We start from the raw sequence: 72,089 nt of genomic DNA on the forward strand, positions 1-72,089 counted from the left end.
ACAGTAGAATTAAAGAGCAGCAGATTTAATGCAACATCTGGGCGTGAATATCAGTGCAGTTCAGTGCTGAGACACCAAAAATAAACAAAAACAATAAACAAAAAATAAACAACACATACACAAACAAACACACACACACACTCATACACCCCCAATACATCCCCACACACCCGCAAACACACACACACACACACACACACACTCACACACATATGCAAACACCCCCAATACATCCCCACACACCCGCAAACACACACACACACTCACACACAAACACACACACACACTCACACACATACGCATACACCCCCAATACATCCCCACACACCCGCAAACACACACACACACACACACACACACACACCCGCAAACACACACACACACACCCCAACACATCCCCACACACCCGCAAACACACACACACACACACACACACACACTCACACACATACGCATACACCCCCAATACATCCCCACACACCCGCAAACACACACACACACACACACACACGCATACACCCCCAATACATCCCCACACACCCCACACACACACACACACACACACACACACCCCAACACATCCCCACACACCCGCAAACACACACACACACACACACACACACACACACTCACACACATACGCAACCCCCCCAATACATCCCCACACCCGCAAACACACACACACACACACACACACCCCAACACATCCCCACACACCCGCAAACGCAAACACACACACACACACACTCACACATATGCAAAAACCCCCAATACATCCCCACACACCCCCAATACATCCCCACACACCCGCAAACACACACACACACACACACACACATACGCATACACCCCCAATACATCCCCACACACCCGCAAACACACACACACACACACACACACACACACTCACACACATATGCAAAACCCCCAATACATCCCCACACACCCCCAATACATCCCCACACACCCGCAAACACACACACACACTCACACACATACGCATACACCCCCAATACATCCCCACACACCCGCAAACACACACATACACACACACACACACACACACACCCCAACACATCCCTACACACCCGCAAACACACACACACATACACACACACACATACATACACACACAATCTCATACACCCCCCAAACACACACCATTACTGCCCTAAACAAACACATACACCCAGGGACATAGCACCGAATTTCACAAGAAAATAAAGGAAAGGAAAAAATACATATAACATATTTATATATAATATTTACTGTAATTATGTTATTATCTTAATGAGGCCGGCCTGCATTCAGTATTAAACAGCTGATGATCAATAAGGTAAGCGTGCTCTGAGTCATCACTCCTGCTGTAGTTCATTAAGGACTCAAACTGTGTTTATCAGGCTACGCTAACTTCATAAACACTGTCTGCTATGTGAGCTGTTTTAAAAATGCTTACCGTCTGAATCAAATCCTGAGCTCATTTACCAGCTGACTGTGAATGTAGCTACCGTTAATCGCTATTTAGCTGACCTAGCTAGCTCACGTTGCTACAACATATTTACAGTTTGGCGCTTTAGGCTCACCTGTGTGTCAGTGTTAGCCTTCCTTTTTTCGCCTCCTCTCTGTCTCTCTCTGCTCCTTTCGTTTATGAAATCCTGATATTGGTTTCGTTTTAACCAGGTTATGCTGCCTTCACATGCGGTAGATGGATGACGGCAACCAGAGCCGTGACGGAAAATTCTGCCACCAAAACCAAAATTTTCCATCATCAACATTCCATATAAACTCAGAAGACTCATGTAGGTTCACTGGTGGTTCTGGATAGTAAATAAAATGTCTATATTTGTGTTGTAGTCATGGCGACCCCTGGTTCCTATCACCACCACTGTAAAGACATCTGAACCATTTCACACCAAACCACTCTGAATCTCTCAGTCTCAACTGGACTTTAAGGGAATTTTGAAAAATCGGCAGTGTTCCCCCTTTAAACCTACATTTCCAGGTTATATTATTAATCGAGGTGAGAGTAAGTGAGCGGATTCATTTCTGTTTGTACGTCTGCGTAGCTTCATGCTGATGTTGACCTGAACCACTATAGGAACATGAACGCAGCATCAGAACTGCTGATCAGCCACCAACTGCCATCTATAGCCAGCAACAGTGACAGATGTGCCCTGGAGGATCAAACCACTTTATTTTTGAGGTGGGACAATATTACATTATAATATTATTTATTTTTATAATTCAAAATTAGAAACCAAATCATTTTATTTGCGAAGCTTTTGGAGGCCCCCCACATTTAGAGAGGGCCATGGTTATTCAGGGCCACACACACACACACACACACACCCATTACAGGGCAGAGCAGCAGGACTGAGAGACTAAACCACCATGATGGAACTGGGCGATTTAAAGGAGGGCATTGAGAAGAGAGCAGACCGGAGTGGATTTCATGCACTGGAATGGACTTAGTCAACAGGATTGTTCTCTCTGGACTGGATTGCCTAGACTGGAATTAAATGCCTGGACCGGATAAGGCTCACTGGACTGGATTGGGTTAACAGGACTGTAATCACTGAACTGGACTCAGCTGGGTTGACTGGAATAAAGTGTATTTACAACCTAGACTGGAATGGATTGACTGGACTGGATCAAACTCATGGAACTGGAATGGGCTTACTGGGCTGGAATTGATTATATTTACCAGACTAGACTGGAATGGATTTACTGGAATGGACCAGACGTACTGGACTAGGATAGATTGGATTTACTGGATTGGAGTAATTGGTCTGGACTGACTGTGTTGACTGGACTGGAGTATATTTACTGGATTGGACTGGAGTGGAGTGACTAAAATAATAATAATAATAATAACAATAATAATAATAACAATACTGTTAATAATAACATTATTATTTAACATTATTAGTTAATAATAATTATTTTTTAATCAGTGATGGGAGCTACAGCGGAGTTACGGGACTGGATTGAATGTACTGGATTACCCGGACTGGATTTCCGGACAGGACTGCCTCTAAAGCAGCCTCCAGCAGTGTGACTCAGTGCTGGAGCTTCTCAGTTGCACCACAGTTGCTCAGTCCACCTCTCTTTTGTGGAGAAACTCAGCACTGAGAGAGAGAGAGAGAGAACTGGACCAGAGCAACTGGATTAGTCCGGACTCACTGGACTGGACTGGATTTACTCGACCGGGCTCACTTTTGTGACTGTTTAGTTTTACTTTTTTTGTGCAGCTCCAGTAATGTGACTCAAACCTGGAGCTTCACAGTTGCAGCAGTCGCACAGACTTGCGTCCAGTTTTCTCTGGTGGAGAAACACGGCGCTAAGGAAGAACCGGACTGGAATAACTGAAACGGACTGGACTCGCTGGCTTGGACTGACTCTGCAGTAAAGTGTGTCAAAGCTGGAGCTTCACAGTTGCTCAGACTTGTTCACAACTCTGTCCAGCAGCTACGAGGAGCTAAACATGTGCTGGGGAATGGCCTTCACACCGGTCATCTTACGCAGTACCAGGTAAGACTCGACTCCAACACAAGATCGTCATTTTGTGTGCATAACAACTTTATAACTGCTGCTGTAAAGCCTTTATAACTGCTAATATAACAACAATAACTGATAAAGTCTTAAAACTAAAGGGCTGATGACTAAGCAGAACCACTGTCGGTTCCCTGAGAACCCTTTCAAGGGATGGTTCTTTAAATAACCATGTGTTTAAATGAGATATGCGAGGGCGAAATGCCTTTTGTAAAGTCTGAAGATCTTCCACGTAATGTAAAGGTTCCACACCAATGAAAGGTTCCTCCAGAAGCATGTGACCAAGCCAAGAACCTTTTAGTTTCGGAACCTTTTAAAAGTGTAAGTGCCACTGTAAACTCAAACATTGGCCCAGTTATGCTGTCCTACAAGGGTTCTTTAGTAAAGGCAATGGTTATATATAGAACCGTGACTAAAAAATCCAAAAAAATGCTTGTTCTATATGATGTAGTACATGGTTCTTTGAGGAATCATTTAAAAAATTTGTTCTAAATCGCACCAAAGAGGGTTCCCCTGCTGGTACAAGTCACAGAACCTTTTTTGGTACTATTTAGAACCTTTTGTGCTAAATCCTAGCAATGGCAGCCCTCTCCATTTTACCTCTTAAAAACTCAAGTTCCTAAACGGTTCTTGGCTTGGACATACAGTTCTAGGTAAAACTTTACCTGGAATAGGACCTTTATGTCATGTGGAGGCTCTTTAAATATAAAAAAAAGGTTCTTCGCCGTCGCACATATCATTTAATTAAAACAATCCACTGAAAGGTTCTTCAACAGAATCACTCCAAAGAACCCTTTTTGGTACCTTTATTTTTAAAAGTGCCTGTAAAAACCTTTAATCATTAAAGAACCTTTACACTACGTGGAGGTTCTTTAGACTTTAAAAGGCTCTTCACACTCACATACCTCATTTACAACACTGGTTCTCTAAAGAACCATTCAGTGAAAGTGGTTCTTCTTCTAAAAATCCTTTCTGGCGTTTTTATTTTAATGTGTAGATAAAAACTTTAAATAGTGTAGAAGCTTTACATGATGTGGAGGTTCTTTCATCTTCAAAAGGTTCTTTACACTCACACATTTCATTTACGTTAAATAACTGTAGACTGAAAGGTTCTTTAGGGAACTGAAAGTGATTCTTCTATGAAATAAAGAACCCTTTAGTACCTGTAGTACCTTCTGCACACAGAAATCTGTAATTACCAAAGAACATTTAAAAAATGCTCTAAATAGCACCAAAAAAGGTTCCACAACTCTTACAAGTCACAGAACCTCTTTGGTACTGCATGGAACTCTTTGTGTTAAATCCTAAAATTATGACTCTCTCCATTTTAAAGTGAACAAAGAGTTTTTTTGGCACTTTTATTTTGAAGAGGGCAGTTGATGAATGTGGAGATCCTGGTTGCGAGCATTAAAGGGCCAATATCATGGAAAATTTAATGTTAATTTTTTTTATTTTGATGTAGCATTTTAACATTGTTAAAGATTCAAAACATATCGCTCACTTTTTCATACATTCATACTGTTCATACAGTCCATTTATGGAAAATAAGCTGCAAAAACAGCCCGTTTTGAATTCACAGTTCATTATTTTTGTGATGTCACAGATTTACTTACATCAGCCTACAGCAGTCTAGCTCTGCCCATTCTTGCTGAAATTTTAAGGAGTGTTTCAGGCCTTAACTGCTTTTGAAATGAGGCGCAATACAAGGCAGCCAATCAGAACAGAGCTCATTTACATATTTCAGTCTTAAAGGCACAGTAACAGAAACAGCCTGTTTAATTAAGAGATGAAGAGAGGCTGTGAAATGGTCGTGTCAACACGAATGACTGGTTTTTGGTGAATGAATCCACACAAACGTTCTAAGTGGTTCTAAGTGAAAACACAAGAGAAAGTGGTGTATGGGCTCTTTAATGAAGCCCGCAGTGAAGTGTGTGAGTGAAGGCCGCAGCTCTGTGTCCAGTGTGTTAGAGGTTGGGTCTTTGCGGGCAAGGTGAGCATCTACACTCTCAACTGGCCTACAAAGTCCCAGTTTCTGACTCACGTAATCTTCTACACAGTTTCATTAATATTTAATGATATTTAAACAAACATCCAGGTCAGATAAACGTTTCCTGCAGCAACAGCTTATGGAATAGTTTACATATGATAAGGCTGAGTGAGGAAACATGAACGGCTTCGCTCAGTTTAGTAAGAAAATAAACTTGTACACGTGTGTTTCTGCTGTTAGACAGCGAGCAGGTCGGGAAGTGATCAGCATTAGACTGAATCTGAATCAGATTAAGTCTGTAAACTACTGAATATTGCATAAGAGTGGGTTTGCAGGACTAAGATTAAGCCTAAATCTAGACTCTGTATGATTTTTTTTCCTGTTTGAAGTGTAAGGGCAGGTTCACTGGACTAAGATTAAGCCTAAATCTGGACTACATTGGATTTTTTCCTGTTTAAAGCATAAGAGTGGGTTTTTTTTAAAGACTAAGATTAAGCCTAAATTTAGACTATGTATGATTTTTTCCTGTTTGAAGTGTAAGAGTGGGTTTCCAGGACTACGATTAAGCCTAAATCTAGACTACATTGGACATTTTCCTGTTTAAAGTGTAAGGGTGGGTTCACTGGACTAAAATTAATCCTAAATCTAGACTACATTGGACATTTTCCTGTTTAAAGCGTAAGAGTGGGTTTTTTTAAAGACTAAGATTAAGCCTAAATTTAGACTATGTATGATTTTTTTTCCCGTTTGAGGTGTAAGAGTGGGTTTTCAGGACTAAGATTAAGCCTAAATTTAGACTACATATGATTTTTTTCCCGTTTGAGGTGTAAGAGTGGGTTCTCAGGACTAAGATTAAGCCTAAATATAGACTGTGTTTGATTTTTTTTTCCTGTTTAAAGTGCAAGGACAGGTTCACTGGACTAAGATTAAGCCTAAATCTAGACTACACTGGACTTTTTTCCTAATTAAAGCATAAGAGTGGGTTTTAAGAACTAAGATTAAGCCTAAAATTAGACTATGTATGATTTTTTTCCTGTTTGAAGTGTAAGAGCAGGTTTGCAGGACTAAGATTAAACCTAAATCTAGACACTGTATAATTTCTTTCCTGTTTGAATAGTAAGGGCAGGTTCACTGGACTAAGATTAAGCCTAACTCTAGACTATGTATGTTTTTTTTTCATGTTTGAAGTGTAATGGCGGGTTTTCAGGACGAAGATTAAGCCTAAGCATAGTCTGTGTTTGATTTTTGTTCCTGTTTGAAGTGTAAGAGCAAGTTCTCAGGACTAAGATTAAGCCTAAATCCAGACTACATGTAGTTTTTTCCTGTTTGGACTAAGATTAAGCTTAAAACTAAACTGTGTATGAGTTCATCTCCTGTTTTTAGTGTAAGTGTGGGTTAACTGGACTAAGATTAAGCGTAAATCTAGACCACGTATAATTTTTTTTCCCCTGTTTGAAGTGTAAGGGTGGGTTCACTGGACTGAGATCAAGCCTAAATCTAGACTACACTGGACTTTTTTCCTGTTTAAAGTGTAAGAGTGGGTTTGCAGGACTAAGATTAAGCCTAAATCTAGACTACTTATGATTTTGTTTCCTGTTTGAAGCATAGGAGCAGGTTTGCTGGAATAAAGATTAGGCCTAGAATTAAGCCTAAATTTAGTCTACATAGGTTTTTGTCACTGTTTGAAGTGCAAGGGTGTGTTTGCTGAACTAAGATTAATCTTAAATCTAGACTACATGCATTTTTTCTTATTTAAAGTGTGAGGGCAGGTTTGCTGAACTAAGATTAAGCCTAAATCTAGACTACACAGGTTTTGTTTCCTGTTTGAAGTGTAAGGGTGGGTTTTCTTGGACGACGATTAAGCCTTAATGTAAGCTACATATGATTTATTTTAAGTGCAGGGTTAAGATTAAGCCTAAATCTAGACTACATACATTGTTTTCCTGTTTGAAGTGTAAGGGTGAGTTTGTTGAACTAAGATTAAGCCTAAATCCAGACTACATACGTTTTGTTCCTGTTTGAAGTACAAGGGCGTTTTTCTTCGCCGCAGATTAATCCGAATTCAGTTTCTGTCTGGAGTGTAAGGGTGGGTTTGCCAGATGAAGTTTAAGCCTAAATCTAGACTACATTTGATTTTTTCCCTTTTGAAACGTGTTCACTCACACCGTTTGACTTCATCACATGGCATTAATAATATGTTAAGGTTATTCAACCTATTTCTTGGTATGTTTTACTTCTTTTTTTACATTATTTTATCCAGTGAAACTGTTTTTCTATTAGATGATAATTTTGCATCTTGCAAGCACTTCAAATAAAATTATCTGCAAATTATAAAATTACTTTAACATATAAAATCACTTGTAACAAGTAAAAGATGTCTAGAAATAGACAGAATTACCTTGTAATATTGAATTACATAAATAAATTAGTTATAATATTCTCACAGCGATCTCAAAATAAAATGTATTATTATATTTACTACATTTAAAGGGGAATTCCACCGATTTTTCAAAATTCCCTCATAATCCAGTGTGTGAGATGTAAATAGAGACATTCAGAGTGGTTCGGTGTGAAATGGTTCAGATGTCTTTACAGTGGTGGTGATAGGAACCAGGGGTCGCCATGACTACAACACACATATAGACATTTTATTTACTATCCAGAACCACCAGTGAACCTACACGAGTCTTCTGAGTTTATATGGAATGTTGATGATGGAAAATGGTGGAAAATCTGAAATAGTAAGTTTTCTTTGGGGACTATTTTGCCTCACAGCGCCCTGCATATTATGTATCCCTCCACCAGGAATGGAATTTAAGGCCAAAATCTTCTCAAAACTATCATAAAACAGTGTCTCAGTCATCAGGCAGTGAATTCATAACCATTTCATGTAGTAACTTTCTGTGAGGGAGCTTTTAGAGGTGGATGTCTGGTTCCTATCACCACCACTCTGAACAGTTCATCTTAACCACTTAATTATGCAGTTAATTTAAATAATATGAATATATTATATCAGTTTGAGGTGAGAGAACCTCTCTGGAGGGCGAGTGATGAAGCTGGGTGAAGGTTCTCTGTGTAAGTGAAGAACAGTAGAACGTGGGTAATGGGCTGGTAATGCACTGCAGATGTTCTGCTGGTTATATAAAGCCATTCAGGTCTGTGTGAGCTGACCCTGCTGTCCCGTCTGTAGTGCGGTCTGTGTTTGAGCATATATGTGGACGCGGGGATTCTGGGATTGGGCCCAGCAGGGCTGATTAGACGCTGATACTGAGCAGAGCTGCCAGCACTGTCTCACTGCCATTTAACATTGTTTAACTCATCTGTGATCAGCTGCACCTCACTGCAAAAAATATGTGTCATATTTTATATTATATGGCTGTGTATAATATAATATAATATATGTTATAATAGAATTTATCGTTGTTGTCGGAACAAAACCTTGTATCTCCATTTTATGTTTTTCAGTTTTTGACATAATTTGAAAATGCTTGTTGTTCTTTACATTGTCTGTAAATTTCATGATGAATGGACTAAAAGAAATGACCCAAAATGACTTGGAAAAAAATCTGGTTCCATTGACTTACATTAAAAGTAAAGTATGTTTTTTCCTTCTCCAGTAAAGTTTCCATTTTGGAGATACAAGGTTTTCTTCCAACAGCAGTGATATATTATATTATATTATATATATTATATATATATATTATATAATATTACATTATATTATATAGCTGTAAATTAAGATGCAAGTGAAAGCATTTTAAATTATGTATAAAATATATAATTAAGTTATATTTAATATTTTCAGATTTTATGAGATATTGTATGATAAATCAACCTATTTTTGATCTTCTTTGTTATATAAAGTGATCTAATAGACAAAAATGACTTAAAGGGCCAATATCTGGGATTTTTCCTCACTTTTTTTTATATATGCACTCTTAAAAAAGGTGGTTCCTCGAGGGTTCTGGTTCTACATAGAACCATTTAGTTCTTCATGGTGAAATGTTCTTCAGATTAATGGAGAATGTGTTGTGTTTAGTCCTATCTAGCACCAAAAAGGGTTCTTCTAAGCCTGACATTATACAATGTGGTGCTATATAGAACCCTTGTCAAAACGGTTCTGTATAGAACCATCTACAGCACATTCTCTGTCAATCTGAAGAAATCTTTCGCAATGCAAAGAACCCTATTTCCTTTCTAAAGAACCCTTGAAGAACCATCATTTTTAAGTGTGTAACAAGAGCAAAACCCTTTTGGGTTCTTTATAGAACCATTTACAGCACATTCTCCATCAATCTGAAGAACCATTTCACCATGTAGAGTGTCATCATGTTTGAGTGTTCATGGTTCTATATAGAACTGTTGTTTTCCCTCGAAGAAACAGGTTTTTAAGAGTGTACTATGTAAACATTATTATCAGTTTCAGTCTGTATGTAGAAACTAATCTGCAAACACAGCTCATTTTGCACTCAGCGTTTTTGTGATGTCACATATTTGCATATATTCGTCTACACCAGTTTAGCCCCGCCCACTCATGCTGCAGTTATAGGAGAGCTTCAGCTCTGAGTGCTTTCTGAATGAGGTGCAGTACAGGGCAGCCAATCAGAACAGAGCTCATTACACACATACAGTCTTAAAGAGGCAGTAACGAAAACAGCTTTAAAAGTGGGCTTCAGTGTGAAAAACAAAACACAGTAAAAAAGTAGGATATGGGCCCTTTAACAACAAGCACACAGGTAGACTGATCTGCCAGTGCAGTGAGACAGATTCACTGGATAAAATGACTTGAACAATGTTAAATGTCTATAAATGGGTCTTCTAATATTCTGACAACAATCTCCTAATGAAATATTAAATATGTTTCCACTTTTTCCGCTGGTTTCAGTGACTGAGACGTATTTATGTGGAGAGCACATGTTAGCGCACGCTACTCCAACATGGACAAACACAAACCCAAAGAGGAAACGTGTAGCTTAAAGAACCAAGCTGAACTCAGTAACCTCTCTCAGCTCCTCCCTCAGATCCCAAAGCAAAGCCCCCCCAACCCCCCTCACACACACAAACACACACACACACACACACACACACACACACACGCACACACGCACACACACACACACGCACACACGCACACACACACACGTACGTTTATAACAGCAATTTATAAAGAGTTTGGCATGCATCAGAGAGAGAGAGAGAGAGAGAGAGAGAGAGAGAGTAAGAAAGAGAGGAGAAAGAAAAGAAAAAGAGAGGCAGAGAGAGAGAAAAGAGAAAGAGAGAGAGGGAAAGGAGGAGAAAAAAGAGAAGAGAGAGTGGGAGGAAGAGAATGAGAAAGAAAGAAGGAGAAAGAAAGAGCCGGAGACAGAAGAGGAAAGAGAGAAAGAAAAAAAAGACAGAGAGAGAGGAAAGTGAGAGCGAGAAAAGAGAGAAAAATAAGAAAAAGAGAGACAGAGAGAGAAGAACGAAAGAGAGAGGGAGATAGAGAAGAAAGCAAAGGAAAGAGAGAAAGAACACAGAAAGAGAGACAGAGAGAGAGAAGAAAGAAGGAGAGAGAGGGGGAGAGACAAAGAGGGAGTGAGACAGAGAGAGAAGAAAGAGAGAACGGGAGGAGGAGAAAAAGAAGAAAGAGAATGAAAAGAAAAAGAAAGACAGAAAGGGGAAAGAGAGAGACAGAGAAAAGAAAAAGAAAAAGAAAGAGAGAAGAAATAAAAGAGAGAAAGGAGGAGAAACAGAAGAGAGAGAGATAAAGAGAGGGAAGGGGGAGAACAGAGAGACACGAGAGAATGGGAGGAAAGATAGAATGAAAAGAAAAAGAGAGAGAGAAGAAAAAAGACAGAGAGACAGAGAAAGATGAGGAAAGTAGAGGAAGCAAGAGAGAGAACAAGAAAAGAAAAAGAAAACAAGAGAGAAGAAAAGAGAGGTATAATATCTGCCTCGCCTCTTTCTAATCTAACCGTTCTTTTGTGTGTTGTTTAAGGTCCCGTGTGAGAACCTCTCTGGAAAACGAGTGAGGAACCAAAAGGCAGCAAGAAAAATGAGGGACTTTTAGGGGCAGCTGTGTTTTATTAACTCAGTCATAATGCCCCTAAAAATCCTTATTGCTCTTGCAATGTTCGGCGCACCGAGAGCGGCTAACACTCTAAACACACGTCTAAACACGCTTTAAACAGACACATCAGCCTCATCTCAAACTCTCCTCAATCTAGAACCCTAATCTGCTCAGATTAGACCTGTGAGAGGGATCTCTCTGACCCCAAAGCACAGGAGCAGAGCTCTGAGTCTGGGCTAGACAGCTGCTACTGCACAAAGAAAGAAAGAAACTAAAAGGCATCATTAAAACAGAAATACCATTAATTATAATATAAATAAACAAATGAATAAATAGAATAAACAAAAAAATCATTAAAACATCCAGGGTTTTTATCTATGAAATAAAAAGAGGGGTCAGTTCCAGTTTCATGTATACTGACCATCATTACTGCTGTACTGTAATAAACTCTATTGAAGGCCGACTGATGAAAAGGTCGGGGATACATTTACCACAGTAGATTCAGTGGTTATATGAGCCCATAATTCATATTCATATTAAATATTTTGGCAGTAAAGTCACCCCTGGGCAGCTCCAGTTCTGGGCAGACAGAGTCGCTACTGTCAGCATGTGCCGTATGTCATATATGGAGGCTGAAAAAGTGACGCAGTTTAACATCCAAACTTCAGACGGAGACAGGCTGCCAAAATTCGGGACTGTCACCACAAAATGGGGACATCTCGAGGCTAATGTAGCTAACAAGTAATGGAAGCTAATAAGTATGTACGCTGATGTATGCAATTTCTGATGCTTTATGACATGAACCATGTTTTGCAGAAATGTAAATTATAAGTTCTTTCATTGCAGCATCTTAACTGTGCATGGAGCTCTGACTGTATTTGAAATGTTCAGTTTAAAGAGCAACTAAAAAAAAAATAGTAAAAAAAGGTGGTGTGTTGGTGTGTGCTGCGCTGGTCTGAGTGGATCAGACACAGCAGTGCTGCTGGAGTTTTTAAACACCTCAGTGTGACTGCTGGACTGAGAACCAAAAATATCCAGCCGACAGTGTCCTGTGGGCAGCGTCCTGTGACCACTGATGAAGGACTAGAGGATGACCAACACAAACTGTGCAGCAGCAGATGAGCTATCGCCTCTGACTTTACATCTACAAGGTGGACCAACAAGGTAGGAGTGTCTAATAGAGTGGACAGTGAGTGGACACAGTGTTTAAAAACTCCAGCAGCACTGCTGTGTCTGATCCACTCGTACCAGCACAACACACACTAACACACCACCACCACGTCAGTGTTACTGCAGTGCTGAGAATGATCCACCACCCAAATAGTACCTGCTCTGTGAGGGTCCATGGGGGTCCTGACCACTGAAGAACAGGGTAACAGAGTATGCAGAGAAACAGATGGACTACAGTCTGTAACTGTAGAACTACAGAGTGAAACTATATGGTCAGTCGGTTGGTGTATACAAAATCATTTTTAAGGTTCTCTCTATTGTGAGGAGTCCGTCCCAAACCCAAACCTGTAAATTTACACTTGAGAAAATAATACTTACTTTTAAAAAAAGAAATTTAAGTATGTTTTTCATCTAAAAAGAAGCTGAACGATTTAGATTTATCAAGAGTTTAATTTTGAAATTAAAAATGCAGTCTTACATTTTCATGTCATTACCGAAACACAGAATCTTAGTCTGTAGGCGGAGGCTTATTTTAGCCACGCCCCTGCATTTTAGAGCAGAGAGGCTGCATCCCTGTCCCTCATGGCCACATGGTGAGCAGTTAGATCCCATTGTTTTGAAGTAAATGTGTCCCAAAGTCTGAAAATCAGTGAGGAACATTAAGAATCGTCATATTTTCTGCAGTTCAGCACTTTTTAGTGTTTTAATGTAAAATATGATGATTTTCTGTGTGAACAGCTGTTCAGAGCTGTGTTTGCTGGTCATGAACTGAGTTTCTGAGCTCAAAATGAACTAAAATTGTCACTGAAACAGTCACTACTGACACATCTGGTACAGTTTGGTAGAGTTATGATTGTTTTGCTAGTGACAAAATGGAATGTTCAGTCATTAGTTTTAATAAAACAATCATAATTGAGGTTTAGAGTCACTCAGAGCAAAAGGATTTTAGTCCAAAGTCCAAATCATTCAAAAGTCCTAAATGTGTTTCAGCTCTGACTCTGAACCAGTTCAACAGAATCATCCAGATCGATTTTTCTGTGTAATTTACTTCACTGTAATGTGCTTTTCTAGATGCAGCACTGCTTCCGTTCTGCTCGTGCGGCCTGTATGAACACTCATCTGTTCATACGAGCTACTGAAATGAAAAGCAAGACGTTCCAGGTCGGCTTTGGAGGGAAACTGGGCAAATCAGATTTTTCTGAAACTAGTTTTTGGCCTTGCTTTGCTCTTACAGAGCAGTGCGGCGGTAGATAGAGGGGCTAGTGTTACAGTGTTGAATGAAAATGTTGCTGGCAAAGCTGGACAAAAGCTCCATGCTGTCTGACTCACTGTGCCGGATGTAGTTAAGTAAAAAAGATGCTCTGATGACTCAGCTCTCACTATACACACCCGACACGGACGCAGTGATGGTGTGGAACCTCCAGCAGCGTTCCCAGGCACTCCCTCACGGCCAGAAATACTCCACAATGTGGTCTAGTGCTGAACAGTGCATCGTTTGTTAATCCCTATAGTCAGTGTGTGAAATACCACCCAGCATTCAGGGGGTCCCGTGTTGTCTGTCTGCTAACTCTCTTTCCACAGCGGCGCTGATGATTCAGTGTCAATAAATGTTTATCAGCTGTTCTTCTGTAGAGTCTCTGTTCTAGTGCGGTTCTGCGCTCTTCCTCACAGTAACTGAGATCTTCCTCGTCTCCTCTTCTGTCTTCAGTGTGAGAAATGAGGAACAGTCACTCTTCACTCCAAACTCTTGGGAAACTGGGCGAGTTTTCAGATTTACAGATCTGCTGCAGCTCATTGTAAAGTTTTTCAGAGGAATCCGGGCAGAGTTACAGTTTCTAGGCTATGAAGGACCAACTGGGTGAACCAGTCTGCTACAGCGCCACCCTGAGGCAGAGCAGAGCTGCAGCTCTAGTTAGTTAAGAACACCAGAGACAGAAGCTGATTGTGGGTGAAGCAGATAAACAATGAGCTTCACTGAATCTGGATTTGAGGGTCATAATGTCATAATCAATCTATTTTAAGGGACTTTCAGGGGATCCAAGAGATTGATTATGGGGTCCTGGACTGGAATAGTGATATTGGCCTTTGCAATACTGACATCGCAGAAAGCTATAATATGCAAATGAGCTTCTAACCAATCAGAGTGTTGTTTACTGTGTGCTGTAAAAAAAAATTCTGACCAATCAACAGCTCCAAATTAGTTTCTGTGGGTGTATTTATGAATTCATATAGTATCCTAATGAATTTAATGAGCTACAGTTATATATAAAAGTTAGAACACCTCCAATCAAATTCCAAGTTTTTGTTGATTTTCTAAGTGAAAATGAGTTAACATTCTCTACAGGAAGACTTTAAGGTGCTTTGTCTGTGAATATTTGTGCCTATTTACTTGCTGAGTTTAACATACTGGAAAAAAATAAAACACAAAATTGATAAAATGTGCAATAACCAGCTCTAAATGTAGGTATTGTGATATAAACTGAGTCTGTTCTACAGTTTCTCATTAGGCTGAATGAATAACCGGCTCTAAATGTAGGTATTGTGATATAAACTGACTCTGTTCTACAGTTTCTCATTAGGCTGAATGAATAACCGGCTCTAAATGTAGGTATTGTGATATAAACTGACTCTGTTCTACAGTTTCTCATTAGGCTGAATGAATAACTGACTCTAAATGTAGGTATTGTGATATAAACTGAGTCTGTTCTACCGTTTCTCATTCTTATCAGTCATACTCAGCTTGGCTTGGATTTACTGAGAGTGTGGAATCTCGCGGTGTGTGTTCAGGACGTCCTGAGGACACACATCTCTCATTAACACACACGCACTGATTGTTTCTTTCCACCACAAGAGCAGGAGCCAAAACACTCAACAGCTGGACTTCTTATTCATCTTTTCTCCAACCATTTAAAATTAAATGTCTTTCTCATATGATGTTGCATGCGAAGTGTAGCTAATACAGTGACGCAAACTACAAGGGAGGAGTTTTGAAAAAAAGTGGCCAGTGGGTGGAGCTACAAGGGAGGGGTTTCTAATAAAGTGGCCAGTGTGTGGAAATACAAGGGAGGGGTTTCTGATAAAGTGGCCAGTGGGTGGAGCTACAAGGGAGGGGTTTCTAATAAAGTGGCCAGCGGGCAGAGCTACAAGGGAGGGGTTTCTAATAAAGTGACCAGTGGGCAGAGCTACAAGGGAGGGGTTTCTGATAAAGTGGCCAGTGGGTGGAAATACAAGAAAGGGGTTTCTAATAAAGTGGCACGTGGGTGGAGCTAAAAGGGAGGGTTTTCTTTGCAGCAACTACAGTTTTTAACTGTAAACCTACAAAGGGCACTGTATGTTAGGTGTTTCTGATATAAAGGCCAATGAGTGTATCTATGAGGTAAGAGTACTGAATAAACTGGAAAATCGGTGTGAGTTGATATGTGTATTAGTAGATGAGCTGACAGACGAGTGTTTAGTGACTCACAGGCGAACCACACCCTGAGACTGACTCACACACACACACTCAGGAATTTGCTGGAATAGAATCGTCTTTCAGGACATTCTCAGTCAGCAGGGTTCTGCTGAAACGTAACTCAGTTAGGGGCAGGCGGGATGGCTGAAATGTAATATTGTGATAATTAAAGATCTTCACTATATACAACACACCCATCATTTACTTAATATTCAGTCAAAGCAGACATTAAATACAACTTATCCAGGAGATATTTTCTGAGGAGATTAGATATCAGATAACCCACTTGTGAAAGGCAGGAGAAAGTCAAAGGAAAACTGATTAAAAGCTACAGAGAAAATGTGGCTCTTAACAACAACCTGGAAGACCTGGTGGACCCCAAAACTGCCCCCATCAGATAAACAGCACTAAAAGCTTTCATCTTTGAGAGAGAGGAGAAAATCAAGCTGCTTCAGATCTGAAAACATCCACAGGTGTTTCTGTCCATCCTTCCACTGTGAGAAGACGACTCAGCGCTGTGGGTCTGAAAGGATGTGTAGCTGATCAAGAAGAACCTCACTGAGAAAAGGAGACGGACACATCAAACAAAGAAGCTGAACGATGGACTGACCACCCCAGAGTCCAGACCTCAACACCACTGAATGTGTTTGATTACTTCAGAAAATGATCAACCAGCTTCTAAGACTGAACTTTGGAGGTGTGTCTGCAGATTCTTTGAGGAGCTGAAAGTGAGGACTCTGGATCAGCTTCAAGCTAAAGGCCTGAAGGAATCATTGGAACTGGTCACTGTATGAAAAACTGTGAACAGGCATGATGTTCATGGAAGGCTCTTCAAAAAAACATCGCTGTATGCTTGAGGTTTGCCAAAGCTTTACCCTCCAAAACACTGCTGTTTTGTGGACGAATGAAACTAAGTTTGAACTGTGCAGCACTACGTAGGGCCAGTGTGTGAAATACCCCCTAGCATTCAAGGGGTCCCGTGTTGTCTGTCTGCTAACTCTCTCTCCATAGCGCCGCTGATTCTTCAATGTCAGTAAATGTTTGTTTTATCAGTTGCTCTTCTGTAGAGTCTCTGTTCTAGTGCGGTTCTGCGCTCTTCCTCACAGTAACTGAGATCTTCCTCGTCTCCTCTTCTGTCTTCAGTGTGAGAAATGAGGAACAGTCACTCTTCACTCCAAACTCTTGGGAAACTGCAGCTCTAGTTAGTTAAGAACACCAGAGACAGAAGCTGATTGTGGGGGAAGCAGATAAACAATCAGCTTCACTGAATCTGGATTTGAGGGTCTGTTTTCTACATATGGCCAGCATAACAACATTGTTGATCAAGTTGACCTTCAGGGACCCCCCAGAATTTTGATTTTGACAAGAGGTTAATTAGAGGGTATTTCACCCCTCACATACGGCGTAAAAAAGGCGCTGCATACCAACATGACAACCTCAACCCAGCGGTAAAGTATGTTGGAGGGAGAGTCATAACTTGGGCCCGGACCAATCGCCGTTGTTGAGGGAAAAATGATTCCCAAGTTTATCAAGGTATCCTGCAGGATCATGTCAGGATGAATATCCGCCAGCTGAAGCTTAGTAAAAGCTGGGTGATGCAGCAGGACAATGACCCTAAACACAGAAGCAAATCTGCTAATCTAGAGCCCAGACCTTAACCCATTAGAGATGCTGTGGAATGACCTCAAGAGAGTCGTTCACACCAACCATCTGAGGAATATGGCTGAGCTGAAGCAGGTCTGTAAGGAAGAATGATCCAGTGTTCCTCCAGAACATGCTGCAGGTCTGGTCCACAGCTACCATAAGCACGTGTTCAAGGTTATTGCTGCCAAAAGAGGTTATTAAATCTAAGGGTTCACTTACTTTTTACACCAGCGCTGTTAATTTTTAATCGGTTTGCATAATAAAGACATTAATTGTTTGTTTGTTATTAGCTTTAACACATTGTCCTTGTCTATACTTGTGATTTGGATGATCACAAATCACATTTTATGACCAATTAATGCATAAACTTGTCCAAGGGGTTCACATACTTTTTGCCACTGTATATTTATGATATAATAAATAATATGATATAATATATAAGGTTATATATAAGATATATGCTTTATATATCCTTTACCTTAATTATGTTTATTTCATCAAAAATGGTTGGAGATTATTTTTTTACTATCAAAACAATCATAACTCGACCCAAACTTTACCAGATGTGTCAGTAGTGACTGTTTCAGTGACAATTTTAGTTCATTTTGAGCTCAAAAACTCAGTACATGACCAGCAAACACAGCTCTGAAAATCATCATATTTTACATTAAAACACTAAAAAGTGCTGAACTGCAGAAAATATGACGATTCTTAATGTTCCACACTGATTTTCAGACTTTGGGACACATTTACTTCAAAACAATGGGATCTAACTGCTCACCATGTGGCCATGAGGGACAAAATAAGGGCTAAAATAAGACTCCGCCCATAACCTAAAGGTATACGTGTTTTGTTTTCATTTTAAAAGAAATATAAAATCTTTAAAAAAAAACATAAAAAAAAAAATAAAAATACTTTTATAAGTGTAAAATTAGGAGGTAATGTTTGGGGCAGACTCCTCCCAATAGAAAGTACCCTATATATGATGACTGTATATATTTAGTTTATTACTATTTCTATCAAAGTCTTCATTTTAAATAGATCAGAACATAATCCATTTAAATATATAAGATTTAAATATTTCAATTTGGTTTTATTATAAATATAAATTGTTTTAATTTACTATGGGAGTGCAGTAACTAATTTGGTAGAATGGTCCATAAATATATCGCTGCTGTCGGAACAAAACCTTGTACCTCCATTTTTGTTGTTTCTCAGTTTTTGATATAATTTGAAAATGCCTGTTGCTCTTTACATTGTGGGTAAATTTTATGATGAATCAAACGGCCTAAAATGACTTGGAAAAACGTCTGGTTCCATTGACTTACATTAAAAGTAAAGTAGATTTTTTCCTTCTCCTGTAAAGTTACCATTTTGGAGATATGAGGTTTGTTCTGACAACAGAGATATATACACCGATCAGGCATAACATTCTGACCACCTCCTTGTTTCTACATAATTAAAATATGTTTTTGTTATGACTGGTAAACAAATAATAACAGTTAGTTAAGGTTACTTAAGTCAGCCAGCTAAGTGGCTTCCACACATTGTTCATCACTGTAGGTCCTGCTGAAATACTGTACCCAGAGTGGTAATTGGCTCGGCTCCACCTGTGGTCAGGGTCGGTTAGAAGCCCAGCAGAGCTCTGAGACAGTTTGTGTGAACAGTGTGAGATGCGCCAGCAGAAATAATAGAAAGTGTCAAAAGTAAGTGCTGACAGAAAACCATGAAGGAGAGAAAAAGGGGCGGAGCTGTTTGGTTTCCGGCTGGATCAGTTGGACACATTGAGGCCTTTAGTCATGATCTGAGAGAGAGAGAGAGAGAGAGAGAGAGAGAGAGAGAGAGAGAGAGAGAGAGAGAGAGCGTACTGAAGCCCTGCAGTCACTCACACTAACACTACACGCCAAAGATGTTTACACAACATTAACTCTGTAAAAATAAACGTGGACGTTGTCTAACGGACAGTAATGTGTTTCTAGCAGTGCTGTGTGTGTAAGTGATTGTTAATGTTTTTACTGATCCACCTGATTCTTTCCACTTATGATGTTTGTGTGGGTTTATGTATCAAAAACAGCCACAATTAAACTTTACATGACATTTTCTAACCTCTCTGTATCCCTTTATCCCTGTAGGTGCTGTGCTTTTGATGCTGATATATGTAAATGTTCTGATTGGCTGCCCTGTATTGTGCTTCATTCAGAAAGCAGTTCAGGCTTGTAGGCTGAATGGGCGGGGCTAAACTGATGTATGCAGAATGGGCGGGGCTAAACTGCTGTATGCAGAATGGGCGGGAGTAAACTGCTGTAGGCTGAGTGGGTGGGGCTAAACTGCTGTAGGCTGAGTGGGTGGGGTTAAACTGCCGTAGGATAAATAGGTGGGGCTAAATTTCTCTACTCTGAATGGGCGGGGCTAAAAGTCTGTAGGTTAAATGGGTGGAGCTAAACTGCTGTAGGCTGAATGGGTGGAGCTAAACTGCTGTAGCTGAATGGGTGGGGCTAAACTGCAGTAGGCTAAATAGGTGGGGCTAAATTTCTCTAGTCTGAATGGGCGGAGCTAAAGGTCTGTAGGCTAAATGGGTGGAGCTAAATTGCTGTAGGCTGAATGGGTGAAGCTAAAAGTCTGTAGGCTGAATGGGCGGGGCTAAACTGCTGTAGGCTGAGTGAGTGGGGCTAAATGTCTGTAGGCTGAATGGGCGGGGCTACATTTCTCTAGTCTGAATGGGCGGAGCTAAAAGTCTACAGCAGTTTAGCTACCCCCATTCAGCCTACAGCAGTTTAGCCCCACCGATTCAGCCTACAGCAGTTGCTGGTGAGGCTAAACTACTGTAAACTGCTTTTTTTATTTATTTTATTGTATTTATTTTTATATTTCTTCTTATTACAGGTATGTAACTGGAGGTCAGTAGCTGTGGTGTTTCTATTTCTTCAGACTGGTCTGCTGTGAAAGTTAAAGCTGGTAGAAATTGCCCACGGTGTCAGGTGCCGTCCGCTGGTTTTGTTTGTATAACAGTGAAGGCACGCAGACTGTTTTCCAGTTTATATAAAGCATAAAATTGACTTAATAACAAAGGCATGTGGATAGACCACGCTGAGCTTTTATAAGACAAAAAATTTCTTAACAAAAATATTTATCTTCAGTTTTCGTCTCATTCCATCCTCTTGTCCCGAAATTTACTCTGGACAGGAGCCTTTTAGAAACTGGACGGCTCCTTTTAAAACCCTCCACAGAAACAGCGAATTCTCCATTCCACCTTAAATGGTCCTCCAGTTACATTCTGGCTCCAGAACCCAGCAAACATGACGTCATGCAGTTAGCACCATGCTAATCGGTGGGGTATAAGCTTTTTATTACTTTTTAGCTACACTAGCTTTATAGCTCCAGTGCTAACACTAAATGTCAAGTATGAAGTGAAGATAAAAGACATTTTAAATGTAGATTAAGTGTCCTTCACAATAATCTGGTACATTTTTCAGTTACATAACTGAAAAAAAAAGAACATTAAAAATCAATCACCACTTAGAAAACATCATAACTACACTTTACCTTCAAATATAATCACTGAAATATTTCAGAATTCAATTATTTTGCATTATTGTGTGAATCTGTCTGGCATCTCATGCTTCAAATGTCCTTTTATTTAAATGAATCGTACATTAAAGGTTGTGAAACAAAGGCTTCAGTTCAGTCCGTCTTCAACAGCATCCTGATCATCTCAACTAGCTGAAACGCACAGAAAGAAAAAAGTAAATTTTGTTGTTTCCCTTTATTTTCAATACTGTGATACGGAGTGACGAGGTCACTTTCAGAGCACAACCATTTTACCCAGACTACAGATTTGAAGTAAACAATTGATTAAAAGGTTAATTTAATAAGTAAACCATTAGGATAGCATGCCATCAGCATGAATGCTAGTTAACCACGTTTTATGTATTTGCTAGTTCTATGCTAAAAAAGCAACACTGTTATTCATTTTAGTCAATATCAGTAAATAACTCCTGTAATAAATGTAATATTATTCCTGAAATAGCTTATTTTTTGAATAGTTAACTGCATATTTTCTTAGATTCAGAGTTGAAAAAGGCTAAAGAAAAAAAAACGTTTAAAAAGTTACATGGGCTAAATGGCACCTCAATCATGGAATTATTTGTTATTAATTAAAAAAATAATAATATTGTATTTATATTTTGTATAGCATTTCAGTTTTTTCTCTTCCTGCATACAGATAAAAGGCCGCTACACTCAAGCTAAGCTGTTGTGGTAGGATTGCTAGGCTAGTACGCTAACAATACAAATGATTTTCCCACTTTTTTTAACTTCCAGCAAAGTACCAGAACATTTGGCACCAGAAAACTGGTTTTCCTTATTGCCCATTGATCTAGTACCAAAGGTTCCAGTTGATCTAGTACCAAAGGTTCCAGTTTAATGGTTTTTGCTACCAACAGGACCTGATGGTACTCAAGATGTGCTCCTATGTCTTTGCTAACACTTGCAGCTGAAGCTAACGATAATTCAGCGAATCCTTTTCTTTTCCAGGTGAAGATAAAGTCACAATCACTGTTGCATCTCCATAACAGCGTCAGAATGCTGCATGTTGATGTGTTGATCACTATTTTAGTATAATTGTAATAATTGTACAGAGTTCACTAAGGAGACATGAGCTAGCTATCTAATGCTAATGTTATTGATGATGCTAGCTTCCACAAAACCAATGTTTTGCTCATATTTTTATGCTCGTCAGAGAAAAATGAAAGTTTTGTTTGTCTCTGTACCTGAATAGTGTAGGTACCTCTGTAAGTGTGAGTGGAGAACAGTGCAGTACATCTTTATATCAGCCAATAAGTTAAGCTAACTAGCAAATAAAGTGGCTAATTAGCCAAATTAGAGGCTTTACAGTGGCAAAAATGTCCAAAAAAGACCAGAATTAGAACTGTATGTTCTGTTGGTTCTAATCTGGGTCAGTTATTGATTTTGAATGTGCAGTGAAAAAACGCCCGAAAGGAACTGAAGAGCAAACATTACAGTATGTTTTCTGCAGGCAACACTATTGCCTAAATTCTTAAATATTATTGATATTATTAATACTGATGTCAGTAATTAACAAATCTCATTTTCTATAGCCTGACGTTTAAAAATATTAATATCATTAATAATAATAATAATATTGTCATTAATGAACAATGATGTGATTTTCCATTCTAGTATACATTTTACAATATTTTGCAGCTAAACAACACTATAGTCAACTACCAAAATAATAATAATAATAATAATAATAATAATAATAATAATGCTGCAATCAATTAATATACATATTATAGCATTTTGCAGGTAAGTTACACTACAGTCTAATAACAAAATATTAATATCATTAAAATGATGCCATCAGTTTATGTACATATCATGTTTTGCAGGTAAGTGATATAAATGCTTAACAACAAAACAATAACAATATCATTGTCAATAATGTCATTAATTAGTAATTAGATGTATATTGTAATGTTTTTACAGTAAGGTAATTAAGTTTTCATTCTTATATGCATATTTGTGGTATATCTACACTTATGTTTGTCTTCCAGTTTAGTTGAGGTGAAGGTGGGGGTCACTTATCTGCGAGGTCAGAATGTCATGTCTGGTTTGTTTGAAGTCTCCGCTGCGTCTTTCTGAGCTGCAGGTACAGTTTCTCTCTCAGGATGTGACTCACTGTGTCTCTGCCCTGAAAATAAAGCCGCACTGCATTCACTTCTATGAAAAGTGCACAGCTGAGATTCAAACCACAGACTCAGGTGTAAACCACACTTCTGGACTTCAAAGGTCAAATGTTTGGGGACACTTTGCTCGAAGTTTTAATTTTCTGACCGTTGCTTTTTAATGAAAGTGATGAAAATCCACATAAATGTTTATTTTATTGTATCTGATCTCGTTTTCTTCTGAATAAAAATGACAAGGCTTTGATTTAATAACAAAGAAACACGATCATCTGAGGTGTCCCCAAACTTTTGGCAGGCAGTGTATGTAGCGAACATTAGAATTTCACCAAATCGTTCGTGCTACTGTATGACGCCACAAGCTGGCTGAACCGGCTTGCGTTGCATAACAGTTATTTATTAATAAAACATATGAAAATGTCTGGACAGGCTGAGAGGCGTGCAGCTCCAGTGAGTGTGAGCTAAATGCTTCTGAACAAACTCTCACACTTATTCAGCTCTGTTAACATCAGTGTCCGACGCAGCCGGCCAAGCTTTCTGAATGGCCACTTTAATAGAAACGGCCACATTTGGCATGGAGATACCGTGATGAGCAGTAGACCAGTCCATATGAGAAATGATCAGTAAATCAGTATTTCAGATCTAATATTCTCCTGCAAAAACCAGCCTTCAGACTGAGTCACCCTCTTCAAGAATCAGTACAGTGTAAAAAATGCAACTTTCTGACTTAAATAAACTAGATTACTCATCTTTTATATTCACTGAACTTCTAATAATAACAGAACAGAAAAATAATGTGTGTTCTACATTTGTTAAGTTGTTATTTGAAGTCAAAATTAACATAAAGAGTTTAGGGTGTGGTAGATCAGGAAAAATGTTGAATAATTTACATTAATTACTGAATAATTAATAGCAGATACTAAATACTTCATAGTAGATACTGAATAAAATAATAGCTTAATTTCTATAATTGCTTGTTTCTCCTGCAGGATTAGATGTGAGACGTGGGGAGTTTTATTCGTCCGTCCTCTCTGCAGGTCTCTGAGGTCCAGCGCTCTCTTTTGGTCCGTTTAGCAGCATCAGTCTCCAGAACAGGCTAAATTTGGCCTAAATTTGGGCCGGGCCGGCCCTCTTTACCCACACTCAGTCCGCTCGCTCAGGCTGGACGCAGCACAAGTGGGTCGAGCTGTGGGTTAACGCGGCGTTTTGTTTCTCGGGGTTATTCGAGGCTGAGTAATGCCTTTCACTGTGCTAATTGGTTACAGTCTTGATCGCATTTGCCAAAAATTAATCAACACCTCCTCTCGCTCACTTCTGGAGAACAGAGTTTCTCCGAGAGGGATTCAGATCTAACTTCCAGCACGAACATTCAGATGAAAATGAAATAAATATGGATAATATGGCTTCATTTGTCCTGCTTCACTCTCTGAATAGAGTTAGTCTGAGGAAGCCTCTGTCACTGGGTTTGTGTTTGAGGTTGTTTATTGTTTATAATACAGCTCAGCTGGAGATTTCTCCATGTTTATCTTCACCATCTGCATCTCACTCATTAAAACTGTCAATAGTATCTACTATCAATTATTCAGTATCTACTATGAATTGTTCAGTATCCATTATGAATTATTCAGTATTTGCTATTAATTATTCAGTATCTACTATAAATTATTCAGTATCTACTATGAATTATTCAGTATCTGCTATGAATTATTCAGTATCTACTATAAATTATTCAGTATCTACTATGAATTATTCAGTATCTACTATGAATTATTCAGGATCTACTATGAATATTCAGTGTCTACTATAAATTTTTCAGTATCTACTATGAATTATTCAGTATCTACTATGAATTATTCAGTAACTACTATGAATTATTCAGTATTTACTACGGAATATTCAGTATTTACTATGAGTTACTCAGTTACTACTATAAAATAATTAGAATCTACTATGAATATTCAGTATCAACTATGAATTATTCAGTTTTTATACTATGAATTATTCAGTTTTTATACTATGAATTATTCAGTATCTACTATGAATTATTCAGTAACTACTATGAATTATTCAGTATTTACTACGGAATATTCAGTATTTACTATTAGTTACTCAGTTACTACTATAAAATAATTAGAATCTACTATGAATATTCAGTATCAACTATGAATTATTCAGTTTTTATACTATGAATTATTCAGTATCTACTATGAATTATTCAGTCAGTATTATGAATTATTAAGTATTATGAATTATTCAGTCAGTTCTCTGAAGCTGCAGTGTAATGTCCGTGGTTCTGCGAGTGAGGAACAGTGTTCTAGAGTGTGAGAGTGTTGGGTGTGTGCGGTACCGTGGTGGCTGCAGAATGCATCAGTAACCTCATATTCCTGCTTTAATATTTATAGACGCAGGTCTGGACTGTTGATGTGAGTGTCTGAGAGAGAGAGTGGGAGATCTCGGGGGGCCATGGTGTGAGGGTCCATCTGACTGATTTACGCTCCTCAGACCGAGGGGAGTATTTCTGGACCGTTACCTCGGTGGTCTACACCGCTGTCTGAGTGGGCTGCGTGTATGACTGTACTGGTGTTAAATCTGCTGCTATGTGTGAGTTTATCTGTAAATACATTAGTGCTGGACTGTTAAATGGAAATATGTAATTGTGATTTTTCTGCACTGTGATTGTGAGTTAAGATCATTTTTCATAACTGAAGCCCAGGCCTCTCAGATATCTTACCCAGCATGATTACTAATGTGTTTTTATCCTACAGGAGCTGTGGCTGTGTCGTCAGATAGGCTGCACCCGCAGTGTCTGACTGTTTCTGACTGGTTGAAACATCAGTCTGTAAATATTACAACTATTTCACATTGTTATTTTACTGTTTTTAACGACTGACAAAACATATTTATTGTAAGTGATATTGTACTCACTGAAAAAGTACCAGTGCTGATTCTGATTATGACCAGTGTGTAATCATCACTGTGCACATAAATGTAATCAGTTATTAATTAAGCCAGGTATAGATCGGTCATTAGTTTAGGTCAGTAATTAGTATATTTCAGTCATTAGTCTAGGTCAGCTATTAGTATAGGCCATTTTTAGTCTAGATGAGTTACTAGTATAAGTCAGTTTTTAGTCTGGGTCAGTTATTAGTATAGGTCAGTCATTGATCTATGTCAGTTATTAACAGAAGTCAGTTATTAGTCTAGGTCAGCTATTAGTATAAGTCAGTTTTTAGTCTAGGTCAGTTATTAGTCTAGGTCAGCTATTAGTATAGGCCATTTTTAGTCTAGATGAGTTATAAGTCAGTTTTTAGTCTGGGTCAGTTATTAGTATAGGTCAGTCACTGGTCTAGGTCAGTCATTAGTCTAGGTCAGTTATTAACAGAAGTCAGTTATTAGTCTAGAACAGCTATTAGTATAAGTCAGTTTTTAGCCTAGGTCAGTTATTGGTCTAGGCCAGATATTAGTTTAGGTCAGCGATTAGTATAGGCCATTTTTAGTCTAGATGAGTTATTAGTATAAGTCAGTGCATAGTACAAGTTAGTAAGTAGTATAGGTCAATAATTAGTCTGGGCCAGTTATTGGTATAGGTCAGTTATTAGTCTAGATCAGCTATTAGTATAAGTCAGTTATTAGTCTAGGTCAGTTATTAGTCTAAGCAAGTTATAAGTCTTAGTCTATTATTAGTTTAGGTCAGTTATTAGTCTAAGTAAGTTATAAGTCTTAGTCTGTTATTAGTCTAGGTCAGTTATTAGTCTAAGTAAGTTATAAGTCTTAGTCTGTTATTAGTTTAGGTCAGTTATTAGCACTTTAGCTTTGCCTACTCCATCCTAAATATCCTTCTAATAGAGAGAGAGAGCGAGAGAGAGAGAGAGAGAGAGAGAGAAAGAGGAGAAAGAGAGAGAGAGAGAGGGGGGGGAGAAAGACAGAGAGAGAGAGAGAGAGAGAGAGAGAAAGAGGAGAAAGACAGAGAGAGAGAGAGAGAGAGAGCGAGAGAGAGAGAGAGAGAGAGAGAGACTTTTTCTTTCTCGTCCCTGTTATAAACAACACATATTCAATAGGTTTTATTTTATTATTACATATACTTTTATATTATTTATTGATAATTAACACTTTCTCTTCTTAATTGTTGCATTATCATATTAACCCTGGTTTGTATTTAGATTTATTTATTTTCTTGTTTGTTTTTTTATTAACTTTTAATATATAGATCATTTAGTTGTGTGACAATACAAATGTAAATTTATCATGTCAATAAAGCAAACTTGAACTTGAACTTGACCTTGAGAGAGGGAGAGAGAGAGGAAAAAGGCAGAGAGAGAGAGCGATAGAGAGAGAGAGGGAGAGAGAGGGAGAGAGAGTGAGAGAGTTAGAGCAAGAGAGCGAGAGAGAGAGAGAGAGAGAGAGAGAGAGAGAGAGAGAGAGAGAGAGAAAGAGAGTGAGAGAGTGATAGAGTGAGAGCGAGAGAGAGCAAGAGAGAGAGAGAGAGGGAGGGAGAGAGCGAGAGAGAGAGAGAGAGAGAGAGAGAGTGAGAGACAGAGAGAGAGAAAGAGAGTGAGAGAGTGATAGAGTGAGAGCGAGAGAGAGCAAGAGAGAGAGAGAGAGGGAGGGAGAGAGAGTGAGAGAGTGAGAGCGAGAGAGAGCAAGAGAGAGAGAGAGAGGGAGCGAGAGGAGGATGTTTTGGTGAAGCAGGCTGCTTAATATAGTCAGGCATTCTCAGTATTTGTCGCTGCGCTCTGAAAGCTCAGCGATGCGACCTGCAGCACTAACAGGCCTGTGTTTATGAAGGACCTCCAAACTCTCACTGCACTAATATCCTCCTGCAGAGCTCATCACTGTGAAACCGCACTGACTCACTGCGTACAGTAAACAGCAGCCATAAAACAGCCAAACATGGCTATAGCGAGCACTTAGCAGATTAGCAACACAGGGAGCACTCGAGCCTCAGGAGCTGCCAGAGGCCGTCTAATGAACACCTCATCGAGAGCCCTCAGCGTCCAGCTGTTATCCAATTAGTTCATGTCTATTTAAAGCCTGTTTAAAGGGGTATTTTTTAAAGGTATGACAGGCGGAGTTTAGGCGTGAGCTTCCTCTGACACTGTGTAAGACACAGCAAACCATACGAGACACTTAAGACCAGCTGTTAAAGTCACAGTGAAACTCAAACATCACTTCTCCACATTGCTGAGGTGTAGAGTAGCGGCTATTTACTCCTGCTTACCGAACTTACAGGGAAATTCCACCAATTTATCAAAAATTCAGCATAATTAAAACGGTTAAGATGTAAACCGAGTTGTTCAGAGTGGTTTGGTGTGAAACGCTCTGTTCTAGATAAACTTACCGTGTCAGAATTGTTCACAGTGGTGGTGATAGGAACCAGACGTCCACCTCTAAAAGCTCCCTCACAGAAAGTTACTACATGAAATGGTTATGAATTCACGATGACACATTGTTTTATAATAGTTTTGAGGAGATTTTGCCCTTTAAATTTACAAAGATATACAAGCTTGGCACTCTAACAACCTTTTTGGTGCTATACAGAACCAGATACAACACATTCTCCATCAATCTGAAGAACCATTTCACCATGCAGAGAACCATTTTAGCATGCAGATGAAGAACCATCTTTTTAAGGGTGCATTTGGAATCTACATGAGCCCCAGTCTGCCTCCTCCAGTCGCCTCAGCGGCGGTGGTGGTGAATACGTATACAGTATCGGTTTGCGCAGGTCGTGCTGGAGCAGTTTATGAGGTGACGTTAATGAGTTACTGCAGCCTTTTTCTGAACATCTCAATGAAGCTCAGGGTGAACCCACAGCGAGGTCAGAAACCTGAGGAGCAGGGAGAGAGAGAGAGAGAGAGAGAGAGACAGAGAGAGAGACAGAGAGAGAGAGAGAGAGAGAGAGAGAGAGTCACAATTAGCAACCTGCTACCATTACTGCCATGCACTCAGATACAGTATAATACAGTATAATACAGTATGATGTACTTTATTGGTCCTGCGAGGGAAATTTGTCACTTTGCTGCTTAACTATGCCCATTCTGGAAACAGCACAGCGCCACCTGGGGCCTTGCCCAGGGGCACAACCAGATATACCTGGTCAGTCATGAGATTTGAACCCACAACCTTCCGGTTGATGGCTCACCTCTCTTTCTGCCAGGTTAAAGGCCTATATGTGTGTATAAAACAGTATAATACAGTATAATAGAGTACAGCACAGTATAATACTGTATAATACTGTATAGCACAGTACAATACAGTACAATACAGTACAATACAGGGGTTCGGTTCCCCACCCAGCAGGCGCACCTTACTACACTGTAAAAAAACAACATCTCAATTAAATATTATAAGTTAAATGTAGTCAATATGTCTAATACTTCTCATTATGAGGCGGCTATAAGAATATTATACAATTATTCCACCTTTTTCTGTATGTTTCTGCTTGTTTTGATGGATTTTATCTAGTAAAAGTGTCTTATTACAGTGGAAAAGTGTTTTAGTTGTTTTGAGAAACAGTATAATATCCATGATATTGTTGATTTTTAAGTAAAATAAGTTAACACACACTTTTCTGCACATTTTAGTGCACAATTTCTGTTTATTTGCTGAGTTTAACACACTAAACATGACATTTTATTGTTTTTCTCCAATGGTTTAAATTCAGTAAACAAACAGTAACGGCGCATTTAAATAAATAAATAAATAAATAAATAAATAAATAGGCTACTGTGCAGTATTTAAAAATTGTTCATTTTGTTTGCATTTTTTCGATCTCTGTGTTAAAAGTGCACAAACAAGAGTTATTTTTTTAGTTTTTGTCCACATTTTAACTTCTTTTCAGACATATTTTTAAATATATTTTACTTAATAATAATGTCTTTTTCCGTTGGCATCTTTCTTGAAATAAACAAAATTATCTTCAATATTTCTTAAAACAAGTAAAACAATCTGCCAATGGAGTGAAACACTTTCGCTGGATAAACTTACTCACAACAAGCAACAATGTACAGAAACAGGTGGAATAATCTCATAATATTCTCGCAATGAGAAATATTAGATTTATTGGCTACATTTAAGATGTTTTCACTTGATAATAGGTTGTTTTCATGATACGAAGAACCCTTTAATCATACAAACGGCTCTTTAGGTGTTCATCGTACTATACAGACCAAATGGGTTACTAAAGAACCCTTGAAGAACCATGTTTCTGAGCGTGTAGTGCACAGATGGAAGTCATCGTGCTCTCTGGAGGAAGCTGCTTTAAGCTGTTTCAGTGTAATTTGTTCACTGGAAGCCTCAGCAGGTGCTGAGCTTCGTTCAGTCTCACAGCACAACTATTGTTCTTTTGCTGGAACTTAAATGTGTTTGTGAGAACCGCTGCGTGTGTTTGAGATCACATCAGTACCCAAGAACTGGGAGGGCAGAGCAGCCGAAACACAAACTCCAGTAAAAGCACTAATACTAAAATAACAGTAAAATACAGAAGAAAAAGTACCAAAAAACAACAGAAGTGTCAGTCAAAAAACTACTGAAGTGCTGAGTTCAGAGCCGGTTCTGTCCTCCCTCTCAGCACAATTCTGCAAAGAGGGTCCTCCTACCTGACCCCTGAGCCATGGGAACCACACTGCCACACCTGACACCCCAGTGCTCCCACTACAGTCCTCCCCCCTTTAAACCAGGATCCATCTGTCACTCTGAGAATAAGTAGATCTGAACAGAACAGAATGAGGTACAAACAATATTTATTGAAGAATATATTTTCTCTAGAATATTGAAGAAAAGTGAATATTAACATTAACATAATTACTGACAAACTTTAGCACAGGGCCTGAAAAATGATAGATAATGCTATTATTAATTTTATCAGCTGTATCAGGTCCATTCAAACCGGCTCCCCCACATTTACTTTTTCTAAATATAAAGCACTATTTATACTCTGGCTTGGATGATGCTGTTATTATTTACTGACAGACATGCATCCATACTGACCAGTATGTCCAGCTAATCAACTTAATTTTCTTGAAATACTTACTTAATATCTCAAAATAATGGCTTCTTATTTCAAAATATTGACTTAATATCTTAAAATGACTTTTTCCCCCAAAATATCAACTTAATATCTTGTAAATACTTACTTGTTTTTTATTTATGACTCACTATCTTAAAATAATGACTTAATATCTCAAAACATCTCAAGACAATGACATTTTTCCTGAAAAAAAACGCTATCTCAAAATAATGTTTTAATATCTCCAAATAATGACCTATTTTCTCAAAGTATCGACTTAATATCTTGAAATAATGACTTATTTTCTTGAAAGCTTGACTTAGCATCTCAAAACAATGACCTATTCTCTCAAAATATTAAGTTAATATGTCGAAATGGCATTTTCTTGAACTTTTGACTTAGTATCACAAAATAATGACACATTTTATCAAAATATTGACTTAGTACGTTAAAATAATAACCTATTTTCTCAAAATGTTGGTTTAATATCTTAAAATAATGACCTATTATCTACAAAATTGACTTACTATCTCAAAATGATGACAATTTTTTTCTCAAACTATTGACTTAATATCTCAAAATCAACCAACTATTTAGAAATAATGACTTAGTTTATTGAAATTTTGACTTAACATCTCAAAATGATGACTTATCTCAAAATAATGTCTTAATAACTCAGAATAATGACTTATTTTCTTGAAAGTTTGACTTGTCCATATATTGACCTTTTTTCTCAAAATATTGAGGTAATATGTCAAAATAATGACAATTTCTTGAACTTTTGACTTAGTATTTCAAGACAATGACCTATTTTCTCAAAAAATTGACTTAACATCTCAAAACAATGACCTAATATATAAAAAAAAGACTTAACATCTCAAAATGATGACTTTCTTCTCAAAATATTGACTTAATATTTCAAGATATTAACTTAATATCTCAAGATAATGACAATTTCTTGAAATTTGACTTAATATCCGTTCACAGGTCTGAAGGCCACACAGACGAACATGCTAGCATGCTAACAGGCAGATAGCATACAGCACCTTCACACATAACGAGTCTCAGATTAATATTCATACTCATACTGAGAATCTGGAGTCTGTAATAACGCAGGCTAATTAAAGACACAATAAAGTATGAAATGACCGCCCCGGTCACGGCCCTGTAACCATGGCGATGCGATCGGGCCCTGGAGATCCAGTAGGTGAGTAAGTCCATGTGTCCATGCATTTGAGTGGAGGGAAGGTGTGGATGGACAGTGAGTGAGAGAGTGAAGCCTCAGAGAGTTAGAGTAGAGGGCAGGGGCGAGAGACACGCCCTGGATCAGAGAGAGTGAGTGAGAGAGAGAGAGAGAGAGAGAGAGAGAGAGAGAATCTGTAAGTGCTCCTCTGTGATTCTTCATCCTCTGCTCTACGGTCAGGAGGACACGGGGGCGTGGACACACCTCACAGCTGACACACACACTAATCCACACACTCTGCACACACAAACACTTCAAACACACACACTACAAAAAAACACATCTGATCAAGTGATAACATCTTCAATCTAGTCAGTATTTCGCTGCTGTCGGAGCAAAACCTCGCACGTTTTTCAGTTTTGACATAATTTGAAAATGCCTGTTGTTCTTTTCGTTGTGTGTAAATTTCATGATGAATGGAAGAAACAACCTAAAATGACTTGGAAAAAAGTCTGGTTCCATTGACTTCCATTAAAAGTAAAGTATGTTTTTTCTTCTCCTGTAAAGGATTCGTATTGTTTTAAGTGATTTTAGAGCATTAAATGATCTCACTCCACAGGCAGATAATTTTGCTTGTAAGAAATGAGCTTGAAACAAACAGAATTATCTGCCAGTATAGTTTATTTCATAAAGTCACTTAAAGCAAATAAAACTGTCTATGAATAAGTTAAACAGTCTTATAACACGTTAACCACAATCTCATAATAAGAAATGGTCTCACTTTACTTGGATAGTCCCCTATAGATGATCTACAGATGTTCAAATTATTAATAAACCATCTGCTGAAACCCCATCTGCTGGTGGGGTTGGGGTTAGGATATGGACCAGGGTGAGGGTTGGGTTTAGGTTTTGGGTTCAGCTTAAAGTTAGGATTACAGTAGGTTTAGACTTAAAGACAATTATGGTCAATTTAGTAGATATTTAGTTGAATGTAACCTGAACTTGATGTAAATTAAGTGTCTACAAAGCATCTAAAGTGGACAATCCGAATAAAGTGTTACTGAAGAAATCAGAAATGTGCACGAGTTCAGATTATATAAGATACCGTTTTTTAGAGCGTACGATTTTTTCTCCTTCTCTGTTTCTGGCAGCAGTATGTCAAAATGTGGACTTCATATGTTGAAATTATAATTCATTTTCCGCAAATTTTGACGTAGGATGTCTAAATAACATACAAATAATTACTTAGTATCTTGTAATAATAAATTCGTATGTTAAAATCAGCACTTACTTTTGTGAAAATCATATTATTTCAGCACAGAATCTCAAAATCTTAAAAACAAGTCATCGTTTAAAGATATTAAGTCAAAATGTCAAGAAAATAAATCATTGCTGTGCAGTAAAGTCAGTTTTGAAGAAATAAATGTTTTGAGATATTAAGTTGATATTTTGACAAAGTAAGTCATTATTTTGAGATTTGATAAAGTGCTGGAGAAACAGAAGGAGAAAAAATCTGGCTATCAGAAATGCGTAGCTGATGTAAACACAGTGCTGACTCTGATTGGTTCTTTCACCTTTTTATTTAATTTTATTATGAATTTATTATTTTTGTACTTTTTCCAATTGTTTTTAGATTTAATTTAATTTCATCTCAATTCTATTACTGTTTTCATTTATTTTTATTACCTGCTTGACTTAAATTCTGTTTGCCTATTCATTGTTTTGTCAAAATCGTATTAATTGGTTTGTTATCTTGCTTTTATTTTATTTTTCTCCTTTTTCCTCAAATCTTAATTGCTCTTTTAGTTCTTTTTCTGTTTATCTCGTCTGGCTTTTCTGTTGATTTGTTTATGTAGTTCTGTTCATTTTAGTTTAACATGATTAAATTTCATTTTAATTTTTTTTTTAATCCCTATAATGCTGTTAATGCTCAGCTACATTGAACATGAGGGTCACCCTGTATTCCATGTTTTTCTGAGTGAAAATAAAGGTTGATTTAATGACTGATTGACTGATTGAGTGATTGATTGACTTTTCTAGATTTTGCCTTTTTGAGTTTATTTCTGTTTGTCATCATTTAAAGCCGCCATAGAATACATTTATTCAGCAATTCAGCGACATTGGTCAGGGTAAAAAATGCCCAGATGCAGTTATATATGCCCATTTACAGCCCTGTGATTAGGCCCAGGATTAAACAAGCTGTTTTCCTTTTTTTTTAATAATCTGATGAGCTCTGCTCTGATTGGCTGGTTTACAGTGAGGCACCACGATGACTCACACAGAAGCTACATCATGAAATAAACACAGCAGGAAAATAAACTGACCCTCCCTGTAAATAAACTGGTCCTCAGACTGTTTAGCTAGCTATGCTAGTTATTCTGAGCGTGCTAGTCGCTAACATTAGCTACACTAGCCACTCGTTTTCAATCTCAACAACAACACAAAGTGAATTAAAGCTGTTGTCACTACGAAGCTTCAGTTTAAGATGATCTGCCTCAGCCGTCAGACAGGGATACAGTCTCTCAGCAGGGCTGCTTACAGGCTGCTGTTGGGGCTGTGATGCTAATAAAGGTGGAGCTGCGTCTCTTCAGGGTCAAACGCTGAGCGGAGCTGCTCGATGTTGTCCGAGCTTTGAGAAACTGTCTGGAGTGAAATGAGCAGAGAAGCTAACAGCTCTGAGTTAAAGCTGCCAGGGATCCTGTTAGAGATGCGGGAGCTGAAGCTCCTGTTCAACAGCTTGTTTTGAGAATTTTCCACCTTAGATGGTTCAAACGGTGCTGCAGTTACATTCTGTACAAGCGGCAGCATTTAAGGTGGAACAGAGCATTTAAGTAAGAAGCTGTGAACAGAAAGCCCTTCAGCCTGGTTTAAAGAAGAACATCAGCCGCTAACAGTTCGGTTCCTTCACAGCCTGGAGCTGCATTTCTGCACACAGTCGGCCATTTTCATTGCTGCTGCTCTGTTGTCGATGTTTCGGGGGCTAAATATAGTAAATATTAATGAGTCAAGACTTTTACGCAACAGTTTAGGATTTTGGAATTGGCCTGTTTTACCACCCTCTTTAACATACAAACTCTCCTTATTCAACTACGCCAATGTAAACACAGTTTTCTATTCTATAGCACTTTTAAAGCTCTGTTTGGGCCACAAATGATTTCTTCTTATGATACAAATAAACTACAGTCAGGCTGCCTCCATGTGTATACAGAGTGCCCTAAAATGTGTTTAACCCCTTAACAATCCAGGTTTATTTCATAGAAAGCCTTATTATTCAGTAACTACAGGGACTTCAATGCAAACTAATGGAGCTCTTCTTATGTTATAGAAGTGTGTAATAACACTTTGGCAGGCCAATGTCTTGTTATGGGATTAATTAGCACACATATGAACGTTATACTGCACTTTAATAAGTAAACGTTGCTTTAACAATAAAAATCTCACGCTGACAATGTTTAATAATCGCTGTAGTGGACTCTGAGTGTGTCTCCTTCACTTTAGTCCACTGAGACGACCTCATTTTCAGACTTTAAGTGCTACAGATCACAAAACAGACGCATGTAGACATTTACAAATCTCCCAGATTCTTTTCATTCCTGCTGTTTCCTTTCACATATTCAGAGCAGGAGGGTCGAGCTGAGCTGAGCCTTCTAAACGAAGCCGTGTTTGAAAGCCAAGCCATTACGGATCTGTTAATGTGACATGGGAATGGAGAGGGTGATTTAGGGAAGCCTGAGAGACTGCAGGATGGGTCTGGACTCTGGAGGAAAAGCTTTTTTGGCTGGGGGGTGGGGTGATTGGGGTCATATTGTCAAATAGTACTGTGCAAAAGTCAGAGACCACCTTTTATTTATTCAATTACCAGTCAAAACAGCCATTACGAAAGTAAGGAAGGAGAAAGCTTACCCTCTATGGCACAATGTTGCCTCAGGGCAACAAACTCATTTTTCTCACTTTACAAGAACGTTATACATATTTAAAGACAACAGTAGGGTTAACAATAAAGGGAAGAGATTCAGTGGGTCAATAAAAAGCATGTATTTGATCATACTCTCTCATAGAGGCGCATTTAGGCCTGTTTGTTAACATTTAGTATGATTTTTTTTTGTTATTAGAATTTGCACAAATATGTTTGTTGCTTGAAGCAACATTGTGCAACAGTGGAATGGAATTAGCCAGTCACAAGCCAGGTCTCACCACTTCGGGGAACACAACTCCTGCACACATTTTTTTTTAATTGCTTCCATAATGCGTGAAATAGAGGGTTAAAGGAAATAACAGGCATTAATTACATGTTCTTCATTTTTCAAGAGATCTCTGTGAGGAGATTAGATATGAGATCATTCCCATGTATAAGGAAGAATAAAGAAAGACAGGGGTTTTTAAAAAACTGATTAAAAGCTACAGAGAAAATGTGCCTCCTAACAACCACCTGGAAGACCTAGTCGACCCCAAAACTGCCCCCATCAGATAAACAGCACTGAAAGCTTTCATCTCTGAGAGAGAGAAGAAAATGAAGCTGCTTCAGATCTGAAAACATCCACAGGTGTTTCTGTCCATCCTTCCACTGTGAGAAGACGACTCAGCGCTGTGGGTCTGAAAGGATGTGTAGCTGATCAAGAAGAACCTCACTGAGAAAAGGAGACGGACACATCAAACAAAGAAGCTGAACGACGGACTGACCACCCCAGAGTCCAGACCTCAACACCACTGAATGTGTTTGATTACTTCAGAAAATGATCAACCAGCTTCTAAGACTGAACTTTGGAGGTGTGTCTGCAGATTCTTTGAGGAGCTGAAAGTGAGTCTCCTGAACAGAATGGAAGCTGGAATAAAGGGAGAGAGTGACTCACTGACTCACTGACTCACACAGCTGAGAGTAGATTTAGCTGCTGAGGCTTCTGTGTGATTTTCTAAACTCTTAAAAAAGATGGTTCTTCAAGGGTTCTTTTGTAAAGACAACAGTTCTAGATAAAACCATGAACACTCAAAGAACCATTCGCATGCTTACATGGTTCTTTGCATGGCAAAATGGTTCTTCAGATTGATTGAGACTGTTTTGTATATGGTTCTATATAGAACCTTTTTAAAATGGTTCTATATAGAACCAGGAGGGCTTCTGCTGTAGCTATGATGTCAGGGTCGCAGCAGTAGAAGAACACGTTTTGATGCTGTGTAGAACCATATACAACACATTCTCCATTAATCTGAAGAACCACCTCAACATGCAAAGAAAATGCATGAAAATCTTCTTCAGAGAATGTGTTGTATATGGTTCTATATAGCACCTTTCTAAAAAAGCGTTCTACACAGCACCAAAAATAGGCTATTATGATGATGTCAAGCTTGTAACAACAGCAGAACCCTTTTTGGTGCTATATAGAATTATTTTCAAAACAGTTCAATCTAGAACCATCTGCAATCTGAAGAACCCCTTTAATCATGCAAAGGGTTCTTCACTCTTAAAAATGATTTTTTTCAAGGGTTCTCTAATAAAGAAAATGGTTCCAACCATGAACTCCCAAAGAACCCTTTGCATGTATAAAGGGTTCTCTGTATCATGAAAGGGTTCTTCAGATTGATGTAAAATATGCATGAATGTGCTAGAGATGGTGCTGTATAGAATCATCTACAGCACATTGTCCATCAGTCTGAAGAACCATTTCACGTTGCAAAGAACCCTTTAATCATGCAAAGGGTTCTTTGGGAGTTCATGGTTCTATATGGAACTATTTTCTTTAGTAAAGAACTTTTGAAGAACCATCTTTTTTTAAGAGTGTACTGGACAGGGTGAGGAGCTCAGTCATCTGGGAGGAGCTCAGAGTGGAGCTGCCACACTGAGAGGAGCCAGCTGAGGGGGTTCAGATGCCCCCCTGGCCACCTCCCGGTGGGGGTTTACCAGGCACGGCTGACTGGGACGAGACCCCGGGGTCGTTCTAGGACCTGCAGGAGGGATTATATCTCCAAGTTGGCCTGGGAGCGACTAGGGGTCCCCCGGAATGATCTGGAGGACACTGCAGGGCCAACTGGGATTCTCCTCTTTTCCTACTGCTACCGTGACCCTAACTGGATTAAGCAGTTTAAGACGATGATGATGATGATGATGATGATGATGACACACTGAAATCATCTATTTACATTATTCTTGATGTTCTCCAGCTTTCTCAGTGATCTTCTGCAGCTCTGTTTGTTCATTTTTCTGTACATTTCTTCATTTCATTTTTATCTCCTGTATGAAAAAATATATATTCCAATCTATTTATCAAATATATTTTTGCAATGCATGAAAATATATATTTAAAACACATTTATTAGTGTTAGTTATTATCTGTGTTGAGTTGAGTGTAATGAAGGTTCCAGATGTAACTAAACGTACTGACTGTGATCTGCACTGTACTTTACATTAACCATGTACGTCTGCAGTCAGACTCTCACACACAATGTATTTCACATAAACAAGATATCAGATCATAACTACATCTTCACAGAGTATCAATACCCACAACACTCGCTTCTGTCCTGTTAAAGGATCATCTGATCAGATTTAAAATGAAGATACTGGAACACAAATTCATTTCTAAAGGTATCAGACAGTGAAGAGCGTCAGACAGGATTCTGGATATTTCATACATTTTCAGATGGATTTAATAAACACATTTACACAGTTATTTTTGTCTATGTGTAATATTTCCCCATACATTTCAAAATAAATGTATTTTAAAATGTATTTGGTTAATATGGTAATATATTCTGAAACACATTTTGGTGTTTGAAATGTATTTCAAATATATAAAAATACATGTCCATATTCCTTATGGGCATCTGAGACCTGTGAAGGTGTTCAGGACAAACAGATTACAAACATTTTATACCTTTATCTGAAAGCGGGCTGGAGAAAATCATCTCTAATCATGTGGACACATCTTAAATATAGTTAATACGTCTGATATTTCTCGTTATGAGACTGCTGTAAGAATACTATGAGGTTGTTCCACTTGTTTCTGTACATTTGTGCTTGTTTCGAGTAATTTCATCTGGTAAAAGTGTCTTTTTCTAATTGCAGATTGTTTTACTTGTTTCGAGAAATAATGCAGATAATTTTGCTCATTTCAACAAACAATGATTCAAATAAGTAAAATGATCTGCTAATGGAATAAAACACTTTCATGAGGTAAAAATACATAAAAGAAGTAAAAAAAAAGTCTAGAAATGAGTTAAATGCTCATTTTCAATGTTCATAATTGTATTTTTAGGGTTCTGAATAGATTTAGATGCTTCAATGTTCCAAAAACACATTATTTCTCTCATACTGTTCATCTCTATTCACCCAGCGCTCTGTTAGAGCTCCTGTGTCTTTAAGCCCCGCCTCCCATTGAGCTCAGCATGCTCCCGATTGGTCAGCTGTGTCTGTTCTTACAGCGGCGCCGGTTCTGCCGTATCAGTTTGATCCTGAAAGTCTGGTAGAACAAGCCAGTAGAGCCGATCCACCTTCGCGAGCTGGACTGAGCAGGACGTTTCAGAGCGGGAAGATTTTATTCTGTATCTCTCTGTGTGAGGGGGCGGAGCTCGCCGGTAGGCGGGCAGAAAGGACTGTGTTACGAGATGATGTCATCCTATAACAAAGGAAAAGGGCTGGAATTCCAACGAGGCGTTTCAGGCGGAGAAAAATTGGGTTCTGTGGGAGAGAGTTTCTCCCTCTGGAGGGAACGCTGAGCGTTTGGGACTCTGCACCACGTTTACATGCATAAGAAGATACAACACACTAAAGGAAAGAGAAAAACCGGAAAAGCAGAATAGATCCTCTTTAAATAATCTTATAATATTTTTACAACAGTCTCATAATGAGGAATGTTAGATGTATTGACTACATTTAAGGCGTTATTACTTGATAAGACGTCGTTTTGCAGTGTATACTGAAAACACTGGTTCTAAGCATTTTAACAGGGGTGTTTATCACAGTACAGAACACTTTTGGCCCAGTAGACGTTCCCATTAGTAGTGGGATGGTCTCCCATTCCGGGCTGGAGGAGGAGTGAGCGTCTGTGTGAAAGGCACAAAGGCCACGGCGAGGAATGCAGCCAGAGCAGCCGCTCAAAACCCACCGATCTCTGAGGACCCTTTCAGAGAACATAAGAGTCCAGCATTTACAGACTCACACTCTGACCAGCAAAAGTTTGGGGACACTTATTGTGTGAGAGCGCTGGTGAAAACGCTTCTATTTAGCATTTCTCTCCAATTTCGCACAATATTTTTCATTACGAATCATATTATCAACATAACAACCTGTGTGAAAAGCAGAACCCTTTTAATTCTAACATGCATTTCAGAATTTCTTAATATTTGGTGGTGTGTCCCTCTCTTGCTTCAGTGACAGCGTGCACACAAGCTGCACAGACTGAACAGGTTTGTGTAAAAGCACCTGATCAGCACAGTCTTAAAAAAACAGTTCTTCAAGGTGTCTTTAGTAAAGTCTGTGGTTCTATACAGAACCATAAACATACAAAGAACCATTTGCATGATTAACATTGTAAACATTGTAAACAATAGCAGAACCCTTTTTGGTGCTATATAGAACCATATACAACCCATTCTCCATCAATCTGAAGAACGATTTCATCATGTGCAGAACCATTTAAGTTTGCGAATGGTTCTTTGAATGTTTATAGTCCTATATAGAACCTTTGTCTTTATTAAAGAACCCTTGAAGAACTATCCTTTTAAAGAATGTACTGATCAGAGGCTTTTACACAAACCTGTTGCACTGCTGCGAGTGGATCAGACACGGCAGTGCTGCTGGAGTTCTTAAACACCTCAGTGTCGCTGCTGGACTGAGAACCAAAAACATCCAGCCAACAGCGTCCTGTGGGCAGCGTCCTGTGACCACTGATGAAGGACTAGAGGATGACCAACACAAACTGTGCAGCAGCAGATGAGCTTTCATCTCTGGCTTTACATCTACAAGGTGGACTGACAAGGTGGGAGTGTCTAATAGAGTGGACAGTGAGTGGACACAGTGTTTAAAAACTCCAGCAGCACTGCTGTGTCTGATCCACTCATACCAGCACAACACACACTAACACACCACCACCACGTCAGTGTTACTGCAGTGCTGAGAATGATCCAACACCCAAATAGTACCTGCTCTGTGGGGGTCCATGGGGGTCCTGACCACTGAAGAACAGGGTAACAGACTATGCAGAGAAACAGATGGACTACAGTCTGTAACTGTAGAACTACAGAGTGAAACTGTACGGTCAGTGGAGCTGATAAAGTGGACAGTGAGTGGAGATACAGGGAAGCGTCCTGAGGCGTCTTAATCCAGCGTGCTGATTTAGAGAGGATGTGAGTGAGTGTAACTCAGCAGGCCTTCACTGAGCAGACGGCTCCATATGGGCTGGAGATAACGCAGAACGCTGACATGTCAAACCGAGCCTACAGGAAGTTCTCCTTATGTCCAGAGAAAGAATGCAGACCCTGGAGGTTCAGCGGAGTTCACTCACGCACCTCATACGTCTGACTCCGAACTTCAGAGCTCTGCGGGTTCAAAGCGGTCACGGTTAGAGGTCCGAACACAGGAGGAACATCTGAACATCCAAACATCTAAACTGGGGCCATAAAAAACTGCAAAAAATAGTACCTTGTGAACTGAAATGATATATAATATCCAATATTTCCCATTTTGAGATGGTTGTGCAATGATTATTAGATTATCTGCTCATTTCCAGACACTATTTACTTGTTTTAGGTCATTTTGAGTAAAAGTATCTCACTGTACTGGCAGATAATGTTGCTGGTTTCAAGCACATTTCAAACAACAAGCACAATAATCTGCCAACATAGTGAGATAAATTCACTTAATGAAAATACTTACAAGTAGAAAAAGACTAGAAATAAGTTAAACAATCTAAAAGAAAGCTGACAACAATCTCAACAGGAGAAAAATTAGATTTATTGACTACATTTGAGATAATTGTACTTGACAAGATATGATTTTTTACAGTATAAGAAGCTTAAACTGCAAAAAGATGAGCTAAAATACAGGAAATAAACGCCTAAAATGACTAAATACTAGTAAATTTATCTGCCCATGCAGCATTTTACTAAAGAGGATCTGGAAATATGAGATTAATGATCCTGTTTTAATTTTTATTTACTAGTTTCTATCTTTGAATTCATTGTTTATTGGTAAACTGATCATAAATGTGTCTTTTATGCCTCTGGAAATCTGAAAACCGAGTAATTTACTGGTAAAACAAGCTACATTAGACAGAGAACCAGTCTGTACCGTCTCTCTCTCACTAAAACAACCTGATTCAAGATTCAGACACACAAACTCAGTTCAGCTGCTCGATTTATGAATCACGTCCAATCAAAATCAGATGGTGTCAGTAACTGGTTCAGTGTGTTAACACGCACTAATCTGATAACTGCAGAAAATGAGATTGTGTCAGTAACTGGTTCCACACGTTTATACTTAATAATCTGATAACTACATAACATCAAATCGTGTCAGTGTGTTTTCATGCTCTTGAGTAATCAGATAATGGGGAAACCCTGGGTCTACATAAGTCAGACAGTAATCAGATTTCTGCTTTACAACCAGCCAGTAAACTCACAGAAGAAGACGTGACGTAAACATAACGTAAAACCCGTCATGTCACGGCTTTTTTAAAACATTGTGTCACTTTACCAGAAAATATGAACGCACATCATCTAGAAGATGAAAAATATTTAAGTCCTTCATTTGGTCGAGTGTGTATTTGGTTTCAGCGTCGCTCCAAAAGTGCTGTGCAGCGTCTCGCGGGTGCTGTGTTAAGCGCTGCTCGCTGTTTCCGGGACGGCGCTCTGAAAAACGAAAGAAATCAGAGCGAGACACTCTTTACACTGAAAAACCCCATTACTGACTCAAATCCAGCCTCTTTATCAGATTTACTTATCAGATTTATAGACCTTAATCTGACCTAAGATATCAGAGTGTGTGTTTACACGACCAGTTAATAATCAGATCACTGCAGATAATCAGATAATCTGATAATGATTGGATTATTAAGTGCTTGTAAACACATTACAATGCATTAAAATACAACAAGCATGATGACTATATAAACTAAAAACACTGCAAAAAATGGTATCTTGTCAAGTAAAATTATCTTAAAAGTAGTCAACAAATTATATTTGTATATTAATAATAAAATATAATGTTTCTCCTGTCTGTTTGAGATTGTTGTAAATTCAATTTAAGATTATTTAACTTATTTCTAGGCATTTTTTACTTGGTTTGAGTGATTTTATTAAGTAAAATGATCTCACTACATTGGCAGATAACTTTTTAGAAATGTGCTTGAAACCTGCAAAATTATCTGCCGGTATAGTTGTAAGAATTTAGTTTCTTAGAAGTGGGATGACAACTTCAATAGTGAAACAATTTAACTTAATAAAATTACCTAAAACTAGTAAAAAAGTCCAGAAATAAGATGGATGATCTCATAATCAGTGCACAACCATCTCACAGTGGGAAATATCGGATATATCGACTAGATTTAAGGTCATTTTACTTGACCAGATACTATTTTTTGCAGGTAATAAGAATAAAATGGGGCGTATTTTTCAGTTCTCAGAAATGACCAGGCCTTCTCTGAAGAGCTCACAGAGTCAGCGAGTCATAGGGCGCTCCAGGTGTGGCGTGCTGTGGCAAGAACATTAGTCACAACACAAGATAAACACACACATGAGGAAACGGCACTTGCACAAACCCACAGCTCAGACAGCAAAGGGACAGTAAGGCCAGAAAAGATCATGATGAAACCCTGAGGCAACAGTTCTACCACAGAACCAGGCCAACGCTAACAGTGAAGCTTCGCCACAGAGTCTGGCGCTTTCACTGTTACACAAACAACAGCGCTTCTCCAATTCATGCACCATCCAAGCCCACCAGAGTGCTTTATTAACCCCCCCACCCCTCCCCCAGTACTATTGCCACACGCTCAGTGGCCTGTCCTGCTAAACCCATTTTCCGACCGCGCACGCAGCAGACGTTTCTGCCAGCACCTTAAAATAGCATTGTTAGCACACAGGAGTCAGATGGTTTTGAAATCCGTGACAAATGCTGTGGGTGTTTGTAGGTGAAGTGGCGGGGGGCGAAGATTAAGAGGTGGTTTCGCGCCCTCCTGACAATCAGGCCTCCGAGCTGCCACTGGGACAAAAGAGCAGCCAGCAGAAGTGCTGGAAAACACCTGCGCTCTTCTGATTAGGAGACCCGAGAAGAGCACTCAGAGCCTGGCAGGGGAAAAAGACGGGCGACTCACGAGGGTCAGACTGACCTTAAGGGACAAATGCATACCAGCAACGTCATGGTCACTGCACACCCAACACAGCCGTCAGTCATTACATGACAATAGACGCTTCAAGTGTCGGAACATTTCACAGGATGGTTTTGCAAATGAACTGAACTGCAAAAAATATCTCAACAGGTGAAAACCTTCTTAAATGTAGTCAGTAAATCTAATAGTTCTCATTATGAGACTGTTGTAAGAATATTATGAGATTATTCCACCTCTTTCTGTACATTTCTACTTCTTTTAAGTGATTTTATCCAGTGAACGTGTCATATTCCATTAGCAGATTGATTTACTGCTTTCAAGACATAATGCTAACAACAAGTAACATGATCTGCCAATGGAATTAGAGACTTTTATAAGATAAAACTGCTTAAAACAGGTAAAAGTATCTATAAATAAGTTAAACAATCTCACAATATACTACGACAGTCTGATAAGGAGTAATATTAGATTTATTGACTACATTTAAGATGTTTACACTTCATTTTTTTGTAGTGTGCTTTTAAAAATGCAGAGTTTGACATCATACACTGCAAAAAATAGTCTTTTGAAGTGAAATGATCTTAAATCTACTCGGTATATTTAATACTTCCCATTTTGAGATGGTTGTGCACTGATTATGAGATTATCCAGCTTATTTCCAGACATTATTTACTTGTTTTAGGTCATTTTATTGAGTAAAGTTATCTCACTATATTGGCAGATAATGTTGCTGGTTTCAAGCACATTTCAAACAACAAACAAAATGATCAGCCAATATAGTGAGATAGATTTACTTAATAAAATTACTTAAACAGGTAAAAAAGGCCTAGAAATAAGTTAAATAAACAAAGCCTACAACAATCTCAACAGGAGGAATATTATATTTATTAACTACGTTTAAGATAATTTTACTTGATTTTTTTGCAGCGTACACTGTAAATTGCTCGTCAGTTTAACCTAAAATAACAATTTCATGTTGAAACAAGTAAATGAAGTTTTATTCAGCTCAAAAATTGCTTTGATTGAAAGAATCATTCACTCAAAGTATTGATTTAGGTTGAATAAAACTAGTTAATGTACTTGTTACCACACTAAGTCATTTTTTTAGGTTGACCTGACGATCCATGTTTACAGTGTATGTAAACACTGCAAAGGGAACACAGTAAAATATTAAAAATGTTTACATTAGTGTGTTTTAATAAACATCCAACAAAGCTCGAATGAAAAATACAAGATATAAATATGATAAAACACGGCCTAAAAACTGCTGAACAGACCTATCTGAGAACTGTGTGGGCGTGGCTAATGGGCAGCTTGATTGACAGCTCTCCGTCGGCCCTGCCCCTCATACAGAACTAAAATCAATATCCCAGCTTTTATGCGGCGCTAACTGGACGTAAAAAGTGACAAACGAACAGACAGACGGACGAACAATGTTTGCTTGCTAGCTTTTGGTTATGCTGGGTTAGCTTTAGCTCGCTAAGCTTCTTTGACTCTGAAACTGTTCTGTGTGGGCGGGGCCAGAGACACAGCCTTGTGATTGGTCAGGGGGATGATTACGGAAGCGTAATCATCACCCAAGATTAGGACCCAGTTTACATTGAGAGGAGAGAAATATGGTGAAATACATTGGTCATTTGTTGGTCAGTGGAACTTTATTCAAAGGGTGAACTTAGCATATGTTTACTGTTTACCTGCAATAACAAGATTCACCTGATTAGAAAGAAAACACAGATTTAAGCTTCCTTTAAGACTTTAGGTTACAAAATGTGCCTTTCATATTCCAGTCCATACAGTCCATATATAGAACTGCAAAAAACAGCCTGTTTTGAATTTATACACACAGTAAAATAGTTTAAACTTTTAATAAACATTGCCAGGGATAAAAATGTTTGTATGAGTGTTCTATTAAACACCAGCTAAGCTTAAATGAAAAATATAAGGTGTAAATATGATAAAACATGGCTTAAAAAAACGCTGAACGGACCTATCTGAGAACGATGTGGGTGTGGCTAATGAGCAGCTTGATTGACAGCTCTCTGTCCAACACTCCTAGCTCTGCTCCGCCCCTCATACAGAACTAAAATCAATATCCAGCTTTTAGTTTAGTTTTTGTGATGTCACATTAACCGTCACATATCCACCTATTCAACCTACAGGAGTTAGCCCCGCCCACTCACGCTGAAGTTATAAGGAGCGTTTCTTCGTAAACTGTGTCAGAAAGTCATACAGCTCACTGCCATGGTGAGTGAAGTGGGTGAACTATGGAAATATCATACTTGCTGGCTTCTGGTGGAGTTTTACGCAGCAGTGTTCAGTAAAACTAGGCAAGAGAGTGGTAGAAGTGGTCAGTAGCAGCAGCGTCCTCTGCTGGCCAAAGCAAGCACAACACAAGACGTTAACCAATCTGCTCTGCTGAAGGTCATTCTTAAGACTTTCTGATGTGTTTTTAGTTCACAGCTCCAAACAGGGATGCGTCCCGGGACAGGCCACCAAAAATGGGGACTGTCCAGGGAAAACGGGGACGTCTGGTCACCCTAGTTTGTAGAGATGGCTGCTTTTCTCATTTTGTCTGGAGTGTCACTTTAAGCTGCTGTAACACAGCGTTGTTTTTGAGAAACTCTGGCTCTCCGGTTCTGGGGTCGGGGTACTGGGTGAAACTCTCTAGAGAGATGTGGCACAGCAGGCCGGATTGCAGCAGATCTTCCAGACCAGAGTGGTGAAATCTGGGGACGTGACCAAGAGCTCGGCGTAAACCCTGATGATTACACAGTTTGAGGTTTAGTACATATGGTTTATCCATTTTTCATGTTTTTATTCCTCTGACTGGCTGACTGCAGTGTCGCTGTCCTGAAAGCAAACAGTCAGTCATTCAAATACAGAGCTGTTAACACTGTGGAGGAAGTACAGCACTTGGAGAGAGCAGTTAGCATTAGCATTAGCGCCTAGAGACCCAGAGAACTGACACGTCAACTGTGGCAATTAGCCAAGGCACCATCTTCAACTCAGTGGTCATGACTACAGCCAAGACTGGGCACGAGAACCGAGCTCTGCTCTCACTAACAGACAAGGAACAAACTGGTGGCTTTTTTGAAGCTTCCTCAAAACAAATGGTCACTGGAAAAAGCGCTAGTACAATAAAACAGAAACATAGAGACAGTAGAGACGTTTATTAAATCAAAAGGTCATTTTGAATAAAAGTCTATGAGGCCTCAAGAGCTTCCACTTGACCAGCCAAACCACAAACCAGTCAGGCTTTAATTCAGGCCATAAAAGTCAAAACTTAGTCAAAAACAAGGTAAAAAAACAATAATGCAATAAGGCTAATTTCAGCTAGCACCCCTATGGGATTCCAGTAGTATGTTAGCACTAAGCTAACATCAATTCAAAGGAACATTCTTTGGCTGTTCTGGATTAACTGCAGATATTTGAGTTTTGTAACACATCACTACACATATTTACATGTGCATCAAGGCAAAAAACAAGAGAACCCTTTTTGGAACCTTTATTTTGACAGTGTAGGTAAACTTTGACTCTAATATTAGTCACTGCTTTTCACTGGTTAATCTGAGCACTTCTGTTTAGTGTCTAGTCTTACAGTGTTACTGTGTTCATAAAAGGAACTCATTGATACTGTGTTGCTGTCCAGAGCAGCTCAGAGGAGGACAGGTTCTCCTTTTGAGTCTTGGTTCCTCTCTATGGTTCTTCCTCATGCTCTTAGGGAGGTTCTGCTTTTGAGTCTTGGTTCCTCTCAGTGGTTGTTCCTCATGCTCTTAGGGAGGTTCTCCTTTTGAGTCTTGGTTCCTCTCTGTGGTTCTTCTTCATGCTCTTCTTTTGAGCCTGGGTTCCTCTCAGTGGTCCTTCTAAACCTCTTCTTTTGAGTCTTGGTTCCTTTCAGTGGTTCTTCCTTATGCTCTTCTTTTGAGTCTGGGTTCCTCTTAGTGCTTCTTTTTCATGCTCTTCTTTTGAGTCTGGGTTCCATTCAGTGGTCCTTCCTCATGCTCTTCTTTTGAGTTTTAGTTCCTCAATGGTTGTCTCTCATGCTTTTCTTTTGGCTCTCGGTTCCTATCAGAGGTTCCTCCTTATGCTCTTCTTTTGAGTCTCGGGTTCCTATCAGTGGTTCTTCCCCATGCTTTTCTTTTGAGTCTTAGTTCCTCTCAGTGGTTCTTCCTCATGCTCTTCTTTAGAGTCTTGGTTTCTCTTAATGGTTCTTCCAAGTTTTCTTAAGTTTTTCCTTTTGATTTTTGGTTCCTTTTAGTAGTTGAGTTGTTCCTCATGTTCATATAGAGTTTTTAATTTTCAGTCTTGGTTCCTCTCAAAGGTTCTTCCTCATGCTCTTATTTTGAGTCTTGGTTCCTCTCATGCTCTTAAAGAGTTTGTAATTTTGAGTCTTGGTTCCTTTGAGTCTTGGCTCCTCATGCTCTTCTTTTGAGTCTAGGTTAGGAAGTTTCTCCTTTTGACTCTTGTGTACTCTCAGTGGTTCTTCCATATGCTTTTCGTTTGAGTCTCTGTTCCTCTCAATGGTTCTACCTCATGTCCTTAGAGAGTCTCTCCTTTGTGTGTTGGTTCCTCTCGGTGGTTCCTCCTTGTGCTCTTAGGGAGCTTTTCATTTTGAGTCTTGGTTCCTCTCAGTGGTTCTACCTCATGTCCTTAGAGAGTCTCTCCTTTGTGTGTTGGTTCCTCTCGGTGGTTCCTCCTTGTGCTCTTAGGGAGCTTTTCATTTTGAGTCTTGGTTCCTCTCAGTGGTTCTACTTCATGCTCTTCTTTGAGTCTGGGTTCCTCTCAGTGGTTCTACCTCATGCGCTTAGCGCGTCTCTCCTTTGAGTCTTGGTTCCTCTCAGTGGTTTTACCTCATGCGCTTAGCTAGTCTCTCCTTTGTGTGTTGGTTCCTCTAGTTGCTCTTAAGGAGTGTTTCCGTTTGATTATGGTTCCTCTCAGTAGTTGCTCCTCATGATCGTAGGGATTTAGGGATTTCTTCTTTTGAGTCCTGGGTTCTCTCATGGTTTCTTCCTTATGCTTTATAGAGTTTTTAACTTTGAGCCTTGGTTCATCTCAATAGTTCTTCCTCATGCTCTTTGAGTCTTGGTTCCTCTCAGTCATTCCTCTTTGTGCTCTTTGGGAGTTTCTCCTTTGAGTCTTGGTTCCTCTAGTTGCTCTTAGAGAGTTTCTCCTTTTGAGTCTTGGTTCCTTTCAGTGGTTCTACCTAATGCTGTAAGGGGGTCTCTCCTTTGAGTCTTGGTTCCTCTAGTTGCTCTTAGAGAGTTTCTCCTTTTGAGTCTTGGTTCCTTTCAGTGGTTCTTCCTCATGCTCTTTGGGGGTTTTTTCATTTTGAGTTTTGGCTCCTCCCAGTGATTCTACAGCTCATATTCACAGTCAGTGATGTATCCAGAACTTCCAGAAGGTCTAAAGTGATGTTTTTTCTGTTCCCACTCACTGTAAATCAATATGTGGTTGGTTGGTTCCTCAGTAGTTAACCTGACGACCAAGGCCTTCAGTCCAACTCTGAGGTCCTAATAATGGTCATTATTTCACAGCAGTGACCCTGGAGAACACGGTTCTGATGCTCCACACATCTAACACACTACACATATTCACACATGCACCCAGGCAGAAACATGACGAACCCCTGTCATATATAGACACTAGCGTCAGGGCCCAGCTGGCTGTGAGCTCTCTGAGCCCTGCAGACTCCCTGTGTGCAGCAGTCGATGGACTGAAATGCCAGTAGAAATGCCAGCGCTAACACAGCCCACATGGCTCTCTCCGCCTGGCACCGTGTCCAGGCAGGACAGGCACGGTCACCCAGCAACACTTCAGCTCTCCGCCCCATTGGCTGATCCGGCTCAGCCAGAACAGACAAAAATTTCTCAACACTGCAATGTTTTTTTCCATCGGTTCCCGAAGAGCAAATGCCAGTGTTCGTTTCTGCTCCGAGTTTAGACGGATTACAGCCAAATGTTACTCCTCTCTCACAGCAGCTCGGACTGGGTGCTGCACAGACACCCACTTTAGGTTCCCTAGAACATCTCAACAGATAGTTCTTTAAGGAACTGGTGGAACTCCTCTTATAGTCTGCAATAACGTTCTGCATATGCATGCTGAGCTTCCTGCTACTGTGTTTAGCTAAGCTAACAGACTGTAGTCCACGTTTATAGATAACAGTGAGTCATACAGTGTCAGAAACCACAGAATCAGGTATATTCGAGATACTGAACAACTACACACGCTTTGAGGCATTTAGACATGCAGTTAGCACCATGCTAATATATAAGCTTCTGTCGCTTGTTAGCTACGTTAGCCCTGTAGCTCCAGTGCTAAAGCCAAAGCAGCAAACCTTCAGACACTAAACGTGCCATGGCTGAACGTCTATATTTGGTAAGAGGAGGAATTTGGATTTTTGGCCAACTCCGATATAATGAGGGATTTTGAAGTCACCAAAGCATGACTGTGCGATGCTAACTGATGGGGTATAGGCTTCTCCTACACGTCATCAGCTAAAGCCTGGTAGAATGGACTCTGCATTAAGCATTGTCTGGATTTTATTCCCCAGAGCTGCACGCAGAATTCCCCCACTTCAACAACACACTGCTATGAGTCATCATATGGGAAAGAGAGTGCTGGAGGCACGCCTGCTCAGAGCGGAGTTCCCCTTTACACAACACGCTCTCGCTAAAAGAGCTGCAGAGTCCCAACAAGGACTGAAATCAATTAGCTTTAGCTTCCTCCTCCAACCCTGTTTCTGTGCAAAACTCCACAGAGAAGCCAGTAACAAAATATAACTGACATTTCGACTCTCGCTGCTTGGCTCTGGGCTGAAACAAGTGGGCTACTTTTAGAGCAACTACTGTGCGTGTATGAAGTCATGCTGTGTCATTCAGTCCTCTTTCAAAGCCAAAAAAAGCCAAACTACTTCAAGACAAATAAAGAAGTGAATTTCTGCAGGACTGGGCTCGCGTTTATGAGCCGTGTCAACAATTAAAAGGTAATCTGAATGTGAATTAATGACCACAGGGTCGACTGAGTTACGCACGTCCTGACGCTCCTGTCCATCCGCATATAAAACACTCAGACCTCTCAAATGTTTTAAAGAGTTTCGGTAAATGCTTTCAATAACTGTCAAAACATCACTTAAGCAAATGATCTAATTCTTACACGAACTTTCTGCATAATTCTGAGACGTAATCAGAGAGATTCAGAGTGGTTTGGTGTGAAATGGTTCAGATGTCTTTACAGTGGTGGTGACAGGAACCAGGGGTCGCCATGACTACAACACAAATATGGACATTTTATTTACTATCCAGAACCACCAGTGAACCTACACGAGTCTTCTGAGTTTATATGGAATGTTGATGATGGAAAATGGTGGAAAATCTGAAATAATAAGTTTTCTTTGGGGACTATTTTGCCTCACAGCGCCCTGCATATTACGTATACCTCCACCATGAGAGGAGTTTAAGGCCAAAACCTTCTTAAAACTATCATAAAACATCTCAGATCTCAGGTGTCTCAGTCATCAGGCAGTGAATTCATAACCATTTCATGTAGTCACTTTCTGTGAGGGAGCTTTTAGAGGTGGACGTTTGGTTCCTATCACCACCACTGTGAACAATTCTGACTCAGTAAGTTTCTCTAGAATGGAATGTTTCACACCAAACCACTCTGAATGACTCTGTTTACGTCTTAATGATAAACCTGCACAGTAATTTTGAGAAACCAGTGGAATTCCCCTTCAAGTAACTCACCAGGTTGATAGGTGGTAGATAGCTGACAGAGCCTGTATTTGGACAGCTGTGATGAAACACATCACCTGTGATTAAAGCAGGAGAACCTCAGTGAGATTAGACGTCTCTTTTACTATCCAGAACCACCAGTGAACCTACACAAGTCTTCTGAGTTTATATGGAATGTTGATGATGGAAAATAGTGGAAAATCTGAAATAATAAGTTTTCTTTGGGGACTATTTTGCCTCACAGCGCCCTGCATGTATCCCTCCACCATGAATGGATTTTTTAAAAATGGATTCTGGGCCACAACCTTCTGAGAACTCCTGCTATCGAGAGTTACTTCCTTTCACAGAAGTGCAGAACGTATGTGTTGGTCATATATGGCATATTCAAGCCAAGCCACTTTGACAGAAAACATGAGCCAATAGAAATCCTACACTGTTAAAAAGAACACGTCATGAATCTGACGTAGACGTTTTCTTAGGGCCTTTCTCAAGAGCACATTTAAGAACTGACTTAGGAAGATTTTGGTGAATCAGGCCAAAGAACCTTTGAAGAACTAAGTGTGGTTCTTCAGTGTTGCCTTTTTATGTTAATATCTCCAGCAGGCCCCTGTAGATCCTGGTGCAGGTTCCTGTGTACGTAGCAGTTTGAGGTACCTGAGTAGAGCGCGAACTGCTCCCTGTTTGCACCCACATGTGCTCCCCGAAGGCCAGGAACACAGAACTGATCTGGAGCCCCACAGATCCACTTTCTCCTTCAGGAGCTCGGAGAGAAACCCAACACGGCCGCCAGGAGGACGCTTCCGCCTGCCTGGAAAACACGCGCATGTGGAGGCCCAGCTGGACGCGCGCCGAGGGGCCGAATCAGCACATATCTCTTTACATCCCGGTAGAAGAGACCTTACAGACAGAGGAAACAAACACACAGATCCAAAACACAGTGAGGGCTACAGGCGCTTCAGAAGTTTGGGGACACCTTAAGGTTTTGATGATATTCAGATTATTAGGTTCTTTTTCAGTGAGGGAGTAAAACCTCCCTCTGAAGGTGTTGGTTCATCATGAAGCAGCTCTGTGCTGATTAGTGTATCATCTACACTCAGCCTCATTCTCATCAAGGTGGTGTGAAGTGCAGGTTTTGCATGATGATTGTTTTCCAAACTGTTGTTAAAAGCTCATCTTGAAACTCTTTTGGGTTTGAGCGCTGATAACAGCTCTGGAATTAATTCCCAATAAAGCATTAAGTGCTTTAAAGGGGAATTCCACCCCCCACTGTTCTGCACACACGATTGCTCCATAATTCAGTGTGTGGGGTAAACAGAGAGATTCAGAGTGGTTTGGTGTGAAATGGTTCAGATTTCTTTATATGGAATGTTGATGATGGAAAATAGTGGAAAATCTGAAATAGTAAGTTTTCTTTGGGGACTATTTTGCCTCACAACACTCTGCATGTATCCCTCCACCATAAATGGAGTTTAAGTTCTCTACACTATCATAAAACAGTGTCTCAGTCATCAGGCAGTGAATTCATAACCATTTCATGTAGGAACTTTCTGTGAGGGAGCTTTTAGAGGTGGACATCTGGTTCCTATCACCACCACTGTGAACACTTCTGACTCAGTAAGTTTCTCTAGAACAGAGCGTTTCACACCAAACCACTCTGAACGACTCTGTTTACGTCTTAACTATCCTGGAATTTTGCTGGACATTGTTGTACGATAGTTTTGAGAAAGTTTTGGCTTTAAAAAACATTCACGGTGGCGGGATACATGCAGGGCGCTGTGAGACAAAATAGTCCCCAAAGAAAACTTTGTGTAGGAAGACTTGTGAAGACTCGTGTAGGTTCACTGGTGGTTCTGGATAGTAAATAAAATGTCTATGTTTGTGTTGTAGTCATGGCAACCCCTGGTTCCTATCACCACCACTGTAAAGACATCTGAACCATTTCACACCAAACCATATCTTCTAGTATTGATACAACAGTCTCATAATGAGAAATATTAAATATATAGACTACATTTAAGATGTTTTCATTCTCTAACAGTGCATTTGTTGCAGTGTGACAAGTTTTGGTTATTGTTTGCTATTTACTGGTTATAAACTGCAGATAGCCGAATGCAGCTGACAGAATCCTGAAAGTCTGAGTGCAATAAAGATGAGCAGCGTCTGAGGCTGAAAGCCGGACTCGGCCTCTCCGGGTGGTCTGAGCGAGAGGAAGGGAAGGATAAAAGGACAGAGGAGTAAAAGTGGGACAGAGCGCGCGTTGAGTTCGTCTCCGTCGGCCTCTGCGCTCCTGCTAGAGGAGAAGGAGGTCATCCACACCTTCCAGTGTTCAATCACCAGCTCCAAACCCATCTGGCCCACATACCCGCTCAGCTCTCTCCTACCACAGCGGTCAGGCAGCACGAATCAGGGCAGGCAGGAACGCTGAGGTCCAGAGTATGAGTCCAATAGCATTCCAGTCATCAGAACCAGCATTTTAACTCGTTTTCTCCAGGATAAAAAGCTTAAAGGGCCCATGTCCTGTATTATTCTCGTATTTCATCCTTCGCCCTGAGCTCTTGTGGCCTTTTACGTACCGAAAACAGCCGTGATTAACTTCTACAGGACCATTTCTCCAACAGGCTGCTTTTCTTTCTGCGCCTCTAAGACTGATGTGTCGTCACTGCCCAAAGAAAAACAAGTATCTCCAAAATGGTCACTTTACAAGAGAGGGCAAAAACACTCTTTACTTTTAATGTAAGTCAATGTAAAGAGATTTTATTCAAACACTGCAAAAATGGTGTCTTGTCAAGTAAAATGATCTTAAATGTAGTCAATAAATCTAATATTTCTCCTGCTGAGATGGTGGTAAGCTTAATTTAAGATTATTTACTTTATTTCTAATCATTTTTACCTGTTTTAAGTGATTTTATTAAGTAAATTTATTTCACTATGTTGGCAGATTATTTTGCTTGTTGTAAGAAAAGTGCTTGAAACCAGGAACATTATCTGCCAGTATAGTAGATAATTTAACATGTAGTGAAATGAAAAAAAGTCATTTTGGAGCATTTCTATTGGTCTGTTCATCATGAAATGTTCACTCCATGTAAATCACAGCTCCCGGAGATACACATTTTTCTTTGGACAGCGACAATATGTAAATGAGCTCCATTCTGATAGGCTGCCCTGTAATGTGCCTCGCAGTCCGGGCTGAAACACTACTTCTAACTTCAGCATGAGTGGGTGGAGCTGAACTGCTATAGGCTGAATAGGCAGATATCACAAAAACACTGAATCCAACACAGGCTAATTTTTCATACGTTGGACCAGGAACAAAAGGGACATTTTGAAGCTTTGAACTTTAATCTAAAAAGAAGTTCAAAAGAAGTTCATTTTCTACACTCTGAGTCCTTTACACTGCAAAAAATAGTATCTTGTCAAGTAAAATTATCTTAAATCTAATATTTCCTGTTCATCCTGTTCTATATAGAACCATAAACTCTCAAAGAACCCTTTGCATGATTAAAGGGTTCTTCGCATCCTGAAAGTGTTCTTCATGTGCCGTAGACAGTTCTATATAGAACCTTTTTGAAAAGGGTTCTTTTAGAGTTACAGTCTCAAGCTTAACCTGTAGAACCATTTACAAAACAGTCTCCATCAATCTGAAGAACGCTTAACTATGCAAAAACCATTTAAGCATGCAAAGGGTTCTTTGAGAGTTCATGGTTCTATTTACAACCATTTTCTTTACTATAGAACCTTTGAAGTGTGTAGGGGGTGAGCAATATGGCAATAATGTATGTTTATTGTGATGTACTTTTATATGTTATACTTTACAGTCATTGAACAGTGAGATTTAGTGTGTCCTGCCAAACTACATAACATTTCAACACCAAACTCCATAAAAGAGAAAGCAGTGCAGATGTAATCACATCTGTGAATGTGAATATGTGCAAAGCCTCAGATGTTGATGTGATGTTACTGCACGCTTTTCTGAGCACATCATGGAAATGACCAGTAACTGAAGAGCACTGATTAACTACCAGTGGTAGACGAAGTACACAAACCATGGACTTGAGTTAAAGTAGAGACACCCAAGGTAAAATATTACTCCAGTAAAGGTAGAAGTTCCTTCCTTTAGACCTCCACTGGAGTAAAAGTACAAAAGTATTCGCCTTCAAATGTACTTAAGTATCAAAAGTAAAAGTACTGAAAAGATTAATTATGGCTCTGATGTCCTGTTATCAATTTTGTAACAAGACTCGCTTCGTTAACTCATTTTAGGTGAAAATACTCCAGTGTCTCTCTTGGTAAACCAGTCTTTTAATAGAAGGTCATTAATTAGTGACGCTGATGTCTATTAAAATTATCATAAGCACAAAACACTGAAGGCAAACAGTTTCCATCAGGTAGAACTGAGTGGCTCTGAAATCACTTTACAAACAAGCAAAGTTTCAGTTTAAGATTTATTTGAACTTATTTACAAGTTTAAGTTTAGTAAAAACTTTAAACTCAGATTCACAAATGAGTTTCCTTTACTAAACTGCATCTGTAGGTCTCTGTTCATAAACATAAACTAGACAAAACTAATTTACTATAAAATGAAATGTGTTTGTATAAATTCAGAAAAAAGACACGTCAGTCACAACTGCATATGAGTACATATTTCTATATTGTGGTCTGGTTAGTTCATCATTTATGTTGAACAGACTCTCCCAAAATTTTACGCTGCTGCACTGACGTTGAACCGTGTGCTGCACTGGGTCAGTATGACCAACAGGTCAAAACAAGCTCTAAACAAAGTGCACTGTGCCCTGATTGGTGTTGTGGCTTTGCGCTTCTTTAGTTTTGATGTTACGTTTTTATACACACATAAACCAAAAGGAGCGACAGATTTCTCATAATGTAGTGGAGTAAAAAGTGAGATATCTGACTCTGAAATGTAGTGGAGTGAAAGAAAAAGTCACCAAAATGGAAAAACTTCAGTAAAGTACAGATACACAAAAAACTACTTAAGTACAGAAACTAATTACATTTACTTCGTTACTGTCCACCACTGCTAACTACGTGTTCCATTACAGAGCGAGCATAATGAGGCCTGTTTGACTGGATTTAGTGCAGCGCAGTCTGTAAGACACTGAATAAGAAAAACGGATCACCCTGATGCATATCACGTATCGTGAAAATGTCTTGAAGTATCGTGATATGATGTTTTTGCCATATCGCTCATCCTTACATGCTTAAAAAACACAGTTCTTCAAAGGTTCTTTAGTGAAGAAAATGGTTGCATATAGAACGATGAACTGCATGTTTAGAAGGTTCTTTGCATGCTGAAAGGGTTCAGATTGACGTAGAGTGTGTTTTACATGGTTCTATATAGAACTTTTTTGCACAGGGTTCTATATAGCAACAAAGGAAGCCTTTTTGGTGCTATATAGAATCATATAAAACACATTCTACATAGAGCCCTTTGCAAGAAGGTTCTATATAGAACCATGGCCAGGCGGCCATTGTAAATAAGAATATGTATTGCCTATATGTATTGTATTGCTTGCCTGGTTAAATTACAGGCTGAATAAAAAAAATTAAAACTATCTACAGCACATTCTCCATCAATCTGAAAAACTATGTTCTTTGAGTGTTCATGGTTTTTCTTAACTGAAGAACCCTTGAAGAATCATCATTTTTAAGCATGTTGTTCACTGTGGAGACTCAGATCTCTTTACAGTGGTGGTGATAAGAACCAGGGGTCACCATGACTACAACACGAATATAGACATTTTATTTACTATCCAGAACCACCAGTGAACCTACACGAGTCTTCTGAGTTTATATGGAATGTTGATGATGGAAAATAGTGGAAAATCTGAAATAATAAGTTTTCTTTGGGGACTATTTTGCCTCACAGCACCCTGCATGTTATGTATCCCTCCACCATGAATGGAGTTTAAGTTCTCTAAACTATCATAAAACAGTGTCTCAGTCATCAGGCAGTGAATTCATAACCATTTCATGTAGGAACTTTCTGTGAGGGAGCTTTTAGAGGTGGACGTCTGGTTCCTATCACCACCACTGTGAACAGTTCTGACTCAGTAAGTTTATCTAGAACAGAGCGTTTCACACCAAACCACTCTGAACGACTCTGATTACGTTCTAATGATAAAACTCTACAGAAATTTTGAGAAACCAGTGGAATTCCCCTTCAAGTAACTCACCAGGTTGATAGGTGGTAGATAGTTGACAGAGCCTTATTTGGACAGCTGTGATGAAACACATCACCTGTGATTAGAGCAGGAGAACCTCAGTGAGATTAGACGGCTCTTTACAGCAGCGTTCTGGCTCAGACTCAGTCCGTCCTGAAGAGCGCATTCCTGCGAGATGCGTACAGTGAGAACCGTGTGGGAGGACGCCGAGTTATTAGAGGAACGCTGCTGGAGGAGCCCACACTGATCCGCAGACAAACACAGACTGAACACCACACTGGTACCTTTAGAACCATGCAAACGTTCCTTTATATCTAACACAGCGTGACATACAATCAGAGAACATTGGACAGCAGAGCTGCTGACCACACTCTGCAAAAATGTGAAGTTTTGAAGGGACCATATCCTAAACTAGATGGTTCTCCAAGAGTTCTTTAGTAAAGACATTTAATCAAACACTTAGAACCCTTTGCATGATTAAACAGTTCTCTGCCTGGTGAAATTGTTCTTTAAATTTATGGACAATGTGTTGTAAATGGTTCTATCTAGAACTTTTTGAAAAGGGTTCTACAGAGCCCCAAAAAGTTTCTTCTATTGTTACAAGCTTGACATTGTAACCATAGCAGAACCCTTTTTGGTGCTGTATAGAACCACATACAACATATTTCACCATGCAAAGGGTTCTATATAGCACCAAAAAAGGGTTCTGCTATTGTTATGACGTTAAGTTTGCAGAAAATAGAAGAACCTTTTTTGGTGCTATATAGAACCCTTTTCAAAAAAAAGGTCTATATAGAACCATCTACAGCACATTCTCTATCAATCTGAGGAACCATTTTACAATGCAGAGAACCCTTTAATCATGCTAAATCTAACCTCTTTGAAAAGGGTTCTATATAGCACTAAAAGGGTTCTGCTATTGTTATGACATTAAGCTCGTATACAGTAGAAGAACCTTTTTTTGTTCTGCATATAACCCGTTTCAAAAAAGTTATATATAGAATGATCTTTAACACGTTCTCCATCAATCTGAAGAACCATTTCACCATGCAAAGAACTGTTTAAGCATGCAAAGGGTTCGTTAAGTGTTCATGCTTCTAGATAGAACCATAGAACCCTTGAAGAACCATCTTTCTTAAGTGTGCACTTTTTTCTTGTATAGTATTTTTGTTTATGCACCACAAAGTCTTAAAAATGATGGTTCTTCAAGGGTTCTTTGGTAAAGACAGTCATTCTATTTAGAACCATGAGTCACAGAACCATTTGCATGCCTGAAAGGTTCTTTGCATGGTGTATGGAAGCGGCCCTTTTCGAATTCATTGTTGTGATGTCACAAAACTGTCACAATTGCATCACCTACCCAAACAAAACGGTTTAGCCCCGCCCACACCTGAGTTCTAAGAAATGCTTTTGAATGAGACACAAATCAGAGGAGCCAATCAGAATAGAGCGTATTTACTGTATGGGCAAGTTGGTTGGCCCTCACTAGCAGCACGGCGGGAAATGTGTTTCACTATTATTGTCTTATTTTCATTATTTATTTTATTCTTTTCCCATTTATTTGTTTATTTATTATTATTCATATTCTTATTGTTTTAATTATGATTCATTTAATATTCTTATTTTAAATAATTTATCTTTTTGATCTTATCCTTATTTTGTTTTATCTTCTTTTGATTTTATTAACTTTTATATTTTAGTTATGCTTTAATTATTGTTTTATATTTTCTTTTTTAAATGTATTTTTATTATTAATGGGTTTTTTTTGTACTTCTACTATTTGATATTTTTTGATCTCTTTTTCCTGTATCATCTCATCAACAGTGTAAATGAGGGTCACCCTCAGTGTCTCTGAGGTAAATAAAGGTTGACTGATCGATTGATTGATTGATTTATCAGTCTTAACAGAAACAGCCTGTTTCATTCTGAGGGGCACAGAGAGGCTGGAAAACGATCATGTAAAGTCATTTATGATTTTGGTGCACAAAACGTCACAAATGTGGAGGTGAAGGGAAAAACAGTAAGATCTGAGAGAATCGCAGGTCACGGGCTCTTTAACCAGCTGAGTGAGGTTTGATAACAGTGAGTCAGTGATGGTGAAACACACTGGAAAGTGCAGTGAGGTCCCGATATCAGCAGTGACCTCACACTGACAAAGAGGAAGAGAGACGTCTGTGGTGGTCAGTCCTGATTGTGGTTATTGAATTATTCTGGTATTTTGTGCACTGTAGGCAAAAGAGCACACAGCTCAATGGCTCCACCTGTAGGATTTTATATGTATTACAGCATCTCCACTACTCACAGAGTCGAGTCATTCATTCCCCTTATTTACATTAAATGTAACTTTCAGATTTTCCATACTGAAATTAGAACAAGGGGAAGTACAACTAAAGATAAACTCAAATTAAACACATTTTTCCAAGCACAGTGGGGAGAGAGAGAGAGAGAGAGAGAGAGAGAGAGAGAGAGAGAGAGAGTGAGAGAGAGAAAAAGAGAGAGAGACAGGGAGAGAGAGAGAGAGAGAGACAAAAAAGAGAGAGACAGAGAGAGAGAGAGAGAGAGAGAAAGAGAGAGAGAGAGAGAGAAAGAGAGAGAGAAAGAGAAAGAGAGAGACAGAGAGAGAAAGAGAGAGAGAGAGAGAAAAAGAGAGACAGAGAGAGAGAAAGAGAGAGAGAAAAAGAGAGACAGAGAGAGAGAAAGAGAGAGACAGAGAGAAAGAGAGAGAGAGAGAGAGAGAGAGAGAGAGAGAAGAGAGAGAGAAGAGAGAGAGAGAGAGAGAGAGAGAGAGAGAGAGAGAGAGAGCTTCAGCTCCTATTGTTTCCTCCTCTTCATGTGCCCCTTTAGGATGGACATATTTCAAAGCACACACTTAAAAAGATGGTTCTTTAAGGGTTCTTTAGTGAAGAAAATGGTTCTATATAGAATCATGAACACTCAAAGAACCCTTTGCATGTTTAAATGTTTCTCTGCATGGTGAAATGGTTCTTCAGATTGATGGAGAATGTGTTGTATATGGTTCTATATAGAACCTTTTTAAAAATGGTTCTACATAGCACCGAAAGGTGTTCTTCCATATTTACTACACTCTTTAAAAATGGTGCTTTAAGGTTTCTTTAGTAAAGAAAAAGGGTTCTATATAGACCCATGAACACTCAGAGAACCCTTTGCATGATTAAAGGTTCTTTGCCTGGTGAAATCGTTATTCAGATTAATGGAGAATGTGCTGTAGATGGTTCTGTATACAATCGTTTTGAAAATCCTTCTGTATAGAACCCAAATGGTTCTTCTATTATTATGATGTCAAACTTTTAACAATTGTAAGACCCTTTTGGGTGCTATGTAAAGGTTCTCTGAGTGTTCATGGCTCTATATAGAACCATTTTCTTTCAATAAAGAATCCTTGAAGAACCCTCCTTTTTAAGAGTGACATCTTGACATTGAAACAATAGAAGAAGCCTTCTGTGTTTTGTGTTGTGCTGGTGCGAGTGGATCAGACACAGCAATGCTGCTGGAGTTTTTAAACACTGTGTCCACTCACTGTCCACTCTATTAGACACTCCTACCTTGTCAGTCCACCTTGTAGATGTAAAGTCAGAGACGATAGCTCATCTGCTGCTGCACAGTTTGTGTTGGTCATCCTCAAGTCCTTCATCAGTGGTCACAGGACGCTGCCCACAGGACGCGGTTGGCTGGAGGTTTTTGGTTCTCAGTCCAGCAGTGACACTGAGCTGTTTAAAAACTCCAGCAGCACTGCTGTGTCTGATCCACTCAGACCAGCACAACACACACTAACACACCACCACATCAGTGTTACTGCAGTGCTGAGAATGACCCACCACCCAAACAGTACCTGCTCTGTGAGGGTCCATGGGGGTCCTGACCACTGAAGAACAGGGTAACAGAGTATGCAGAGAAACAGACTGGTCAAACTGAGCTTTGTTAGCCTCGTCTTCAGGTCATAAAAAAAGAAAATGAAGGGAGACACTGTTTTCTACAAGCTGAAGTCGCTTGTTCGAGTTCTCCCGTTCCACCTTAAATGGTTCACGTTCATGATGAGACTGGAATCCACAGCACTTTTGTTGTCGGCTGAACTATGAGAAGGAAAATAAACTCGAAAGGTCCTTTTCTGTCCTGGTGGGCATTCGGTAACTGAATGAACCCACTTTACTAGCCTAATGATGCAGAGTCGATTCCAGTGGACCCCGTTCACACCTGGTCACTTCCTGTGTCCACTATGTGGACTGTATCCTGATGAGATTTCAGCCTCATGCATTTACACTCGCTGGTCAAATGTGTCTCCAATTAGTCGGACTGATATCAGCTCGTTACACAGCAACTAATTACCAACTGTTTATCTGTTCAGCTTCTTCGTCTGCAGTGTGTTTTGTACAGTCAGGTCTGTTCGTGTATTGATTGATTGATTGATATCAGGCAATTCGCTTTGTTCCCCACTGTCAGTGTCCTCCATGGTCATCTTCCTCACAGACACAGATCCAGTGATGCACTGCATGGGGAGGAGTTTTGGTTGTACTGGGAGGAGTTTCTGTTGTTCTGGGAGGGGTTTTGGTTGTAATGGGGGGGTTTAGTTTGTACTGAGAGGAGTTTTGGTTGTACTGGGAGGGGTTTTGCTTGTAAGAGGAGGAGTTTCTGTTGTACTGGGAGGAGTTTGGGTTGTACTGGGAGAAGTTTTGGTTGTACTGGGAGGGGTGTTGATTGTACTGGGAGGGGTTTTGGTTGTAATGGGGGGGTTCGGTTGTACTGGGAGGAGTTTCAGTTGTACTGGGAGAGCTTTGGTTGTAATGGGAGAAGTTTTAGTTGTACTGGGAGGGGTTTTGTTTGTACTGGGAGAAGTTTTTGGTTGTACTGGGAGGGGTGTTGGTTGTACTGGGAGGGGTGTTGGTTGTACTGGGAGAAGTTTTGGTTGTACTGGGAGGAGTTTTGGTTGTTGAGTGTATCTCGGAGAGACGGATGTGTTTACGCTGCTATAATGTGGCTCAAATGCGTCTCAGTCCACCTCCTGAAGTGGTTTCAGTGATCAGATCTGTATCTGTTTTAAATGCATCTTGGCTGCGTTTACATTCGCATTTTTATGTGGCCTCATCAAATAGAATCCTGATACTCAAGACGCATGAAGTGACCAGTGACCAGGGTCAGAGAGTTGATTCTTCAACTACAACAGGTGTGGGAATCGGGGTCGACTCTGATGAGCTGAAACTTGGAATCGACTCTTTGACCGTGTTATTACAGCAGGACGTGTGATGCAGGAAAGAGTCTAGGAAGTGTGAGTTTATTTAATTAGAAGCTTTTAAACAAACTTTACTCACAAAACCGTGTTTGATCCGTTCTTCTTGTTTGGGGTAATTTGGGGAACTTACAGAGATCCTTTATCCCGCATGAATCGACCAATCAAATCACACACCGATTACATTACCGGACCTCCTCTGATAAAACTAATTCAGCTCCAATAATCCCTCGAAAAAGATGGTTCTTCAAGGGTTCTTTAGTAAAGGCAATGGTTCTATTTGGAACCATGAGCTCTGTTGCGTTGTTTATGGTTCTGTAAAGAACCTTCAATCTATCCTGCATCACAAATCCTCGTATTCTTCATGATTAGGGTTCTAATAGTAAAGGCTCTAATGGTTCTATTTAGAATAAAGGCAATGGTTCTATTTAGAACCATGGGCTCTGTTGAGCCATTTATGGTTTTATATAGAACCTTTGATCTATCCTGCATTGCAACTCCTCATATTCTTCATGATTAGGGTTCCAATAGTAAAGGCTCTAATGGTTCTATTTAGAATAAAGGTAATGGTTCTATTTAGAACCATGAGCTCTGTTGTGTTGTTTATGGTTCTGTAAAGAACCTTCGATCTGTCCTGCATCGCAACTCCTCATATACTTCATGATTAGGGCTCTAATAGTAAAGGCTCTAATTGTTCTATTTGGAGTAAAGGCAATGGTTCTATTTAGAACCATGAGCTCAGTGGTGTTGTGTATGGTTCTATATAGAACCTTTGATCTATCCTGCATCACAACTCCTTATATTCTTCACGATTAGGGTTCCTACAGTAAAGGCTCTAATTGTTCTATGTAGAGGAAAGGCAATGGTTCTATTTAGAACCATGAGCTCTGTTGTGGTGTTTCTGGTTCTGTATGGAACCTTTTTGAAAAGGGTTCTGTATAGCATCAAAAATGGTTCTGCTACTGTTTACAATGTCAAGCCTGTCACAGTAGAAGAACGCTTTTCGGTGCTACACAGAACCCTTTTCAAAAAGGTTATATGTAGACGCGCAGAACACATCCTCCATTAATCTGAAGAACCATTTCACCATGCAGAGAACCGTTTAAGCATGCAAACAGATCACTGAGTTGTTCATGATTGTATATAGAACCACTCTCGTTACTAAAGAACCCCTGAAGAACCGTCTTTATTAAGAGTGTGCACAAAGGACGCTCAGCAGTGTGGAGTCATGCCAACGCAAATAGTTTATTTCATATTTCCATTTCCAGTTTGTCACAACAAGATCATCAACACTTATTTGTGTTATAACAAAAGAATGTTTGTTTTGTGGGTGGAGATGTGAGGTGAGCAAACAAACGAGCAGTTAGCCATCTATCAAAATCCGAACTCCAGATCGGTACAAAGAACAGGTCTCGCTAACATAATCGAGTGAAGAACGTTTGGCTTGACTTTCGCTTATTTTAAGAAAAACAATCTGCAGTTACTCGCAGTAACCTACGGGCTCAGTCATTCGCCTGGAGACTTTTATTTTGCAAATAATGCATTTTTTTACCATGAGATGCTACTGAAATAGTAAAGTTTAATAATAACACGTTTTCTGTCCTCGTGATATATGAGGATTAACTACTGATTATAAAATCTCCTCCACTGAGCAGACAGGCCTAAAGACACGCAGCGACGGGTGAGCGGAGGAGCGTTACAGCAGAACCGCTCTAAATGTGGTTTAAACAGCAAATCCTTAACATTAATAAAATCATCCTATACATTACCACACTCTAAACTCTAAGCCTTTTCATTATTATTATTATTATTATTATCATAAAACTGTATAAAAGACAGCCGCTCGTTTTGCTCTTTAGGTCTGACGTGTGGCACATAAATACAAATCGTAACTAGTCTTCTGTACAACATTTACACCGTATGAAAAATGCTACAACACAAATCCATGACCGAAATATATAAAAAGCTCCTCTACAACTGGCAAAAGTAAACGTTATTAGAAAAAAAAAAACATTCCAAATAAAGGCACGAACATAATAACGTAATAAACATGCAAAGAAACTACGGAATCAGTACGATTTGTGCAACGGAGCAAAACTAGTTTTGTGACAGTACAGCACACAGCAGTTCTTTCCTCTAGCTACGCTTTTATCTTAAATACTGTGATGCGCGACGTGAGACGAGCGAAATCGAGCTGGTGAGATCGTGAACAGAACAGGAGACGGTAAACAGCGGTGATACATTCATGGAATATACAGTGAGAGCACTTCCGCTCGCGTGGCTGGTTCAGACGCCCACGTCAAGCATCAGGAGATCACAGTCACACCAACTATGACGAGTGAATGTATTTTTGTTTTGCTTGTTTTTTTGGGTGATATAGACATTAGCGCTTTGCTGATGCCTCACATGGCTGAGTAAAAGTGCTGCATTGAGTTTATTTGACTTAAAAAAAAATCATTTTTGCACCAAAATCAGCCAAAATATATATCTATACACGACCTCTCCTCATAATTTTTAACATTAAACAGGGATAATTACATGTTTGTTACCTTTAAGACTGAGCTCTGTTCTGATTGGCTGCCTCTTTATTAACGTCAGCATGAACGGGCGGGGCTAAACTGCTCTAGGAGGTGATTAGGTGAATATTAGTTAAAAAAAAATCAATTAATTCAAAGCGGGCTGGTTTTTGAGCTCAGTGTCCATATACGGACTGCATGGATGTAAACCTTAACAGTAACTGAAATACAAAGCTATTGATCAGGTAAAGCGGGACAAATACGCTCCCTGCTGTGTTTCTCTTTCAGTGACAGGAGCCAATCAAATTTAACCATCATGAATAATTACTACAAGCCTTATTATTCGCTTTCCCTTATAATTTGCTTTCACTGACCTGTGGGCGTGGCCCTCAGGGTGTTCTAGGCCTTCAGAGAAGGCCTAATGAATTCTGGCAATTAAAATGTACATGTCTATCATTTTTATTCCATTTTACTTCCAACAGAAAATCGTCCAATCAGGATTGTTCTCTCTGTGGGTATCTATGTAGATACAGCTGAGCTGCTCTCTCATTGGTTAGGACTTCAGGAGCTGGACTGAAGGCCTTACATATTAGATGAACTACTAACATAATTAGGAAATTAATCAACCAATCACATTTTGGGACCAATTTAGTGAGAACAACGGTTTTCTGGAGGTTCTAGATATTTCACTGACTGTGAATATGAGTCTAAGCAGGTTCTGGTTAGTTGTTATGAATGTTAAACAGTGGCGGCAGCTCTGTGTCAGAACTCTTTACCGAGAGAGTGACTGTAACACTGATACACACAAGCTCAGATATCTGATAATGACTGATACAAGTTTCAAATGTCTTTGTTAAAGCTGAAACAGCCACCAGCGTTAGCTTAGTGCTAACATATCATTAGAAATCATATATGGGCGCTAGCAGAAACTAGCACTGTCATAGAGGGGTTATTTTTAATGTATAAGGATTTATAAAGAGGAGAAATCAAACAGAAACAACCTCTCTTGTATTTTTTTAAGATGAATTGTGGGTCTATGAAAAACATATGAACTGTCACAAAAATCTATAATTATTTGAGAAAAGTGGATTTTAAGTACCACCCAAGTTCTGCTGCCAAACTGTCCCACTTCACCTGAAAACAACCGTCAAAATAAAAAACTATATTTAATACAGTTTAATAACATGTTTACATTTAGAAGCCTGGTGACGCCTCACAAAAACACAACAGATATGAGCTTTGATGTGGAGTCCTTTAGTGTGTATTTACCATCTTTAGCTGAGTTTACTGTAATATACTGTACGTTATTGATGTGGAAATGATGTGCAGATGAGAATCAGGTCAATTCAATGCAGCACTTTCTTCACTGTAAAGCAGCGAAGAAGAAGAACCGAGCGCCGGAACATCTCTGAGCTACTCAGGAGACGTTTACGTCACTGTTATTAGTATGAAAATACACAGACTTTGGTTTTATGGGCAGGAGTGTGTTCTCTGCGGAGGATGAGTAACTTATTTGCACTTACATTCTTGAAAAGATGGTTCTTCAAAGGTTCTACAAAGAACCATGAACACTCATGTGCATGCTTAAATGGTTTTCTGCATAGTGAAATAGTTATTCAGATTAATGGAAAATGTGTTGTATACGGTTCTACATAGCACCTTTTTGAAAACGGTTCTATGTAGCACCAAAAAGCGTTCTTCTGTTGTTACAAGCTTGACATCGTAAACAATAGCAGAACCCTTTTTCGTGATATAGAACCATATATACCAACACATTCTCCATCAATCTAGAAAAAAAAACATTTAAGCATGGAAATGGTTCTTTATATAGAGCCACTGTCTTTACAAAAGAACCCCTGAAGAATCGTCTTTCTTGAGTGTAGAAAATCAACAAAAACATGGAATTTGACCGGGGGCGCCAAAACTTTTGCACACGACTGTATGTCACCCACCAGCTCTGACAGTGTTTACATTATATTTACTCACCGAACTGCCTCTAATCTGCTCTTTAACTCAGAGCAGCTGTAGCATTCGACACATGAACTCCCGTATGAATAACTATCTGAGACTCAGGTCAACGTTCAAAGGTTTGGAATCACAGGTTTCAGATCATCTGCATGAAGCTGTAATTAAAATCAAGAGGTGTTAGATGTGCCCAGGAATGATGAACGGAGCTGTAGAGGTTTCTAAACTGCCTGCGAGAGCTGTAGAACATCAAGAATGACGTTCTAATAAAACAATTAAAGCTGCACTGTGTAAGATTAGGGGATTTGGAGCCCTCTCTGGTGGAAATGTGTAACTGCACAAAAACGTGTGGAAGAATATTCAGCGTAGAATTCAAAGAGAACTTGGTGAAGGACACGTCTTCCGAGGATGTGAGCAGGGACACGGGACGTTGAGGGGCTGAGGAGGCTACAGAACCCCCTGATTTCAGGACTGCACCTGCAGAGATCTTAACCTTTCAGTAAGACTCATGTGCTTGTTTCAGAGTGGGGTTTGCGGTAGCCGCACTGTTTACGTTTACGATGTGTTTTCATCACAGCGAGTCAAATCGCTTCCACAACATCAGCTGCTTTCACGGCGCATCGCTAAAACACACACAGGTGCAGAGTTACAGGCCAGTTCTGAACCCAAAGCAGCCCAATGCTGCTTTCAAACGTTGAAAACCATCTACTGTAATTATAACGGTTTATCATCCGTCTCATCACCCACTGAAAGTGAGATCTCCAGTGTTAAATCTCACCGCGTCACTGCGGCACAGTTAATGTGCCACATATCGACAATCTGATTGGTCGCCTCCCAGCTCATTTGCATAAAGTTAGCCTAGAATGAGAAAGCATCAGCGCTCTGAAGTGCCAGTTATGTGTATATATTGTCGTCTCTCGCCTCATTATAGTGCAGCATTATGCAATTTGTTTGATGTAAAGTATCAAAAAAATTCGGATGAAGAAAAAAACACATGCGATGAGGCCTAAACATCGAGCTGGACCTTCGTTTTGAGTCTGTGTGTGACGTTAATACATAAACATACATGTGGTGTGAAAAACTCGACGCCTCTGACTTCAAAATGATTATTTCAGGCTTTACAGGGCGATTTAAAGCGGCTCACGCTCACCATATTTCAGTGTGTTTTCACTCTCCTCACTTCTTTCAGTTCTAACACAAACATCTTACATAGTGCAGCTTTAACATCCAGATCAAAGCTCAACGCAGACAGTCTGACATAATTACAGCATATTATTTATCATTTCATTCACTTCTTGTTCACTGAACTCTTGAAATATTGAATAAAACATCTAAAACATCTTTTAGTGAATAATATCTAACATTTAAAGCCACAGAATATATGTTATTATTGTATAAAGTAACATGATTAACGGTGATTCCAAACCTTTGAACGTGTACCTGCTGTCCTCGGGTCTCTATATGAGCACAAACACTACACGGCATTTTTGTAACCCTTATTTTCTACTAATTTCAGGAAGTTAAAAAAAAAGTATCTGCATTTTCACCTGTGGTGTAAATTAGGGATGTAAATATGTGTGAAGGTGGCATCAATATTGGGATGGAACTGATTATAATTAGAGTTACATTCAGTAAAGTTTGCACTCCTTTTTAGGGATAAAAATCACTATTTAAAAACTAAAAATTAAAAGTCCTCCAATACAAAAAACATCTCCCCAAAAAAAGACCATTTTTAATAAAATGAGTTCTGATCTCACACCAATATAATGGAATCCAATCAAACTGTGTTTACATCTGAGACTTCTTGAAGTACTGAATCATTTCCTGACGAATCATACCTGAATCGAATCTTTGTGAGGTCACAGATTTACGCTCTGTTTTGGACGTGACTGTAAGTGGAGATAATAACGATTACAAAAACACCACTCGGAGTGAATTTTGTGCCCATATTCTCAAGGTCGACCGTATCGGGGGGGCCGGGGGGCCGGGGGACCGGGGTATAGTAGGACTAAACTAAACATCTTTTACACTTCTGTATGAAAAATAAACTTTCATTTCCTTTTTTTTTTACACATTCTTTTTCATTTTGTCCTCAAAATAAAGTTCTATTTTCCAGTTCTAGATCCAGTGCTCCAGTCTGTGTACGTTACACGTGTTCACTGTTCTGTGCAAACGCGTTTACTCTGTAAAGACACTGTTCACTCCAGTTGTGCTTCGCGTCCGGTCAAACGGTCTGTCTGTTCTACAGGGTGAGGAGAGACGTGCTGAAAATGGAATATTCCAACATTTTTTCTCAAAAAATGTACATTTTCAGAGTTTTATAGTACATACAGCACCGTGCATATACAGTACAGTAAGTCTTAGGCACCTATTCAATTACTGAATATATATATATATATACATAATTTTGGAACTCTTCTATTGGTCCATTCATCATGATACTTTAGCATGTTGTAAAGGGCACCTGGCATTTTAAAATTGTGTAAGAAGAAAAAAGCACAAAACAACAAAAATGGAGATACGAGGTTTTGTTTTATAAGGACTACGTATATAAGGGCTGGGCAATATGACAATATATATCGTTATCGTAACAAATTATGTCAAATTACAATTAACTATGGTGACCAACTGCATGTTTCATTATAAAGAGAGCAAAATTAGTCCTGTTTAACTGGATTTAGTGACAAATATTGATTTGATAGTATTTCTTTAAATGTAGCTCTACTGGCTCTTTTTTCTCTGTTCCAACTGATCAGATGTCTGAAAAAATAAATATCCTGACATATTGTGTATCCTGAAAATTTCTTGAATTATTGCATTATTATATTTTTGCCATATCACCCATTTCTAATATAAAACCAAACCCAGCAAATTAATAGAAGTTGTGGACTAAAATGAAAATGCCATATTTAAGTGTGTTCACTGTAGAGGGTGTGTTAACTTATTTACATTTAGGAAATCAACAAGACGTGTAATTTGAGTAGGGGCGCACAAACTTTTGCCATGCATTATTATGCCATTACCATGTATTGCCTTTCTAAAAACTCTGAAAATTAGATTTTTGTTGTTGTTGTTGTTGGAATATTCCTTCAGTGTGGTTAATTAACAGATCATTAAAAGCAGTAATGGCCCCAAGATCCATTACCAGCAGTGTAATATACAACTATATACTACATACATGAGCTTTACCTCCCTCTAATTACACTATAGCACATGGTATAGTGCCCAGACTGAGAAAACTGCTCAAGCTTTTCAGAATAAAAGTCCTTTCACTGTGGCCTTGGCTCCTGTATGGCTCACAATGGACCACAGACATCCTTACAAGTTCCACACAACAAGCTGTCGTGGTCTGAATGTCTCGGGGCTGAATTATACTCCTGCATCTGCAAAT

General features: G+C 39.3%; 1 long non-coding RNA gene across 1 annotated transcript; it reads left to right on the forward strand.

Annotated features, from left to right (window-relative positions):
- The first annotated feature begins 3,079 nt into the window (after positions 1 to 3,079).
- LOC118821677 lies at positions 3,080 to 27,453 on the forward strand. The gene is made up of 4 exons (XR_005008354.1): positions 3,080 to 3,531; positions 23,430 to 23,524; positions 25,961 to 26,159; positions 26,324 to 27,453. It is a non-coding gene; the product is annotated as an uncharacterized LOC118821677 (long non-coding RNA).
- Positions 27,454 to 72,089: the final 44,636 nt, after the last annotated feature.

The sequence above is a fragment of the Colossoma macropomum genome, unplaced genomic scaffold (genome assembly GCF_904425465.1).
Source record: "Colossoma macropomum unplaced genomic scaffold, Colossoma_macropomum, whole genome shotgun sequence".
NCBI lineage: Eukaryota > Metazoa > Chordata > Actinopteri > Characiformes > Serrasalmidae > Colossoma > Colossoma macropomum.